Source organism: Cyanistes caeruleus, chromosome 1 (assembly GCF_971803275.1).
Source record: "Cyanistes caeruleus chromosome 1, bCyaCae1.hap1.1, whole genome shotgun sequence".
Lineage (NCBI taxonomy): Eukaryota > Metazoa > Chordata > Aves > Passeriformes > Paridae > Cyanistes > Cyanistes caeruleus.
The window spans coordinates 59,747,264-59,819,352 of NC_141701.1; the positions used below are offsets into that span (position 1 = coordinate 59,747,264).

At 38.9% G+C, this 72,089-nt stretch overlaps 2 protein-coding genes and 1 long non-coding RNA gene across 3 annotated transcripts in view; 1 reads left to right on the forward strand and 2 right to left on the reverse strand.

Annotated features, from left to right (window-relative positions):
• Positions 1-24,062: 24,062 nt before the first annotated feature.
• On the reverse strand, positions 24,063-55,568 carry LOC147655532 (uncharacterized). Its single transcript, XR_015279530.1, has 5 exons — positions 55,443-55,568; positions 49,145-49,337; positions 46,169-46,336; positions 26,625-26,847; positions 24,063-24,236 (listed from the first exon to the last, which is right to left on the reverse strand). It is a non-coding gene; the product is annotated as an uncharacterized LOC147655532 (long non-coding RNA).
• Positions 55,569-66,115: 10,547 nt separating this feature from the next.
• On the reverse strand, positions 66,116-72,005 carry TDP2 (tyrosyl-DNA phosphodiesterase 2). Its single transcript, XM_086894779.1, has 7 exons — positions 71,784-72,005; positions 71,621-71,709; positions 69,441-69,608; positions 68,691-68,782; positions 68,097-68,215; positions 67,565-67,735; positions 66,116-66,771 (listed from the first exon to the last, which is right to left on the reverse strand). Exons 1-7 carry the CDS (start codon positions 71,973-71,975, stop codon positions 66,490-66,492), a joined length of 1,113 nt encoding a protein of 370 aa, XP_086750905.1. The 5' UTR covers positions 71,976-72,005; the 3' UTR covers positions 66,116-66,489.
• Positions 72,006-72,024: 19 nt separating this feature from the next.
• ACOT13 (acyl-CoA thioesterase 13) overlaps positions 72,025-72,089 on the forward strand; it is a 6,146-nt gene continuing 6,081 nt past the window's right edge. Inside the window, exon 1 of the mRNA XM_023921683.2 lies at positions 72,025-72,089. This exon is cut by the window's right edge and continues 50 nt beyond it. Within this exon, the coding sequence (XP_023777451.2) occupies positions 72,059-72,089 (31 nt within the window). The 5' untranslated portion in view covers positions 72,025-72,058.

A 72,089-nucleotide genomic window follows, 5' to 3' on the forward strand; every position in this document is an offset into this window, starting at 1 on the left:
AAATGAGATTTAGTAGGGTTTGTGTATCTAACAGATCTTCTCCTTCATTAAAAAAAATTGAAAACCAAGCCAAACAAAAAACAACCAACCAACCAACCAGACAACCCAAAACAAAACAAAAAAACAAACAAAAACAAAACAAAGAAAAAAACCCCAAAACATTTAAAAGCTGGGAGTTGAGTTTGGGTTTTTTTCTTTCTCAGTTGTACTGTTAGTAGTTAGTAGTTTCTCTGTGGCACAACTGGATGATAAAAGATCTGTTATAAACCAACAGATGTCACAAAAAAGTGACAGATTAGTATTTTCGAGGATATCATTATAATTGGAACCACTTGAATAGCATTTGAACACAACAGGAACTGGCATGATTTCCAGAAATAAGAGAAATAACAGCACAGACATAAATGAGGGAATAATCAGTCAGTATTTCTACAGAAATGAACCTGGAAGACATTTTCTCTACTCTCTGATATAGAAAGCTTCAATGATAAAAAAGGATAAGGGCTTACCTGAAGTTTAGAATGCTATGAGAAATGATGGGCATATTAGATGAGGTTGGGTAAAGTAGCTGATCCCTCAGACTCCCACTTTACTATTATGCTTCTTGCAGAAGAATGTACGGTCTAGGTGTCTTGGCTTGAAAAGACTGGTGTCTGCTAAGGAAGGCAGAAGCCTCCCTTGAAATGAAAAAATTTTAACCACCCCCTGTCCCTCACCTCCAAATGATTATATTCTTGAAATCAAGGGGCCCTCAGGCAAAGATATGGGAATAGGAATAACAGTTCTTTACTAGGGAAATTAAAATGAAAAGGGTAGTAGCACAAAAAAGAAAACCAACAAAAAACCCCCACACCACCGACAGAGTGAGAATACAACCTGACACCCTGTTGGTCAGGGTGCTGGTAGCTGTCCAATTAAATGGTGGCTGCAGTCCTGCAGTGACTGATGTGGTTCTGTTGAAGCAGTGATCCTGGAGAAGGGTGTAGTTTTCCTCTGAAGGTCCAGTGCTGGTGTAGATGGGTCCTGTCTTGCTCTGGGGATCCAGTGGAGAAAGGCTGCTGTGGTGTTCCAAGTCTCAGATTATATCCAGGTAGGGATGGTTGGCTTCTCCCCTGGGTGGAGCATCTGGCAATGGGATGATGTAATTTTATCAGTCATGCAGTGAAACCCAATGGTCCATTAACAGAAGATACCCCCAGGAGTTATGAGGGATGGGTCATGGAAGAGATAAAGAGCACTGGCCCAGCTGGTTTTAACAGAAGGTAACAGAACACATACTTTTGGTTACATCTTGCATTGCAACCCAAATCACTAGGTAATTTATGAATAGTACTGCCCATTCCTTGCAGAGACCTTTCCAGTGAGTTATTTCTGCACTCCACATCCTGGTTCTCTAGAGCTGTGGCACCATGAGCTAAGAAAGCACCATCCTCCTGCTGCACTCCTCCAGAAAGGCGAAACACTGGAGGAGCACGAGATTCAATCGAACGCTGAAATGGATGTAGTGAATATTGAGGTTTATAGTCTTGCCCTATTTAAAATATTTTTTTTTTTAATAAAGGTGAGGAAACATTTGAAATGTACAATAAGACATTAATAAAATGGAATATTTTCTTGGCTGTAGAAAAACATTATAAGAACCAAAAAATATCTGAGAGAATTGCATGTCTGAACAACTTCCTCTAGCCAAGGAAAGTATTTATAAACCGAGTTTCATTTCCTCTCCACAGATCTTGAATGTACTTGTAAGATTCTTTTTAAGTGTGTAGTGTTTAGTTTTTATCTTTGCTATCCCTTCTCCTTTTCATATAGTTCTAAATTCTACCTCTTCTGTTTATATTTCTGCAATCTGACATGTTGTTTGCAGCTTCCCATTATTGTTTGTTCTGAATTTTTTCAGCTTCAAGAAAAAGAGCCATTTTCCTTACAGTCTTTAGTTAATTGTTTTTCAAATGAAAACTGATTAGATTATAATAGTTGCTAGGGAAAATTATCACAGGTAGAATACACATTCACATTTTTTTCAAATAATACGTCCTTGCATTAAAAAGCGGATGTTCATATAATAGAGCAGAAAAAACCATTACCCCTGCAATTAAACTAAGTAATTAAGATATAAAGCTGGCAAAACAATTTTTAAATAATGAAAACTATACATGATATAAAAAAAAAGTCACAAGGAGTGCTGCAGTTTCATTTCAGAGTGATTTCATTCCAGAGCATAATTTTCCCCCTCTCTCTTTATTTGGTTTTTATTTGCCTTTATATAAACTAGGTAAATGTATGTCATGGTGAAAACCAACTTTGCATAGGCGTTATTACGTTGTAATAGGAAGTTTTGCATTTTATGATGCTGAGAAAGAGATTCCTAAAATCATGTAACTTGCTTGTAATCACGTTTTCAAAATTTATGTCATGATTGTTTATGAAGGCAGATAAATTACCCTCAATACCCCATAGAGTACAGTAGCTTTTGAATTGGTGTGACCAATGGACCTGTCATAATCTCATGTAAAGAGACTATAAAGCATTAAAAAAGTTATATATTCTTCCCTCATGTCTCCTGATGTACTTCTATCAGAAGTGCAAATTGCTGGAATTGTAGTAGAATTCAAACAAACCAGACATAAAGGAGACATGCATGTGTTCACTAAGTATTCTGGACATGCATAGATTCACTGAAAACCCATTTCAATTATGTTATTCTATATGAAAATTTGTTTATCAGAATTCATAGAACCCAACATAAAGAATAGTAAGAGCTGTTACAAAAACATTATTTTTATTTTCCATTTCTTCTTGTGAAATTTTATGGATATTATTCTGATAGGTCTGAGTTTTATTAGCACATGGATTGTTCTGGAAAATGAAAAAATTCAGAAAAGCATTTCAATTCTTGCTTCAGCTCTACTTATGGAATCAATCTTAGGATACACAAGACATTTCTGAGTGGAAAATAAGATTGAAGGAAGGAGATAAGATTAACAGTAATAGCATCCAAAAAGCAGGAAAGATGAGAAATGGAGGAAGTATGCTATTATTTATGAATTTAATGATGGGTCTGAGTAGTGAAGCATCTTTCATTTTTGATTTTGATTTTGATTTTTGTTTCATCTTTCATTAGGTCTAATAAGAACAGCAAAACCATGCAGATGTTCCAAGAAAAAAAAAAAAAAAACAACTTATCTGTGAGGCAATCATTTTGTCAGCAAAGAAATTTGCCTTTGTCAGAGAGAAGTTTGCCTTCCAGAAAAAGCTGGGTAAACAAGAGGAAGGAAAGCATTAGAAGTACTTTGCTCCTACATACTCTTACATCATCTAAAAAGCTGCCATTTGCTCACTCTGCGTCATTTTATGGCCATTGCCACACAAATGTGTTTCCCAGAACAATAATTCACTGGTTCTAATGGCTGGGTGAGGTCATGTTGCAAAATTCATGTGTTCCCATGGCCAGGCACTGCACTTAGAGGTCAGTGAATGTTCACTTGTCTGTGGACCAAGAGACTTCTTGGCACCTGTGCTCTGTCCTGCTGCTTTCACATTCTATGCCATACTTTTGTAATTCAGGGAGTTTTTACTGCAAAAGCTTCAGTGTGAATTGCGTTCATACTCTACTGCAGTGTTCTGGGTTTGGGGATTTTTGCTTAGTAATTTACTGAGTTTGCTTTTCTTAAATATGTGTTGTTGGTTAGAACAATTAGCCATCTGGTTTTCTTCCACTCTTTTACATGAATAGTAGGTTTTGTCAGTTCCACAATTTAGAATAGTAATTAATTGTTTTAGTAGTGATTGTAGTCTTTCCCATTTTGAGAAGTTTTTTGTTTAGCTTCTACATGACGGAATTTCAAAACTGCCTAATATCAGAAAATGAAAGGTTTTTTTCTTTGCAACGCTGTTGGTTAGCATTGTTAGGTACCAATATTTCTTGATGAGACAGCAATAAAATGTCTATAATGTAGACAATAAAATTTTCATCATGAGAAGTTTTCCAATTGTCCATCTACTGCTGATTCACGGCCTGTTCTTCACAACAAACTTGAGGAGGGACAATTTTTTCTCTCTGCACATTAGGATAGGAAAATACCATGGAAAGTCTTACTGGGATGATTTTGCAAGAAGAAAATCTGCTAGCAGTGACCTGAGAAGCATCAGGTCATGAGGAATGACTGTGAAAACTTCAGCACTTCTTCCATCTTATTCTACAGTAAAAGTAATAAAGAGAGCTAGCAGAAATAAAACCAACAAAATCTGTTAGAGAAAGGGAAAAATGGTAGGAAATAAAGGAATAAAGTAGATAAAGCTAATAGTAGTAAGCTTAAAGAATTGGATAAAGTGATCTCAGAGAACTGAGAAGGGTAATGTTGCAGGAAATAAAATAATGTCTGTTTTAAAAAGAGAATAAAGAAGAACCAGAAGATGCTATATATCGTGCTACACTGTCTGCAAAAATCACCCAGTGAACTATTTCTAAAGATATGGAAGGAAAAAAATGAAGAGTACTATCAAAATGTGTACACTTAACTCTCCTAATAACATCAAATCAATCAAATCCCCTCCTGTGACAGGGCAAAAGGCCTGAGGAAGCTGCAGGTATACATATTCAGACTCTGAATCAAGCCTTTAAAATAGAATCAGGTCTTCTCCGACAGTGTCTTATGTGAAAACTTAAGTTTTCTAATATCAAAAAGTTAGAAGTACAGGTGGGTGCAAAACTCAGAACTGGGAAGTGCTGCAATCCCACTGATGGGCAGGATCAGGTGGATATGTCTGAACCAAAGGAATTGTTATGTACAGGGCTCTGAATTTAAACAGGAGCAGTCAACTGCACAAAGGCACGGTGAACAATTGTTTTGTGGAAGAGGAGTGGGACATGCTAGAATCCTGCAAGCTGAAGATGCATCAACATCACCCTCTCCTTCCAAGATCATACTGCTAAGAAGAAGAAGACGTCTTTTCTAAAGCAAATTACACCAAGGAGATGATGTGTTATATCCAGCTGTGAGGATCACACTGCAAGCAGAGGGTAGCAAAGAGATTTCAAAGTGACAGCAAAAAGAATAATTGCAACTCTGTAAGAAGGTTCCACAAAAGGAGGCTGGAACACAGTTGAGATTCTAGCTCAGCACTGTGATACTGTAGGATGCTTCACATATGTTCAAAAGTCTCCCCCATGTCCAAATGGAAAAGGGAAGATGCAATAAACTTAAATTTAGAGAAGATATATTTAGTTTAGACACTGAAAAAAGGTTCATAACTTAAAATGTCCTACTTTGATGTGTACATATGAGGTGGACACATTTAATAGTTTAGGAAAAAGGTAGTTCAACATTTCAGATTATTTTCATAACCCTGTTTTCCTTTTCCAATGCAAATCCAATATAGGCTACAGAGCCTAAACTTGCAGATAATACGGTACAATAAATGAAACACTTGTGAGGTGATTTTGAAACAAAAGAGACAAAGCCCCTTTTCCTCCCACCAGCTATAAACAGTTTTGGAGCAGTGGGTACATGGCTCAGCTGCTTGACAGTGCAGACTGCTCAGGCTAATGAATTTTAGTTAAGACATTTTTCAGTCTGATTGTCTCATTTGGAGAATTTGTGTGGAAGGACCTCATTAATTCCAGTTTGTTTGAACCAAGCTCTTTATAACTTTCTAGAAGCATTATTTCACTCTTGCAATCTCTGGGAACATCCTGACCAGCTTTTCCTCTGTTGAGCAATCCTGGAAATCATTAGCTGAGCATGAGTGAACTAAAGAGATGTGCTGCACAGAGCATCAGGTACACACATGAGGAAGTGCACAGCTGAGGGAAACCTCTGCTCTGAACTGCTGATGCACTCCCAGAGGTGGCTGTTCCCAGAGGATAACCACCTCCTCCCACACCCAGGTGTCACCTAATCTGTGCTGCCTACCTGGAGCCTCCATAATCTCATGAGCACTTTTTGCTGCCTGATGGCAAACATCTTAACCAGCTTTTGACCCTCAGTGTTAAAATGTCCTATATTTAACTGAATTCTACACTAAAATATAAATGCTTGTGTGGCAGTGTGCCTCAGGGAGACAAGGAGTTAACATTGTCCCACCCCAAACCCCTTGTGAAGGGTGGCCCAGGTGCTCTGATTGGGTTTGAGTCCCTGGGGGTTTCTCCCCTGCTGTGCTTCTAGTAGTCCATGACCCTGAACTCCACCCTCAAAGGTGGGGACCCTTGAGAGTTCTGTCCCTCAAAAACCCCTGCTGTGCCTCTCTTCGTGGCTCTCTGTTCTGGACCTGACTTTGTTCCCATGCTGAATAAATGGTTTCATGAACGGGAGCCCGTCTCGGTTGGTGTTCCATGCTGGTCCCCAGAATCCTGCGGCTATCCCTGGACGAGATCCTGAGGTTGCTGACTGCAACATGCTTGAATTTGCTAGGGTAGTAAATCAAAAGCAAAAGCTTTCCTTCCTGTTTCCAAACTCACACAATGCTCATCTCAGGTAGAGCACAGTGTTTGGTCAGAAGTGCTCTGCCTACAACTGAATAGGTTTACAGCAGTTGAGAAGGTTCTTCCTAAGGAAGATTAACCAGACACAGCAAATTCCTATCTCAGCAAAATGAGCTATTAAAGCACCTTAGTGTTCAGTCACTCCAACACTCATTTCCTTTCTAAACTGCATTTTCATAACTGGGATTTTAGGAGGTTTCTCCCCTCACAAGTTAGTGGTCACCAATGCTGATTTTCATTATGTCTTCCCAAAACCAGAGGAAAGTTTTGCTTTTTCATCTTGCTGGAGATTTTGATCATTCTATTTTCCAAAAAAGGTAGAAAAGGGATGTTTAAATTAAAAGATGATGCCAGCAGCAGAACAATGGGCAGAAACTGGCTGTGACTGAATTTAGGCTAGAGATTGGAAAGTACTTTCCAATCACCACACAGTGAGATCCTGAAACACTTTCCCAGTAGGAGGAAACACATTTCCTCCTTATTCTTAAAAAAAAAGTGTCGGTAAGTTGGTGAATCTTATTATACAAGAAAATTACACTGTCAGTAGGATTTTTTTGTATGTTTTTTCTTATTCTGATTTTTCCAAAATGTGTACTCAGGAGGGATCAGAAACAGGGTTAAGCAAGGTGTGAGATACACAGGAGACTGCAGATAAAAATGTCACTGTACACTCTCTGTCATCATTGTCATTCCAGCTCCTGTGGCTCAGTGATTTTTAGGATACCACTCACAGGCAAATCTTTTTCAAAGAACTTCTCTGTGTGTGCCCCAGAGGAAGTGATGGGCTCTGTTAATCAAGAACTTTATTATGGAGAATGTAACTTTCAGGGTTTTGAAATAAATTTATTTCCCACATGGCCTTCACTCTTAGTTTATTAACAATACCATATCATTCTAAGCCATGAACATGAATTTTATAATTATTGTTCTGGACTAGCTGGGTTTCAGATTGTTTTTAAAATAAATTTATACTGCATAATGAAGTGAACACAGATATGCTAGAACTGAATCACCAGATAAATATGAGTACACTCCAACAAGCCAGTGGCTCTCCTCCAGATGTAGAAATGCATTCTCTCAAGCTCAATAATGTGATTTAAGAGTAATAATAATACAGAGGAAAACAATAATTTAAATTTTTTTACCAGCTTAATACATTCTCATATTTTAAACTATATGAGTGATAAGCTTTACAGCAAAAACCTCAGGAAATTCTTACATTATTTTTAAGAACAATAATATTGTACATATGACTGCTTTAAATCAGCCATTTACTTCATTTGTACTACTGTTTAAATATCTTTTATGCCTTACTTCATTGTTTGCTAAGATGTAAGTTTCCATGCTGAGCAAAATTTTTGAATTTAAAGGCAAATACCTATCTTAGGAAAAGAGAAACAAACTTTGGTTTTGAATCTTAGGGTTCTTCAAGTAGTGAATGCTTGAATATTACAGAGATACTTAAAAGCATTTCATTTTTAGAACCAAAATGAAGAATTTCAGTAGACTGTTAAAATTTTCCTTTAATTGAAAATTCAAGAAAGACAACATGGGTAGAATAAGATAAATAAAGATAATATATCTCTTACTTAGAAAAAAATCACTAAATACAGAGTTTTATATGAAATATCACAAAGTAAACTGCAATATTAACTGTGAAGCAAACTAAGTCAGTCAACTACAAGTCTGCTATGGTTCTGACCATTTAAATCTCTGGGTTATTCTATGCTGGCATAGCATGGTGATGAGAAAGAGGCAAGCAATTGCAACTTATTTTAATTCAGAGCCTGTGATTCAGAGACTTCAGTGACTGCATACTGATTGTGCAGGTTGTTGAATTTGAAACACGTATTTTCTTGGTGAAGAGGCAAGACATATGGACACTGCTTGAAATTTATATTACTGAATAAATAAAGTTTCAGAATAAAAACCTGGTTTTCTATGAACCTGTTATTATCCTCAGGTGGTAAGATGAGTTGCCAAGAGACTTACAAGGAGTTCAGTCATCAAATCAAGAAAAAATAGAAGAAATGAAATGGAGCATATTGCCTTACACACTCTGAAATTTTGATAGTGTTGGATAATGGAATGAACAAAAATTTCCACTTCTTAGAAGCATCAGAAGTGCCCTAACACAACAAGGTTTTAAGTTCCAGATTTGTCTTCAAAAAATAAAAGCAAAAACAACTTAATATCATCCCTATCCTGGTACTGTGAACATAGTTAATGTCACAATGAAATAAGAATGTTTATATGTTTATCTAGAATATACTTTTTACTGTTCTTCCCACAATAAATACTAGCAAGATCTTGCAAAGATAAATCAGGTGGGAACTGTACTTACCAGCAGATAACAGTCCAGATATGTTTTATAAAATATATTCCGTCTGTTTTATATTTAGACTGGTTTTTATCTATTTCCAATCAGAGCATGAATCCCATATGAGAGAGTATAGATGGTGTAAAAAATAAGTCAATGATATATAAAAAAGGCTGGGCAAAAATTTGAAAAGCTACCAAAGGACCATGCAGATAGAGGGGAAGTCACATTCTGCAATGCACAAGAAGCAAGTACCAAAATGTTGATCATTTGCAACCTGAACATATTTTGTTGCAGGCAGTTTTGTCTGCAACTTTCAATGTTTTGAGGCTCTGAGGAAGGAGGGCAGGTTGAAGAGCTTTCTAGAAATTTCTAGGAGTTGGTTTATTTGAGGGATTATTTGGTCTTTTGCTTCTGAGAGAAATCAAAAGCCAGTGTCTCTCAGGTACTGTTACCTCATGCATCCATCTTGCCTCACACTCTGATGTTGCCTCTAGCATTTCCTTTCACACACTACAACACCATTTTTCTCTTAGAACTATAATTGTCACCTCATTTTTCCAAGTGAGCATTAGCTCATTGAAACTAGTTGTAGTCTTGTTTCTTCTCAAAAATAGTTTTTCTGTTCTTTCGAATTTCATAGCCAGAAAAAAGTGCACTTTGAGAAGAAATTAATATTTGTGCATTTGTAACATTACATCAGTTGCTATTATTCACAATTTCAAAATCCCAAAATCTTTGCTCGAGAGTCATTCAGTGAAAATCCTTTATCTTATTTAACATTTTGTTAATCATGTTAACATATTTACCAGAAATTATCTTCATCAGACATTTCAGAACACAGAGTACATGAAATCACCAATCTTTATGCATTCAGATGGATTCATAAGCAGCTCTACATCATCACAATGGTATTTAGAGGACATTCATTTGTTATGAACCACCCTATGGCATTATTCACAAATAAAACCCAAAAGAGCCGAATGAATCCAAGTTTTAAAAAAAAATTTTTGGAGTCTTCTATGCCTCTCAAATGTTATAATAAGTATATATCAATTCCCCAAGCTATATGTTCCTGCACAACATACAATAGGTAAAGAAGGGCTTCAAGAAGTAAAGTCTTCCCTGGTAATCTTTGCTGGATTATTATCTGGAGATCTTCATCTGGGAAAATTTCTGATTTTGGATGGCCCTGTTTGGTTTTACGGAATTTAGTCAAATCAAGAATGCCTCTTTTCAGTAATTTAAAATTAAGTATGCAGCTTTAAAATTTGCTTTGGATGAAAATACACTGAACAAATTGTGTTTCCCTACTAGTGATTTTAAGACTAATGTTGCTTGAAATCTTTTTTTGACAGCTACAGTGCTGAGAAACAAAGCATTGCAGATCTACACTGATATTAATCTTTCTTAAGAATTAGTCATTTTTGTTTCTAATAGATCTTTTGGCATGTAATTATGGAATAAAAGAAATAAAAAACTATAGAGATAGTACCACTTTCCATTTAAAAAAAATACATTATTAATGACAATTCTGATTACTTGTATACATTCTTTTAATTTTCATGCTAAAGTAAACAGAGAAATAGATTTTAAACTTCAGGAATTTAAAACATTGCTTTTGGAAAGGATCAATATAGAGGTGAGAGAATCCATATAAATTAGAGACAAATTTTCATTAATAATTAAAGATAGATAGATAGATGATAGATAGATAGATAGATAGATAGATAGATAGATAGATAGATAGATAATCTGAAATAGAAGTACTGTCTTCTCAGCTTTTTTTTTAAAGAGCATGTTGGGCTTAAAAAATTATTGAGAGATGTGTTCCCTAGTCCTGATGAAATGACCATTGAAAGAGCAGAAATCTACTTTCATGTGATTATTTCCAACCAATGTAACAGGATCACTAATTCTTGTCAAGAACTGCCACTTCTCCAAGTAATCTTGAAATATCTACCTGAATATGATAGCAGCACAAATCTAAATGAAACCATTTGTTCCGACTTGAACCAGTTCAGACCTGAAGAGAAATACAATATTGTAGCAAAACCTAATCCAGAACCAAACTGCATCTCTTTTTGTTTGTTTGCCATCTGCACTTCTCCAAAATCTTTTATTTTTTTTTTTTGCTTCCAAGAGCAGCCAAGCTGAGATGTGTGTCACAGGTGCAAAGATATCACACTGCCATCTTATCTACCCTGCTGGGTTATCTTCCTCCCCACCCTTGCATATCTAACCAACATACCTACAAGTTAGGAGAATGGGATAATAGTCTCCAGGTTGGTGATTGCGGAAGTGTTTTATAGAAGTTCTCAAACTTTAAACCTGGCTTCTGTTGCTGCCAATCAAAGCCTAAAAAAGAGTTGAAATAATACTTCAGTGCTTTAGCATTACTTTTAATTGTCTTTTCCTCCTCTTTCTCTATTTTCTGCTTCTGGTTGGATTCAATATCTTTCCACCCTGAAATTAATGATAAAATTAAATTGATTTAATCTGTGCCAGTTTAATTTAACAGTGAACATAAATAAAATTTGGACTTCACATTTTCTTATCACACTTTTCAAACAGATTTTTCAGAGATGTGGAGTCTCCCTCTCTGGAGAGACTCAAGAACCATCTGGACACTATCCATGTGCTCTAGGATGATCCTGCTTGAGCAGGGAGGTTGGACCAGACGACCCCACTGTGGTCCCTTCCAAATTATCCAGTCTGTAATTCCGTGTTCCTGTGAAATGCACAGAGCACTCCACTTAGAACTCAAATTTATAAACAGCAAATCAACTAGAGGTGCAAATCTGACATGCATTAAAGCATCATACGTGTACTTTCCTGCTGAAGTAGAATGGTCATATTTCAGTAAAGAGAAGGCAGAAAGTTTCTGTTTCTGTGGCCCTATTCCAGGACAATCCAACAACATTTACACTGTGCATACAATCCATAGTTCATCAGACCTCTTGGAAGGAAGAATTCTGATTTAATAACTCAACTAGTCAGAATCTGTCAAATAAAAAGATTTTGAATGGGTAGAAAGTTTACTATTAGTCCTAAAATATATAAAGAGCACTGTATATAAAAAACACAGACTAACACTATAAAATTCTAATCGATAAACACATAAAGTTACTACAAACTCCACCTAAGTCTCTGCATCAATTCAATTCACAGATGATTGTTAATGGCACATTAAATTATTGCAAGGCTCTAACAAAATGTGTAAAGTAAGAAAAAAGGGAAGAAGGAAAAAAAGCATGCTAGCTTAAATGGAAAGAACCAAATGATCTTATCAAATCCATCTAAGTACTGACACAAGCTGTTAAATGTCAAAGTCTTTCAACTTGGCTACCTGCTTCTCATTGTGATATTTGATGACTCCATTAAACTCTGGCTCCCTGCTGCTGGAAAACCACAATCCAGAAAACAAATCAGTCAAGTCTTGAAAGCCAAGATTTGAGCCTTGTAGAAGATTGAGCACGTACCTACCAGTGAACAGAAAAACTGCCAGAACAAAGTTTCTATGTCCTCCTAAAAAGAAACTAACTCCTACTTTCCAACATGATATGAAGACACATTTTGGGCACAAATGTTTTTAGTTTAGAGTAAAATCTGCTGTCATTCCTTCTATGATCACTTGGAGACCCTACGTGTATTAACTAATAGGACACACAGACTATTTAATGTTTTCCATTAAAACATAATAGAGATATCACTTTATTTTATTCAACCCTTAACAAATTAGTTCCTTTCTGTGTAGATTTCAAATTTGTGTGTAATTAACTTGTTGTCTAACCATACAAACTCTGAAGTTTTATACAATTTGTTCTCTTAGGCTTCCCTTGCCGACAATTTTCAAGCAGTTTTCTTATATGTTACCACGGTGCCAGATTACAAAATTGGATTTCTTTTCTAAAAATATGTTTCAGCCATTTTAGTATCTCTTCCCTTTTGTTATCTTGTGTTCTGATTTTGCTGTTTTACTGTCATAGATATATATCATCTTAGTCCCTGTTGCAAGAAGGCATAACCATTCTACTGTTACACAAGAGAATTCCTTAACTGAATAGATTCTAGTTTGGTTATTAATTTTTTATTTTTTTTTTACACTGGAAATATTTACTATATATTGAGAAATGAAAATGTAATAACAAGACACAAAATGAAGGTATTTAACCCTAGTAAGAGAAATTAAAAACTCTTTTTTTGACCTAAAATGAAAAGACTAATTCCAGCAACAATAAAATAATTTTTATTTAAGCTACACTGTTTTCTTATGAGTCATCAAGAAACTGGAAAACTTTTCTTCTAAAACTTCTGAGAAAGTGTTTATTCTTATCTAAGGAATATTCTTCTATTATGAAAACACAGAAATGTTAACAAGTGTTGCAAACTGTTGTACACATGGTTATTTATTAGCAAGTATCTCTAGGAAGGATTCAAGGAAGAGTTACTGGAGGTTAAAATGGTTGTATAAATAGAATATTAAAAAATATTACTTTAAGGTACAGGATGAATTCTTATAAGGAAAATAAATATTGCCTATAAGAAAAAGATTAGCAAGGTGTTTGTACATTAAATGCAAGACAAATTTGTTTGGGCTATTCAGATACACAGAAATTCATAGAAACAGCCTGAAGAAAGGAAAATGGCCTGAAGAAAGGAAAATTCAAATCCTTGATAACAGTCACTACTGAAGGGAAAAAATAATTGCTCTGTCTTGTTCTGCTGTAAAACATATTAAATATTCCAAGTAATAATTGCCTTGATGCCTAAAAAATCATTGCCCACAAGTTTGAAGCTCTACTTTAGATGTGATTCTCTAGGTAAGTTTTGTAATTAATAAGAAAGTAAATCCAGCAAACCTTACCTAAAGAACCAAAATCAATATTCCCTTCCTAAATTATATGAAAACTTATTAAATTTTAGCCCTTAAAAAAGCATTTTCAAACTTCTAACATGATTGGTCAGGGTGGCTTGGAAGATGCACAGCAGGTAAAATTTACATACTGCTACATGTCACCTATTCCAACATTAAAATTTATGCTTATTAATTTTTTTCATAATAGCAGCCAAAGTAATAAAATGTAATTTTGTGACAAGAAAGGTAGATCAAAACCAAACCAGCGCTGAGGGCCTTGAAAAGACACAACTACTTTGAAATCAGAAGTAACTTCCTTGAAGAATGACATCCACTGAAAGGCCCAGAAGAGAGATGCATTTCATTTTAAAGCATTATGAAAGTTCTGACATTAGCCATATGGTCTCATCACAGAAGTGAGGATCATATTAGTCTGGGATAAGAAGGACTGAATATGTGCAAATGATTTACTGGCATACTTACAGACCTAGAAACTTCAATGACCTCCTTGATGAAAGTCACAGAGAGATTCAGCAGAATATCTCCATGGTGGATTAACTTGAATAAATTAGAGATAATACATTATGGGTTTGTAATATCTCTGGAGTGTCCTTATGTTACATTATTAAGTTAACTTCAAAATGAGTAACAGAATAATGATATGAAATCTCCTGGGGCACTGAAGAAGACCATGGGATACACCTGGATTCAATCTAGACTGCTCTCAAAGAAGACTAAGTCAACTTCTCTCCATAACCAGCTGTCTGTCTAAAATGTCCTTCAAATAAAGGTTATAAAATAAGTCTTAAAATTTATACACAGCAGTAATTCCAGAGGAAGACAAATGTCAGAGTGAAACACCTTAATTTGCTTGTGGGATGATTAATTCAGAAGATCAGACAATGGTAAAATTATATTAATTCTAAGTTAATTTATTTTAAAAGGGAGTGTTTTGATTGAAAATATTATATATTGTTTTGATAACTATCGAAATTCTTTTATCATTATATTAAGTAGGTTTTTCCTACCTTTTCTGTCTTCAGTTACCTATTTTAGTAAACAAACAGGTTTGGAGGGCATTAAGATTTTGATTTCTCTTCAAGGTCTGGCTTAGAAATCCTGCTTTCCTTGCCATCACAGTTTAAGCCTAGAAGGCAACTCAGCTCCATGTGGCCTCATGCTCACTACCCTCCTGATGGGGTGGGGGAGAGGACTGGAAGACTAAAAATGTCGAAACTCATGCAGAGCAAAATGAGGAATCCATTCTTTCATCTCTTCCCATGTCCAGGTAGGTGTTCAGCCATGCCCAGGAAGTCAGGGCTCCATCATGTGTCACAGTGACTTGGGAAGCCAAATGCCACTACTCCAAATGCCCCCACCCCCTTCCTTCTGTTTCCCCCAGCCCTATATGCTGAGCCTGGCACCATATGGTCTGGAATGTCCCTTGGGCCAGCTGGGGTCAGCTGTCCCAGCTGTGTCCCCTCCCAACTCCTTGTGCACCCCCGGTCTCCTTGTTGGTGGGGTGGGATGAGGAGCAGGAGAGGTCTTGACCCTAGTGCTGCTCAGCAGTAATGAAAATATCCCTGTCTTACCAACACTGCATACAGCACAAATCTAAAACACAGCCCCATACCAGCTGCTGAGAAGAAAATTAACTCCATCCTGGCCAAAACCAGCACAGTGGCTCACTGGACCATGCAGCCCAAAATCTGCCTGCATGTTTGTGACATTAATGGGGCAGTTGTTCCATGCTGAGCTCAGCCAGCACCGAGGTCTGCTCAGATCCCTTTTCTTTCTCCGTTGTCCTGTCAATTTTTTTAGTACTAGTTCAGATCAGCTTCCTGAGGCCCCACTGGATGAGGATGTTTTGTTTTGGGTGGGGTGTGCAGACAGTCTGCTCAGTTGGTTTTCAGCAACAACCTTCTCAAGGATTGGAAGAGGTGATAAAAGAAGGTTAGGGTTTGTGACAGAAGGGTTTTGACCATTTTGGTAACAGCTAATCTTAAAACAGCACCCTCTCATGTGAATTTAACTCTTTCCATATAAAGCCACAGACTTTATATGGAAAGCCTCTCTTTGAATGGTTTTCATTGTTTTATATCTTTCCTGATCTCAGAACAGAAGGTTTGTAGTTTACACTAGCAAATTAAAGGAGAAAGCAAATACAGCAAAAATACTTAGGAAGTGGAAATAAGAGTGATATTAGAAAGTAGAAGGGGAAAAGAATCTAAGGAACAAAACCCCCCTCAACTACATGAAACATACAACACAATAAAAACGTTATTTATAAGTATAAAACCTGAAATAATTTTACTTAGGGAATGTAAAACTTTTCCTATGTAATGCAATTAATGGGTAACAGGTTATCAGAGTAATGAGTTACTTTTGCACACCCACACATCATTTACTTTCAAATAATTACCAAAAATTTAATTTCCCTCCACTTAGAGTGTATGGCATAGTTTTTTCAGTGTTCTCGCCTGCTTACAGTTCATGAGTCACACAGATTAAAACATCATAAGAAGCGGGTTGAAAAGATTAAATTTGAGTAATTAAATTATTGCTGTGTAATTCAGCTCTGACCTTAAAAGTCTAGGAAACTGTTCATACTCTTCAACTTTTATGTTAAGGCAGTGTACTTGGATCAAATGTTACAAGTTTTATATATATTATTTTATATTTATGTTTAAAACCCCTATGTTAACCTGCATTTTAAGCGCGGTAAAATGCAACCATGTTGCTGAAAATAAGCTGATAGGAAACTGATGCAAAATTGCTTGCACTGAGCAGCAAATGCCTCTGAAGATATTGTTGAGAGATATTAGTGCTTTAGTCTAGTAAGAAATCTTTAAAGGAGAAAAAGTAACTTGCAGTTATAACATTGTGTGCTTTGGTATCCTGTTTGCTCAGCTGTGCTTAGCATGGGTAGCCAGGTTTGCTGAAGCCTTAGGCTGCAAGCTGTGAATTTTTACCCAGATGATTTTCTCTGGAATGGAGTTAATTTTCTTAGCAATTTTTCTACTGGCTGGTATAGTGCTGTGTTTTGAATTTAGTATGAAAATTTAATGCACTCTGATGTTTTAGCTGTTGCTACGTAGTCCTTACTCTAAATCAAGGAATTGTTAATTTCCCATGCTCTGCTGACTGAACTAGTGCACAAGAAGCAGACACCAGGAGACAAGGAGGCTACAGCCATCAGAACTGGCAACTTGACAAGGTAAGAACAATAAAGAGCCCACCTGAGTGGATACCTGGAGAAAGAATCTGATGGAGAAAGAATCTGGTGGGGATTCTCTGGATGCCCCAGACAAAGACACACCCCTGCCTCTAGGCAGCCACACCCAGTGCCTAGGATAGTTTGGGTTGGCCACCACCCTAACTGTCCCACACATCCAGCCTGAGATCCTTGTTCCACAACCTCCTGGTATTCTCTTTTGGCCAGAGTCATCTTTAAGCAATCAGGCTGCTCAACACTTGTTTGTAACAGTTTCTCAGCTTTAGCTGTGACCCATATTCAGAGGTGATGACTGCAAAAACTGAGGTTCCAAGGCTCTGGACACTTCCTCCATGATGTGATTAGGCCATGCATTTCCTTGATCCCTACTGCAGTCCTGTAACACCAAAAACACCCGACCCAAACCCACAAATATAAAAAGATATTATCTTATTCCTAGTCATACTTTACCAGCCAGCTTCTGATATCACACCCAGGTCAGTCCCTATTCCACGTGTTCTCAGAACCCCAGCTTCCCCTGACTGAGGCTGTGGATGATGAGGCTTGACATAACAATACCAAAGATTGAATACAGGCTTCTAATTTTAACAAGAAACTATCATAGATCACCATAAAATGGGTAAGACCCTCTGAAAATATCACTGTAATCTTTACATTACAATCTTTGCAGACTTCATGTTAGCCAAGCATTTTACAATTCTAATGGGCCACCATTAAGTTTTTTGACTTTAACTTAAACTTTTTTTCCAGTGAAGCCACCATCCAGCTATCTCTGGTGAGAAAACCACACCCTACCTCAAAATTACCCCTAAACTACCCTTTAAATACCCTTTAAGATTTCCTTTGCAAAGGCCCTCCTGGACCACTGGCACACAGAGTTGCAGAGTATTTATACAAATAACAAGTGGAATGTCTTACAGATAGGGGATGTCAAAGCTTGATTTTGATTTCAGAGGAAGCTGCAAAATTATTGATTTCATGGGACTGTGAGAGTGGCTGGTGTAGATAAGCAGCTATCAAACAGCAGAATACAGCTTACCAGCCATTTCTCCACATTTGAGGTTTCTCACAGAGGCAGTGTACCTCTGAGCAGTCACTGAGCAGCTGGGGAAGCACACAGGATTAGCTGCAGACACAGTTTTAAAGTTGCTTCCTTACAGCTTTCATTTGTGTAGGCACAATTTGTAGAATATAATTATCATTGTAGTTTTATCACAGTATGGAAGTGTAATAAAGAATTGGGTAAATAAAAATTCGGAATAAGAAGTTTAAATAAAGTATGTATAATTATAACTAAATGTAAGTATGGAATAAGGAATTCTCCTCCCGGTCGAGATAGAATTCCTTTTCCAAAAACCACGAATTGCAAAAGAACCCCCCCCCAGATAACAGGTTTCAACAGACTCATCAACTCGGAGGAAAAGACAGGACACAGGCCATCACAGGAACAAAAGAACCAGCCTAAAAGTCTACCTCCAGAGAAAGGCAACGCCCGGCCGATTTCGGCCGGAGACCATCAAGCAAGACAAAAGGGACGAACCCCAGGAAGATGGTCGTTGCCAGAATCGAACACCACACCTGCCAAACCCATACTACAGAAACTCAATCAAGAAAGACAAAGAAGAGACTACTCCTCTGAGATATCTATCGGCACCAGCCCGGATCTCTCAATCCCGCTGTGATGAAATATGTTAAAATACATACAGACTCACTTTACATTTGAGGAGACTCTGCCCGGATACTTACTGACTCAATGTTCTAGGCCAGGAAATCCATTCACCCGACAATCAGGGACATTTGGTGAATGGAAACTGGTTGGAATTCTAGCCTGGGGACATAAAATCCCTATAAAAACCCAGGCCAGAGGACCCTCAGACGTGGATTTGGGAACACCTATACCTTGCGTATAGACCCTGTCCACCCAGCGCTGCGCTGTCCATTTATTGTGGTTTTTTCCTCACTGTTTGTTGCTTTATTAATTTATAATAAATTAATCTTTGTTAATCTTTAATTTGCCGTTGCATTTATAACAGGAAGTAAGCGAGGTCCATGTAGGAGATAACTGTTATTTGTGTTAACAGCTGACCTTATTCTTAGAGATACAGAGTTTGAATCTAATAAATCATAAATTGCACTTAGTGAAGAGTTTTCTACAGCAGAGTTGCTGCACCTTTTGTTCATATTTCACTTCTCTAAAATGCTTTATATACATGATGCTGAGTTTCCCTTGAAACAGAATTGTTTGATTTCTACTGATAAAATGAACTGAGTTACTTTCCAATTTTACCTAAGGTTGCCTAATAAATTTTCTGACAATAATAATTACCCTGTTATGAATAGCTATTTACTGGTATATATAATATACTTATGCCATTATCTAATTATGCTATTATTAAATCCTACTTCATGTGAAACTATTTTTCTTGGACAAAAAGCATAGTAGACCACAGAAGATTTTTCATTTGCTAAGGACTTAAACACATCTCAATCATATGGTGTATTTTTAAAATTAATATTAAATTTTAAAAATCTTTTTTAATTTACTGGCATGGAGTTCTGAGAGAAGATTAGAAAAAGTGCATCCTGAGAAGATTAAATATTGTCTGAGAAGTTTGTGAAAATTTGTGAATTTCCTTTCCGAGTGATATCTTACCATTTCAAATTCACTCTTTCACACTGTGCATATAATAGAAAGCACTCCAGGGAAAAATAGCTACAGAAGAAAATCTCTTTAATCTTGAAAGTAAGCCTATTTAAATATAATTCTTGCATTTAGTATCAGTATCACTTGTTCAATATGATATAAATATCTGAGGTGCTTATAATCTAATATGAATTTAAATTTTAAAAAAATTGGGAGTTTCAAAGTATTCTAATGAGACAATAATAATTCCTCAGCTTTCTACTTCATGTGTAAACATATCTTAAGATTTACATGATCTTAACATGATCTCTTTACACCTTCCTCAGGAAGGAAAAAAGTATAGCTTCTCAGTGTCTCATATAAGACAGAATTTTAGGCCAAGTTTCAGAATTCTCTCTACTTACATTTCTGTTTAAACATTCTGTTTAAATTTTAAGATCACTTAATTGTTGAAAGCATTAATAAATATAATATTTGGCATGCCAAAGAATCCAGTAGTCTCTCCAGATTATAATTTTTATTTTTTTGTAGAAGGAATGTGAATCCAGAGATAGGAGAAGATATTTTTTGGCACAGCCACACACATATTCATACCTCTGACTTGTTTCAGTGTAGCACCTATTTCAGCATTCCTCATGTGTTTCTCATGTTAAATAAAGATTTTTCTTTTTAGAGTTTGAGGGTCAAAATGCTTATGTAGCACACCATATATGTGTTAGATATTAGAAGACATCTACTTGATTCTGACTGCCAAGGTGGTCATTAGCTACTCCTTATGAGGGGTAACTACTGCTAGAAGTCAATTTTGGTTCTCAGCTTGACCCCAACTCATGCTTATGTCTTCATTTAACACAATACTTCTATTTGTATATATATATATATATATGTGTGTGTGTGTGTGTGTATATGTATATATATATATATATATATATATATATGCATGTATGTATAAAGTATATATGTATACATATACAAAAATATATGTATATATATATATGCACATAAACATACTTTTATGAAGAAATTGAATGCAAAATTTTCAAGGAAAACATGTGTCAGAATCATTCAGTCAGCCTACAGGATATATGAAATCATTTGTAGCCATCACAGTGATCATTGATTAAACCCCCAAATGCTAAATGATGTATATCTTTCTGGATTTGTAAATTCTTCTCAGAACCTTTGGACCCTAAATCCCATGGAGGAAAAAATGTGCTGCCAAAATCCTACTGAGTGAAACACATTTAGTGACTTAAGCCACACCTATCATATGATAGTCATGCTTAAATATCGGGGCACTTATGGAAATATGGACTTCAAAACATTGCAGGAATTAATGTGTGTATGGCTAATGAGAGCATGAAAGACAGATTTGACATGATGAAGGTTACAAAACCAAATTAGCACACTGTAAGAAGTCACTATTCCAGCATCTTTTATTGCCTGAAGGAATACATTTATGAGTGAGGCAGCAGGACTACTCTTCATTGCAGCTGATGATTTTCATCAAATAATCCAGCTTGTTCCCACTGCCTAAGAAATAAGAACAGTCTGTGTATCATCAGAAGGCAAACTGAGAATTTTTTTAAAGGCAAGAAAATCTGATATTCAAGATCTTATTGAAAATCTGTCAGCACTAAAAAAGATAATTCATGTGAGAGGTACTGAACTGCATTAATCTCTGTCATAACTCCATTTCAATCATTAAATTACCCTTGGATGAGTTTTGGCTGCCTGTAAGGTAAGACACAAACCACCAGGGTCAGCATTAATTGAGCTAATCTTACTTAAAAACTGAAATAACAAGCAATAATGACAAAAACAGACTGTTTCCATTAATGAGCTGAGATTTTTGTAATAGTTATATTTCCAGTCCAAATCAAAAAGTAAAATCTGAACAGGAATTTTGGAGGGTTTTTTGTTTTTAAAATTAAAATCTCTTAGCATGAGTACTCAGTTCACAGCAACAAGTGAAAACAAGGAAATCCTAAAAACTAGAATTAATTATTGAATTACTTACTTCCCATTTATATTAATTAGAAGAAAATACTTTAAAGGAATTATACTTCAGTCAATAAAATAGTTCAAAATGCAGTTTGAAACAGAACAATTGAAAACACCAAATTAAGAGAAATATGAACTGCTTGCAGCCACCCAAAAGTGGCTGTAACAGCAAGTGGACTGGACTTTGGGTGTAAGAAAAGCTGAGAGTATGAATAACCATTAATTAATAATAATTAAACCATGAAAAACAGATTGTGGTAAATACTCCATTGCTGAATATGTTTACAGGTTTTGAAGCCCTTCAAGGAAAGACATATTTTTAAGTTGTAGCCTGTAAGCTTCCTGAAAGAGTAAGACAAAGGAATCAAGGAATTTTAGTGTGTCTGTACGTAATCACATCCAAAGGAATACTGGCTTATTTCACAGACAAAGGCAAATGCCTTGCAACGTTTGGATGGATGGTCAAGAGTAAACACCTCTGGAGACAAGATCATGGAGACCTGATGTGGAGTTCTCATTCAAAAAAGGCAGAACAAATACGAGTCTTACATTTCACTGATGGGCTTAAGGTGGAGAGGCAGGAGGATGAAGTGAAGAATTGATTTCTTAAGCCAGTCTGAAAGCTGTTACTGCCTCCCTCTGCACCATCAGTGCTACGAGAGCAGCTCCTGCCTTGGAAACCAAAACCAGGTCTTAGGAAAGGCCAGGGAGACAAAGGACATTCAATCCTGAGAATTTATGACTCTTTCTCATCCCTTTCAGCTCTGACAGAAGTTACCGTATAATTTTCTTTTCTCCTGCGTCATAACTTTACTCCTACAGTGCAAATGGGAGAAGATGATTTTCCTCAGTGGAAAGTAGCAGAAGCCCTTTCCTATTACTCGGGGCAGAGGCGGTGGTTAGTGCCTGTTCATATAATGCCACATTATTGAGATAATTTTAAGAGTCCTGGGAGTTACCAGATCTAGTTTCCTAAAAGATAAAGCAAATTTGTCATTTTTCCAAAGAAAATGGAAGTAGAACCAGCTTGCTAATTCATCAGGCTGAATGGGTGCAGAAAGCAGCCCATGTACTCCCTTAATTTCAGCATTCCAGGAAGCCATTACACCTGACTGTGCAGAGGTGGGAGCTTGTCCCTGAAAAACATTCCTTGCCATGGTGTTTACTACGTGCTTGTTATTACCAGCAGCACCAATGCCTTCTGCAAAGTACTTGATATCGCTCTGCAGGAAAATAATTACAGGATTTTGTTTGTACTGAATCTGGTCCTCAGGAGAGACTGATGGTGTTGCATATGCACTTGTAGGCAGAACTTCCTCCCTGTTTCCCTGCTCTAGTAGTTTAGAGAGTACTGTATTGAAAGCCACCTTCCAGTTTTATTGTTCTCATATTGTTTACCCACAGTGCATTTATAAGGGCATGGGAAAATACTGAAATATTTAGATTGATGTGTATATTACTGTTTTTCTAATCTACATATTTTTAACCACAGAAAATAATGCAAAATGAAGATAGAATTAATCAATTTTAAATATTTCGCTTGCAACTGTTATAACTCAGGCCACGATTTTATTATTCAAGGGAAATAAAAATTTGACATCTTGGGATCTGAACAGAAACACAAAATAGGCAGAAAGAGTATGGATACATACAGACATGAAGGTTTACACTTTTTGTGAAGTGGAGCTGAAATCTTTGGGCTGTTATGTATTGTTTCTCCACATTAATTTGAGGATTTTTTTACTTTGCCAGAAAGTCTGTTATTGTTCCACAGATATAAAGTGGTATTTAATAAATAAGAATATACCGTCACAAAGGTGGCTAGTGTTCACCTAGCAGCATGAAGGAAATAAGTTCTTCATTTCTCTCTGAATAATCACTTGAATGTTTAATAGAATATATGTATCCCATTATATATGTCTCTATTCCAAACAAATGTCATTTACAATGACAGCATTATGGACAGCATCCAGCAAAAGGTTTCTAGTGAATTGACTGTGCTCATACAATTCTTTGAAAAACCTGTTTTTAAGGAATACACATAAATGGAGCTACTGAGAATGCATTTTACGTATATTATTGTTATCCTTTACTTTCAGGACATAAAATCTGTTTTACAGTGTACAGAACACATTTGACACTTACAGGTTATAACTGTTGGTTTTGGCAGGAAAAAAAATAAGTTTAGTTGCAAAATGAAATAACAACCTCAGAAGGTAATGAGTAAAAATTTTAAGCAGAAATTTATAGAACTTACTGCTCCTTGTCATCATACTTTTAATTTATCACAGATTGCATAAGATGGACATAATAACTTCAGAATTACACAATTTTATGCCATGACACTACACATGTTTTGCTTTTGACTGTATGAATACAATACAATCAATTTGATAAATATTGTCACAGGGAGCGTTACAAACACCAATGTTCTGAGAATGTTTTGGTATCTGTTGAAAGCCCTCCCACTATACCTGGCTATTATGAAGTTAGGCTGAATTTAGGGAAGGACAGTACCTCACCCCACAGTGAGAAAACCAGCTGGCAAGCTGCAAAGCTTCTCCTGCTTTTAGGAGCTCCTCTAGTTCTTGCTTTCCTTCTGTAGATGCTGAAGTACCATGGCAGCTCTTCTATAGCTGAGTTGGTGTGACAGCAGTCAAAGTTTTTAAACATTCTTCACTTGTGGACTTTCTGCAAACAAAAGAGAATAATAGGTTAAGTTGGTGAAAAGATATTAGACAGGGGTAACTTGAGTTAAAAAGTGCAGGCAAGGCCAGCTTACCCTCATTTACAAAGAAAAAATGTAGAAAGGGTGGATTCTGATGCTTCTGTGAAAGTGTTTTCTGAAAAGATGTTATACATTTTCTATGAAGCATGGTGAAAATTAAGGAAGCAATCCAATAATGGGAGTATAGTTTGTTATATAAACATATAACATAGTTATATGCTATCTGCTGCCTTATTGACCTCAGGCAGGTTGTCTCTTGCCCCAACACATGATCTGAACCAGTGTTTACCCTGCTTCCCACCTATAGGTCATTTTGCAATCTGAGCATCAAGACTTTCAGATGCAGGGGTACAGAACCCTACTACACATTATCTTATAAAAGGAAATAATTCACTTTTTAACAGGAGTAACCACTAAATGAGTCAGCAATGAGCTCCATAAGAGGGACAAGTGGTTTTAGTAAAAATAATTTTAAAGCCAAGATTTATGTAGGGTCTAAAATGTGTGTCTCAAGCACTGATAGGTCTGGAGCCAACCAAGACATATTTTCAGGAATATGCTGTGAAGAAGAACAGGATTTGGCTGAAGAAGGGGCCCTTACAGAGGTAGGGCAGCACTATTCTGGGAGAAAGGTCCTTGTTCTGGATCCTGGAGATAAGCACAACCCATTGCAGCTCAACCACAGGAATGATATGGCTAAGAGAAGCTGGTGCGGATTTACAACTAAAGGCCACCATAGTAGGGGATGTGGGGGACAGGAAATCAAGACCACTAAAGACCCTTGAAGGCCTCTGATTAATTTCCAGAAGGTTTAGAAGAATTAAATGCTCCTCTCCCTCTCCCTCTCCCTCTCCCTCTCCCTCTCCCTCTCCCTCTCCCTCTCCCTCTCCCTCTCCCTCTCCCTCTCCCTCTCCCTCTCCCTCTCCCTCTCCCTCTCCCTCTCCCTCTCCCTCTCCCTCTCCCTCTCCCTCTCCCTCTCCCTCTCCCTCTCCTCATCCCTCCCTAGAAAGTGCCTGATGGGCAGGGAGAACATCACACTTCCCATCGTGGCATATGTTTGTTTTCTGGATTACTGGAACTAAGTACAAAAATTCCTGCTCATATTTTACATTTGAGGTGTAGCCAGGGCAGGATGGGAAGTGTTCAGCTGTGTTTCTTTTTTTGTCTGGTGTGAATAACCCCTCTGACATTTATTGAGCTAATTTGAAAGAAAGCAAAAGGAGAAAGCAGAAATTCTTATTGCGAGAGGAATGTTTGCAGAAGTCTGTGACTGTAAATCTGTACCAGACAGAGTCTGTGATTCTTTGATATAAAAATGAAAGCAGAGAACTTATAGCAGGACCATGCTGGTTATACAAGCAATAAATATGCCCCACTGGGATTACAAATGCCTACTACCACCAGCTTGATCTTTTGTGGTGACAAAAAGGGAACTAAAGTTTTAGAATTTGATTTCAAACAACAACATTTTGTGATGACTATTATGTCACTATAACAGAAGTAATTAATCAGTCTTTCCAATTGTAGAAATTAATGTATTAATATAAAAATGAGTAAGAAATTGCATTAATTTTTATAAAAAGCATTAATCAACATTGCATTGAGAAAAAAATCTCAAAGTATCAATTGATTTCTTTTCCTTGTCAGTGGAAGAGTAATTCTTAATGGTAACCTTGTTCCATACTACCACAGCTACTAATATAACTACAGACATCCATGCCTCTTTCTCTTACAATTACACTTAAGAAAACAAAATTTTGACTAAGAGAAAGGTGGTTTGATTCAAGAGATTACAATGCATTATCCCTGAAAGAGGAAATGCTGAGCCTTCTTTTATCTGTGTGTGTTTGCACAGATTACAGCCACTTGTCTTCAAAGCTATAAAAATGGCTAGACAGAAGACAGGACTCTCCTGGCTCCATATCTGGGGGTTTCAGAGAGACATAAATTCAGGGATAGTTTCCTTTGATGCTGTTTACCATCTTTGTTTCTTGTCTGCCATGCAACTAAAAGAATGGCTGATTTCCAAATGTCCCACAAGTAGCTATCAGAATGATACTTTAATACCCTGCAGGTAAATATGCAATTACCTCCTCTTTCTCTATGTTAACCACACCAACTCTTAGGGATTTTCTATGTAAGATATATCTTTTTTTTACTTTTTTGGCCACAACATCATTTCTTTAGTTTTTCAACTCTGCAAATAAAAAATATCACTTACTAAAAATGAAGTAAAACAAACATACTTCTGTTTTTCCCCCTCACCAGTGGTCACAAATATACTGTCCGGCTAATTCCCATTTCTGGCAGAAACAGACCATGCCAGAGAAATCAGCGTGTGTAATACATACCTGATATATACCACAGCTCTCTGGTAACTGCACAGCTATGATGTGTTTGGATGAATCAAGTGGATGCTCAGACTTTGCACACAAGCTGCCTGCATCTAGCCGGGTATCTGGTCATTTAAACTGCAGCCTCACACAACTGGAGCTCCTCTTCAGTCCTCAGCTACAAAAGTAACCTTCAGTGCCATCGAGCCACTAACCTGGCCTGGGCTCAAAGAGGCGGTTTCTGCAAAAGAGGGGAGAATGGCAAATTCAAAACTCACTCCTGGACTTTGCAGCTAATGAATTATTCAGATTACATGGAGGAGAATGACACATTGTGCCATTGCAGCTCTCTGGTACTTTCACGCTTCACATTTTAAAGTGTTCTCTTGGAGCTTGACACATGAACAAAAAGTCCATAGCGAGAATCACACCAAAATGGTGAGGGAGCAAATTAAATAGTCCTAGCTTCTAAACACCTTGAAACAAAATTACTGAGGACTACAGCGTGAGGCCAAGAGAAAGGCAAGAGCTGTTATCCTGGCCCAGGGGTTGACTGGCAGGGAAGCAGGAATAAAGGACTGCACACAGGCTGCCTCATTAATGAGAGCTGGGGCAACAGCAGAGAATAATACCAGCTGCTAATTTTGTTCACATCTGTTGGCAGAGAGAGGCCATATGACATGGATGGGGCCAGCTCAGTCATTAACATCATATGATCTCCCAGTAACGAGAAGCAATACTGGAGAGGTCAGCCAGCAGCCCTGCTGCAGCACTCAGGGCTCACACTACTCCCCTCAAACAGCCCCCTGCACTTCAACTGCATCAATCTTCCTCCAGGCTGCCCTCCTGGCCTTTACCCAGGAGCATTGTTCTCGTCTTGTAAGTGCCCATCCAGAAGCAAGCACCTGCCATTTTCACAAATGGCTTAGTCAGACTTTCCCCAGCTCTTTTTGATCTCCCATACAAAATAGCATATACAGGTGAGCCCCTTTGCCAGCTCTTTTTGTCACCACTAAGACATCACCCTGAGGGGTTCAGTGGGTCTGAGCACGGACATGCACACAGTGCTCAGCTCCTGGTCCTCTGCTTCAAGCAAGTAGGGGTGACCCTGTCCAGAGGCTGCTTCTTGGGTGGAGTGGGTGGAATGAGCAACACACTTGTCAGGAACAGTCTGGGGAAAATTTACTGACATTGCAGCAGCAATAATGTGTTTATCCCCCCCCACACTGCCCAAAAGTCCTGTCAAATAACGTTCTTATGAAGCACATTCGTTCTGACATGTGGCACAAGCACTGCAGCTGAGTAATGGCCCATGGGACAGATTGGTTCCCTATTTTCAGCTCGGTTCTGATCTTCCTCCGTATATTACTGTGATATTACTGGCCACAGATTCTTGTAACAACTGCCTTTGTCTTTCATTTCCTGCAGTTTTCTGCCATATTTTCCCGGATAATTTGACTGCAAAACCAGAACCATGTGAGACATGAATTTCAATCCACAGTCTGTTAAATGATACTAAATTATTTTAGGGTAAACCTAATGTGATTTCATTGATGTATTCCAGGATGGAAGGAATCTGGGGATGGAAGAGATTAAAAGAACATCTTGCATGATGGGAAAGAAAGGAATGAAATTTGATGCAGCAGCCATCTGTGAGGAAGGGTAAATCTGTGAAAGCAAAATGTTTTAACTGAACATCAGACTTCCAGCCTCATTTTACATAGTTTAAATGTTAGCTGCAGTTGCAAAACATCAGGTACTAAACAAATTTTAACAGCTTTTACTAAACAAACCCCAATTGGAGGTAGGGGGCTTGTTCCCTTCCAGCCAGTCTAAAGACATGATAGCAAAATTTACTTTTAAATGAACTTTTGCCATTGGTTTGGTCAGAGAGCCTGCGTGGATGAGCCTCCTTGTCCAGAAACTCACTGAGTGCACCAGAACAAGCAAAACTTGCTATAAGTGAAAACTGGGGCAGGCAACCAGCAATCTGTATTTCCATCAGATAACGGGAATAGATAGCAGTGTAAGACCCAAGTCCCTGGCAAATAAATTAATTGAATCTATTTATTTATTCAAAACTTTGTGCAAATAGCTGTTTCTTATTTATTTCTGTGACTGTCTTCAAAGTGAATGGATCTGGGTCCCTCGGATAATAGATAAATGAGTACAAATTTATCATCTCCTCTGTGTATTTTAAAAAACAGTATTATGAATAATAAATTCAGCAATTACATGTGCAGAATCTTACTGTCCCATTTCCATTCACCATAAAATTGCAACAGCAAAAGCAATTCCAGCCATGTGGCCAATTAACAATTCCTATTGCCAGACATGTGTCTCCAAATTTATCAAAAATAAATTATGATCTGGAACAGGATAAACTGGACATGGGGAAAGCCCCAATCCAATGGTTGTATTTTTATTAAACCAAAATTCTTGCAAGAATTCATCCAGTTTACCTTATTCATCTCATTAATTAACTTTTTGAATAATCTTTAATTTCAATCTTGTTAGTCACAGCTATTAGTTTTGATGTGTTTTGAGCTTGGATATGCTCAGATTCTCTTTTTCTTTTCATTTTTGTTTTGTTTAGACAGAGAGCAAAGTCTCTAAAAGTTAATTTTCTTCCCTGTAACTTGTGCGGGTTTGTTATTAATTTGTAACTTTGAGAGCTCTTTAACATTTTCTGTATGTTTTATTTGTACAAAAATATTTTCCCAGGGCTAGTAGTACCTCAGCTTAACTGCTATTGAATTTTGTGCTCCTTTTTTCAATCACTAGCACAAAAAAATGGATAACTGGAGAGGAGCAGCTGACACAGCCAGTTGAACTACAGTTTTTGCTTAATACTAGTTTTCAGGAGTAGATGATGGTAGTTCATTCTGTGTTGGATGAAAGGAGACCTCTTCAGGAGGTTGAGCCCAGTGTTTGGTTCCAGATTTTAGACATCTAAAGGAACATTTTCAAATAAATTTAGAACCTTATAGAAAGGACTAGAATTTCAGAGGCACTGAGAAAGAGAAGGGATTTTCAGAAAATCTGTTTCCCACTACTATTAGTTACTTTTAAGTGTCAAATGCAAGAAAGAACTTGGCCTTTAGACATTTCTTTTTTGATTTCCAAAAACAAGAGATTTCTATTCTGCCAGTTGGTCTTAGGCTTCCTGCCTCCTCCCCTCTATTCTGTACATGTTATTACTGTCTTTGAATTCGAGTAAAGCAACCTCAGGAGGAATAAAGTCTCTAGAGAACGAGGATGTAGAGTAGATTAAGGAGATTATTTTAAGCCAAATCTCAGCAGTAACTGCATTTGGGTTGTTGCCATCCATGAAACTGAATTTTAAAAATCCCAGCTTTTGCCCCTCCCCATTGCCAGCTCGTTTCTGCTGGAAGACTCAAAGGTCTGAAATTATAAATGAAGATTAAGGAAGTGAGATGGAAATGACTCAAGGTTTTGCAAATATTTATAAATACCTTACCTATCACCTGTGACATTTGTATGAGATGTGAGTTTCTTGGCTCAGAGACCTACCAGCAGCAGATTTGAAAAATTAACCCATCTGTGTTTTGATTCAACCCTGGATTAGCTGCCAGTTTAGGAGACCTACTGGCACTGGAATTTTGTGACTCACCACCATCATTTATTGTCTAAGAAAGATCCAAATTTGATGTTTGTGATAGTCACTACTTACTGCTTTTTTTTTTTCTTTTTATTCTTCAAAGATCATAAGCTCCAAGCACCTGGGGCTGCTGTTGATCGATCTTGTTGATGTCATCTACAAAAGAGGCCCGGGAAAGGTAAACAACCATCATCTGTAGCTCCTGTGTTTCTTAGCACACTCAGCAAGAGGAGCCTGGGAGAACCAGCAGCAGCAGCTACCACGCTGAGAATTATGTTGACTTCCCCTGGAGCCCTGCAGTGTGCTGAGGACAGCAGGGAAAGCATTTGAGGTTTCAGTCCCATGTCAGCTGTATCCAGACAGCAGAAGCTCTCTTACTAGAGTTAGTCCTCGTCAGGCACCTGGCAGTCAACTGCTTGTGAAATTATCATGGAGAGAATCCTCTATTTGCTGAAGAGTGGAGAGCATCCAAAGGCAAGGCAAGCCTGCCAAGGATATTTCCCTGTGATTCTGCTGCAGCTGCCAATGCAAGGACACCAGGGTGGCAGCCACAGCTGCAGCAGCACCATTGTCCCTGCTGCCCTGTACCCCATCCTTCCTGGGGAACGCACAGCACTGACAGGGTGACTGGCAGCCTGGAGAGCCCAGATGGGTGAATGGCAACCTCCTGCTGCTGCTCTCCCTGTCACAAGCCATGGTGTGCTTTTGTGCATTAGAGCTATTGTACCTTTTGCTTTCCCCTTGCACTGGCAGACTCACAGCCAGCAAAGCTGCAAATTTGAAAATCATGTTCCCACACTGACCACTGCCACACTGATGATGTGGTCCAGAGTAATCAATCAGTGATCTTCACATGCTGGGTGGAGAAGGGATAGTCTTTTTCCCTTAACAGTTTGTGTTGACTTTGGGCTGCTTAGGGGCTGTAAATTCCTGCTGAGGGTGACATCTCCTGAGGAGTTTTCAAAGCTCTCAGGCACACGCCTGCATCTCTTGACAATCCGACTGGACTTGCTTCTGCTCTTGCAGTGCTTCCTCCTACCTTGATTACTTCTACTGTCAAATTGAATTAATAGTCCTAACTAAGTCCTTTGTCCTTATATTCATCTACATCTTGGCTAAAATAATTGTTATCAAGCATGCATTAATAAAGGGAGCTATCCACATCATGGGGAATATAGAAAATTACAATGCGGTGTTTTTCTAATGCCTAAAGCCCTAATATCATCAGTAACATCCATAACGAGAATCTTGATCTGTGGTATAGTGGGCACACTAAGTTACTTTTCCTATTTTACATTTCAGTGTATTTTTGTTTTCTTTCAATAAGTACAAAATAAGATTCATTGAATCCTACTGCTTGTTTTAGCAATGAAAATTATGAAAATAAGATTCTTTGGCTTGTTCTTTGTGTTCCTGGACAATTTTACTCCTGGATGGCAGCAACCAACCACTGGCAACTACAGTTGCGTGGATTTTTTGATGAAAGTACCTGCTACAGAGAATGAACATGAATGCCATGTTTTGTTGCCATACCAGCTGATCAAGCAAATGTAGGCTGTTTATCAGGTAGCTGGAGGATGACAGAGATAAAGCTATCAATCATCAGTAAGGATCCTGAATATGGCCTATTGTGCTGCTCAAGGGCTATAAAATTTGGAAATTCTCCCCTGCAATCAATAATATACATATATGCAATAAAATCTTCTTCAGTGTCTATAAAGAAAATTCTAAATTTAATTTTCTGGAACCAGGAAATAATAACTTGGATGAGGTCATAATTTATTTTGGGTCTTTGGTGCTTGGCTCTACAGAGCTAAACTCTGTCAGATTGCTTGGAGTTTCCCATCTGTGCTGCTGTCCAGCCCCACAGGTCAGCCTTTAGACCCTTCAGAAGTTCCTCCTTTGGTAGCAAAGGCTTTATTTTGTGCTAGCAAGTGACAGCTACAGCTACAATATTTTTTTCCTCATCTCCTCATGGTTTATGAGCTCAGAGGAAGGAGCAAGAAACACCCAAAATTCAGAGTCCCTTTGGAGGGCAGTTTTCTGCTCATATGTTGCTGTTACACACTCTTTGCTGTGGCTGGCTGCGTGTACGGCGCCGCAGCAGACCCTGATGCGCCGTGCCATGTCCAAAGTGACCATCTGCAACATGTTTGGTCTGAAAGCACACCAGCAAAACAACCACGAGATGCTAAACACCTGCATTTAGGGTTCTTTCAATATGCTGGGTGTGTTTATTTGAGTTTGTGGTCATTGTCATTGTTCCCTCCCCTCTCCAAATGATGCTCGTTTTTCATCCATTTCTGTCAAGGCAGGTTTTCCTTTCCTACAGCTCCAACATTTAAACCAGTGCCTGTAGGGCTACCTGGCACTCCTAGGCAGCAGCATTCTTAGCTTTCAAATTATGAAACATTTCCATTCCATCTTTCCACAACAAGATTGTACCTGCAAACATTTTTCCCACTAGCCCTACACACCATTGGCATTTAAACAGCAGTAGTACAGTCGTGGAGTGTTGGATTTGCAAAACCCACCACACATAGTATATGCTTGTCATTTGAAATGTTAGGTACTAATAGTCTTTACTGCAAATATATTAATTTCTCTATTTTCTGCATAGTAATTCTGAGGTTACACAACAGATGAAAGTTATCTGTTTTGCATTTCAAAAAGCACTGATTTCTACATGAAATGGCAAATTATGAGAGTCCATTTCAGAAGATTTCTGATGACTAATTACTAATTTGACTTTCTGGTATATATCTATTTTTCAAAAACTCCTGGTTTAAATGCCATCCTGATGTTTTCTGGTGTCATAGACCCTCACTTTAACTGGAACTCCTCTATCCACAAAAGAATAGCCTGATAGCTAAAATACACATTGAAAGGAGAGGAGCACTTTGACATCTTTGGATTGATCAGTTGTACCTCAGAAAAAATTGGCTGAAACATACTGAAAATAATTACTTCATAGCAGGTAAGTAAGATATGCAAAATACTTAGGGATTATAGGTATCTGCAAAATCTGAGGAGAGCTGAGGGAGCTGGGGGAGTTCAGCCTAGAGAAAAGGGACCTTATTGTTCTCAACAACTGCCTGAAAGGAGGGTGTGGCCAGGTGGAAGTCGGTCTCTTCTCCCAAATAACAAGAGACAGGACAAGAGGAAACAGCCTCGAGTTGTATCAGCAAGGGGGGGTTCAGGTTGGACATTAGGAAAGATTTCTTCATAGAAAGGGTTGACAAGTGTTGGGACAGGCTGCCTAAGGTAGAGTCAGCATTCCTGGTGATATTTGAAAAATATGTAGATGTGGCACTTAGGGACATGGTTAAGTAGTGAGCACTGCAGTATTAGGTTAATGATTAGATTTAATTATCTTAGAGATATTTTCCAACCGAAATGATTCTATGACTGTATTTCCTCTCCAAGGTGTATGCAGACTTTTCAGCATTCCTGGAAGCCTCTGAGTTTATCTTGCCTAGCTGAGGAAGGTGAATTCAACCACAAAAAAATGGGCCATATGTGACTGTACCCCCATCGACAAAAGGTGTGTCTCATTGCAATGGTAATAGCAAGGCATCCAGTGATGCCACAAGGGAAATTACTGACAGGCTTCACCCTGTTATCTCACAGAGTAGTTTTTGCAGCAGAACAAGACTCATATTTATTATCTGATATGAACATAGCAAATGTTTTCCTCTTCTAGCAACAGAGAAGACAGATTCCCCCCCAGCCACGGTGCTGTGGCTCTGCCTCTGAGACTGACTCACTAACCATGACCATCAACCCTCATGCTGCTCCTGCTTCACCACTGCTTGTCAGTGTGACACACACTCCATGAGTACCATGGATACAGATCAATTTACTGAATTTACTGCTTTAAAATTCTGCCTCCTTTTTGTTGCATGCAATGGAGCCTTCCACACCTTCACTTGCAGCTGGATTACTGTGACAATACATCTCATATAATAAGATCCTGAATAGGTCCATATGCTATATCCCCCAGAGAGGTGTGCAAGACTGAAATGGTTAAGGGCTTAAACATTGCTAAGATCACTAAAGCACAATAGGTATTGCCCGAAGATGTTTCACATCTGTGAAACACATCTGTGGGGTGCTCCCACAGTCCCAGTGACCTCAGCCTGGTTAGGTCAGGTGAGCAGTGGAGAGGAAGTTCATAGAGAAGTTGTTAGGAAATTTCTGAAGTACAGACCTGTATTGGATTTGTATGGGAAGGTTCTGGTAGCAGGACAGCTACATGAGTGGCTTCTGTGAGAAGCTGCCAGAAGGTTTCCCATGTCCAACAGAGCCAACGCCAGTCAGCTCCAAGACAGACCCATCATTGCCCAAGGCTGACCTCATCAGTGACAGCAGTGGCATCTTTGGGTGAACAGACTTAAGAAAGGGGAAATAGTTGCTGCAAAACTGAAGTACAACCAGAGATACAAGTGAGAATATTTGAGAGAAACATCTCTCCAGGCAAAGAGGGAGGAGCAGGAGGTTCTCCAGGTGCTGGAGCAGAGATTCCCTTGCAACCTGTGGTGAAGACCATGCTGAGACAGCTGTGCCCCTGAAGGGAGGGGGACGTGGAGGACCCCATTCTGGAGTAGGTAGATGCATGATGGAGGCTCTTGGAAACCCACACTGTAGCAGTCTTCCTGTGTGCCCTTGGAGTGAGGAGCTGCATTAGAGCAGCCAGTTCCTGTGGACTGTAACACGTGGAAGGGACCCAAACTGGAGAAGTTGTGGAGGACTGTCTCCAGTGTGAGAAACCCCACACTGAAGCAGGGGAGCAGTGTGAGGAGTCCTCCCTCTGAGGAGGAAGGAGTAGCAGAGACAGAGTGTGATGAGCTGACTGCAGCCCCCATTCCCATTCCCTGTGCCCCTGCGCCACTGACAGGAGGGAGGGATAGAACTCAGGAGCAAAGTTGAGAATGGAAAGAAGGGAAGTGTAGGTCTGAGAGGGTTTAAGATTTGGTTTTTTATCTCATTATCCTACTCTCATTTGACTGGTAATAAAATGAAACTAACTTTTCCAAGTGAAGTCTGCTTCACCTGTGGCAGAAACGGGCGAGTGACCTGTCCCTGTCCTTATCACGACCCATGAGCATTTCATTGTGTTTTCCCTCCCCTGCCCTTCTGAGGAGACAAGTCACAGAGTGGCTTCGCTGGGAACCTGGAGCCCAGCCAGGGTCAACCCTTCACAGAGCTGATTGCCAGGGAAGCTGTGGAGGGATATTCCTTCTGGCTACAAGTAATGTCAGCTGTTTAATCAGCTAGTCCTTAATTAATTAGGTTCATCTTTTGAAGCAGTCACACAAAACTGGACAGAACAATTTCAGAAATTACTGTACAGAAAAAATAATACGGCATATTTTAACATTTCTTCTTATAACATTGCAACTATCATTTTGCTACAACATATGGTGATAACATTATCCTAACTGTGTGTTACTATGCTTAGAGTCTAGCTGGCTTTGTGGATAATGGAAAAAATGAGCAGCAGCTGCCTGCCCTTATCAAAGGAGCCATTCCTTCATCAGAATAAAAAAGCCAGAGTTGCAGGTTTTAATCCGTAATACATTGAATCACTTATCTCTGTACAAATATTAGGGTTTACCTAGTGAAATACAGAATGTATCTTTTTCTTGAGAAAATGTTTCACTTAAATATTCCTCATAATGACATCAGGATTACTACTGTCATGATGAAACAGTAACTATGAAGGCACCTTTTATGTCTATCAGGACTCTTGGTGTTGAAATACATTAATTACCTGGTCTGCATGTGTTTCAAACCTAACACAAATATCCAGCAGAGTGATGCTATTACCATGGAACACATAACCTTTCCTTGCATATATATTGTCTACAGACCTTGATAAGGACTCCCCTAACTCATGCATCCAAGACTCCAAACAGTCTTACATGTTGCTAGAAAACAAAAAGTTAATCCTCTCAAATCCTAAAATCTATCCCCTCATGCATTGTGACAAAATGCTTGGAAAACAACAACAAATATGATAGTACTGTTATTTATTACTTTAACCTCCATGTTGGGCACACTTTAGTAGTTGACATGTGACAGGGTTAGAAAGCAGAAAAGTTCTGTCTTCTTTCCCAGTGATATGAAGTTTCAGGCTGCCATTTAAATCCATTTCCATTCTTACTGACATGCCCCAATGCAATCAGTCTGTATACAGGGTGCAGGATGAAGCAGTTTAATTCAGCATGCTGCTGGCTGTTCTGGCATGGTTAGACATATTATTTAGGCTGCAGGACATATTATAGCAGCAGGCAGTTAGCATCTGCTTGCATCTGTGGAGTCTTTTTATAAATAAACTCTAGTAAAACTCTGCATCAACATCTATTTTAAACAGGGAACTTTCCTATTAAAATAAATGTTAGGAGGAATTTCTCTCTCTCTCTCTGTATACATACACACCATAAACTTGGAAATGCAGAGGGGTGAGGGCCATAAATTTGAGACAAATATTTTCAGAGACTAAAGACAGCCCATTTTGTGATGCAAGTGTGATGGAGAACTGGAGTCCTTCCTTATGATGGGAAGACCTGTCTATCTTGGTGCAGTTCATGCTTTTAAAATTGCAGTTTAGTGGCAAGATTCAGGGTCTGCTTTTTGATTTTTCAAATGAAAGACATAAACTAAAATTGAAAATTCTCAGTGGAGGACTTAAAAGTGGAGCAGCTATGGCAGCTACAAGTAGTTGTTTTGAAGTGTCCTCAGAAGAAAGGGTGGTTTCCCATTAGAATTTTATAATCTGGATCCACAGAGATGAGCATTCAGAGGAGAGAGCTTCAGAGCATTTTCAGATGGACCACAGTGTGTATACACACACATCAAGCACTGTGCATACATAAACAAAACCATTTTGTTTTACTGTAATGGAAGATCAAATTCACATAGGCATGGCACTGAAAAAAATATGTAACTACATATTCTAATGCTAATAACCAGAGAATACCTAGTCCGCAGGCAGGGTCAGACAGTAATGAAAGGGAGAAGTCAAAGTCAGATTAAATGGAATGAGCAGTACCACAAGAACAGAAAGGAGGGTTTGTTGGATGAGTTCTCCAAATTATAGCAGAGCTCTGGAAAGGCTCCTGGAAAAGTAATGATTTACTGAGCAAGACTGAGACATCCATCAGGTGCCTGTTGAATGCAGGGTGCATTATTTCTGCTCTGCTGCACCGAAAGTTTGCTGACGAGCTCTCAGAATATTTTGAAACCCATAAAACAAGATACTTGCAAGTGAGGAAATAAGTGAGCCCTGGGATGAGCACTAGGGGATGAGAAAAAAAGCCTGTAGTTTATTTCATGTACAAAGGATAATCATATTTTGAAGTCTTTCCTATGGTGTGTGTGCTCACAAGACTACCTATCCATAACCAAAGATCCAAGTCTGCCCTGTGCCCTGAAAAATTACCTTACAGGAATTGCAAAGAGAACAATAACTTCACTAGTACTAAAGATTGGGTATCTGTCTAAATAAACATCTTATTAAAAAGCATTAGTTTCTAGTTGGTATAAGTCTTATTACCTTGACATTCACCAGGGACAAACAAGAACAGTGTCAAATTTGTTTTCCTGCCAATCATTCTTTTGTGGTTTTAGTCATACTGTAAAAAGTTGTTGGTGAATGCCATAGTATTATAAAACATTGTAATAAAGCATAAACAAAACAGGTTCTTACAGAACACACTATTCAGTCTATTCAAAATCTGAAAATTTTAACATACTTTTACAAGAAATATAATAGTGCATCACAAAAAAATCCTCTCATGTTTGCTTTTGGCAATACACACCAAAGCTGCTTATCAAAGCCCTGGGTTATTTGCATATGAAATATTGTATGGGATTTTCAAGGGGCGTTGATCTTCCCTGTCACTGGAGGGTTTAAATAACGAATTAATGCTGCCCTCTGCAGTTATTTTGGAGTCAGAACCTCCTTCTACTCCTCTTACAGCAGCAGTAACAATGCTGTGCTTACTACGATGCTGTAAGGATATAAAAAAAGCATTTTTTAAATTAAGTTGTTGTAGCCTGGGAAAAAACCCAATCATATATGAGGTTTGTGGATGGGGAAACATTTCAGGCTAGAAGAAAGGTTGCTGTGCTGAAAGCTCCTCTGTTTCTTCCAGCCTATATGACTATAATTAATTCAAGATACCACCACCCCCTACAAAGTTTCTCACCTGAGTAACTGAAAGAAAACACAGATCACATATTGAGTAAATGTGTAAGGACATCCACCTCTGCTGTGTAGTGTTCTGAGAGAGTCCTGAGGCCATCTGAATATTTTGTCTAAAATCATAGAACCATAGAATATCCTGAATGGGAAAGGACCCAAAAGAATCTAGTATAAAGAGTGACTTAGACATGGAAGACTGAACACTTCTTGTAGAAAAAGAATAAAAAATTTAGGGGGAGACAGTAAGCTTTCAGGTCACTTTATGAGAAAGATGAATGCTTTACAAAGTAGGAGGAAGAAGTAGCAAAAGCAGGTATGTTGATGGTAATGCCACCACAGGAGCAGAACTGCTTCTTGTGCCTGTCATTTTGATCTGCAACCTTCTAGAAATATGGATTTATAGCCATAAATCTGATGATGTAGATTAAATATTGCACAGAATTTGCATGTTTTCAGATGGACTACTAGGACCTGTTGCTATGAAGAGATTTTTGGCCCCTACACTGCCTCATAAGCAAGGAGTGAGCAAGACTTGAAACATTATGTATCTTGCTAGAATTTCTCAGACTTAAAAGTCCATGAGCACTAAAAGTAGGATTTAGCAGGTTTTATTTGAAGTTTAGGAATATTTCTGGAGTTGTACCAAGCATATCAACAGCTGCTTGGCTGTCATAACAATTATACAAACTCTATAGCTTTCTCTTTTTAACTTCTTTGAAATGAGAACCCATTTATTTATGAATAAAAAGATTGCAAATAAAATTAGTGCACTGCACATTTTTACATCTAAACATCTGCAACTGGATGAGTTTGTAGTTACAGTTTCTGGATAGCTGGCATTGTCAATACTGATGAGACAACAAGAAAGCCCCAGGGACAGACAGCTTTAAGGACCTGCACCCTAAATATGTCTCAGAAGCCATTGGTTAGTTTTGCCTGCTGGAAGTCAGGTTCATGTCAGGATCCTTAGTAAAATATTGCCACCCTATTGATGTTGCATACAAAAGTATGACACAGAAACAGAGAATCATGATTAACTTAGTGTTAATTCCTCATATAGTAGGTTGGTAATTTGTGGGTTGTAAAGACGGTGACATCAATAACATCTTTTGTATATAACACAACAGTTTCCACATATGCATTTACATTTTGTTTATCTTTTGACTATGGGTCATTATTTTTAGTTAACACAGATTAAATTTTGTTTCAGCTCCACTTAGTCAGGGATGTTTTCAACTCCAGGTTGTTTTTTTCCAGTTTGATATTGCTTACTGTGAAAAAACACAATATTGCTTACTAGCTGAGTAAGACTAATCTTTGATTTGTCAGCCAAGCTGTCAGTGCAAATACTGAAGAAAACCACCCAGTGACCTGTGATCCCCTCCTTCACTTATTCTAGTGTTCCCTCGGAGTTCTCTTATAGCCCTTAGTGCACCCATCATATTCCACAGTTTTTACATCTGACTAGGAAGAAGTAAGACACCAAGGAACCTATGTTCTTATTGGTACATGCATTTAAACAATAAAACTGCTCTTTTGTTGAGCTCTTTTGAAATCTGTGTTACCAGGAGCTTATTGTATTTTATACAATTTTAAGTCTGTCTCTCTAACGATTTAAATTAAGTGGAGAATATTGCATAATTTGTTGAAACACCCAAATACAGAGAAATTTGTCAAAGGTTTGAATCTGTAGTTGTAACAACAGGCAAAAATTGCTGCTTGATAAAAAACAGTGTGGGGGGGGAAGGGAAGATAAAAGATAACAAAAATGGTTGTGTCTGAGGATTCTGGTTTCAAGTCCAGGATTCCCATTTGTGTAACTTGCAAGCTTTATAAGAGAAGCTTGTAAGTACACTCATTAAATCAAAGGCACCGTGTCAAATATAAAGCACTTGTCGCTCCTTTCAGGTCTTCCTTCCGTTGTTTGTCACCATAAAACAGCTATTTCCCATCAGTGGTGACAGCTTCATCAGCTACTTGTCTTTCTACAAAAAATTACAGAAAATGTACATCTTCCTTCTAATAAGCTCCTTCACTTAAAAGAAAATTTACAGCCTCTGTAGGCAACATGAGCAAAGAGTCAGGAATGGAGGTGAAATGATTTGTGAAGACACATGTAGTCGGGTCAGGATTAGAAGGAGGTGACAATCCAGGCTGGAGGACCTGTGTTTGCTTTCCTCTCACAACAGCACCATCCTGCAGCAGTCTTGCATGGCTCACTCTGTGATGTATTCTTTGGGGGAGTAGTTTCCTAGTCTGGAAAATTCCAAGTATTAGTTGGCTATTAATACTTCAGTTTTTGATTTGAGCATGTATTATACAGGTAACATAACCTCATGGGTTTCTGATAACACCAGTGAGCTTTGATGTCATTTCACAGGAAACAATATATTGCAAGGTTTGTTGTGCTGGATGCAATCCTATGTGTTTTCCTTCAACCACAGATGCAATGCTAAGAAAATTGAGCCCCACAGGTGGCATTAAACTGGGAGCAGCTGCTTAATGTTATTAATTATCCTTTTCCCTTGTCCTAGCTACTATTTTATAAGTCTCCTTGACTGAAGTCTCAGATAATCCTCCTTTCTCCTCACCTCTAAATCTGCTTTGCTGCTTTAATTGTGTAGGGAAAATATAGATTCTATGAATCAGCCCTACTTCATTTTCTTGAGCAGAGTGAAAGCGAAGATAAAAGTTAAGTGGTTTGAGAGAAATATTTATCTGCAACAATTTAGCATGCACCTGGAAAATATCTTTCAGACAGGGAAAACTGAAAAAAATTTTGAAGGACATACAGTAAAGAGTTTCAGACACACTTGTGTGTACTTCCTTTAATAAAAATCTTCTCCTGGTAAAAGTGTTCATGTTCTAGTGGTTTGGAGAAGCTGTTGAGCAAGAAATTTCAATCCCTTTGGATATGTGGCCTGGCTTCTTGAAAAATTTTTGGTTTATTGCTATAAATATGTACACACAATGTGACAAGAAGAAAAAAGCATTCCTTTGGCTCATTCTTTTTTATGAAAAAGCAAAACACTGCAATGTTTAAGCTCAGTAGGTATGAAATTTCAAAAAGCTGTATGTGTTTATATATCAGAAAATAAGTGGAAATTCAACTCTCATTACTTCATTATCTTAGTTATGCTGCATTATTAAATCTACTCTACAGGGATCCAAGACAACATGGGACAACATGGAGTTTCACATTAGGCTTTTTCACCTCTAAATTAACTACAGATTGCCAAAAGTGAAAGGGGAAAAGAGTTTTTTCTAACTTTTTGTAACATTATCATCAATGTGTTTTGCATGGATTATGTCTTGTCACTCATCACCAATGCCAGCTCATTTAGGGGAAAAAAAGAGTGCTAGGAAGGAAATGACATTAGTATTTATTGTTCCTCATCTCCAGTATGGATTTTAGGATTCAGTAATCTCAGAAATAACTGAGTATCTCAGCATTACAGGAAGCATAAGATGAGCAACAACCAGCACCAGTCAACGTGCATGTGAGATCAGTTTGCTGTGGGAGTTTCACAGAGCCTGCCTCTGTCCTCCCCTAGCTGCACGAGCCAAGGTTGTACAAATGCAACCATTCAACCAAACTGCCACATTTACCAAACACAGCTCTGGGTTCTTGTAGACACACTGGAAGAATTTGATTTCATGTGAACTAACCAAATTAATTATAGTAAACACCATAAATATCTTTAATTTCTCTCTAAGCATGTATCCAAACCACTTTGTTTTCAGCTATGACTGTTCCATGGCACTATTCTTCAGGAAGTGATGTGGTGTCTGTTGGACTCTATGTATCAGCCACAGTGTGCCCTCCAGCTTGCTGCTGCCAGAAGCACCTCACTTTCATCATGTGCCTCTCTGTCCCCTTATCCTTGTGCTGTGCTCATGTTAGTGTGTGGGTCTTCACCTTCAGAGCCTAAACTCCTGCTCTAGAGGAAGAATTAAGAATCCTCATATTTCTTTACTGACCAGGCTGGTGCATTCTTGACTGTATTTGAATTTTTAGTAAAAAGAATAAGACTTAGGAGTTTAACAGAGAATGCTAGCAGTTCTAGGTGTTGCACATTGCTTAAAAACAGCTAAGGAATCTTCTATTTTCTTGTTATGCAACTAGATTCAACTGTAGACCTTGTCTAGTAATTCCCAGTGGGTTTCAGAATTATCTCTTCTGTACTTCCCCATAAGCAATTTATTTCAGAGAAAAAGGAAATTGCATAGGAGTCATTTCAAATGCATCTATCTGCTAGACTCACTTCAGTTTTTCTTGGTCTGGGGAACGGAAGGCAGTATTTCAGAGGGGACTTCAAATGCCTAAAAGAGGGGAAGAACCACTTCCCCTCTTTGGAAGTGATAGCAGGGGATAGCAGTGAGCTAGCAAGCAATAAGGACCATGCTTATGCTCACACATCCCAGGATATAGCAGCCTTTCATTGCTGCAAGGGCTCATGCTCAACTTGCTGTCAACCAGGACCTCTTCTGTGAAGCTGCTTTCCAGGCAGCTGCCCCCAGTCTGTTCTCATGCATGGGATTGGCCTATTCCAGATGCAGGACCTTGCATTAGCTTTTGAGACTTCTTATGACATTTATCTCTCTTTGCATCAGCCTTGCTCTCCTGCCTGTCCACTGCTACCAGCAATTTGGTAGCTGTTGTTGGGTTGTGCTACATCCCATTGTCCAGGCCCTTCATAAGGATGGCTAAATCTTGAATTTAGATCTGGTGCCAACATTAACCCATGAGGGATGTCACTAGGGGCTGGCTGCTAGTAGTAATTCATGCCACAGGCTGCAGCCCTTGGAGTCTGGCCAACCAGTTGATTTTCCATCCACTTTCTATCAAAAACCGTATTTCAGCAATTTGGTTGTAAGGTTATAGTGTGAAACTAAAAATTCTTCATAGGGTCAAGGTGAGAAAACAGCTGCTCCTGTCTTCTAGTCACCAGAACCTGTCTCTGCCTCACAGAAGGTCATCAGGTTGGTCAGACCAAACTTGCCTTTAGTTAGGGAAATTAGGATGTTCCAAATCACTTTCTTTTCCTTTTTGTATTTGTACATGACCTCCAGGAAGGCTTTCTCTGTAACTCTCCTGGTGACCAGAACTCCCTTGTAGCTCCCTGCATCCTCACAAGAGGACAGAGTCCTTTTCCTGCTCATAAGGAGCAGAGGAAACTTCAGCATTTATTCAAGCATTACAACAGCAACAAACACTTCAGGAATGGGGTTCTGAGCAGCCTGGTCTAGTAAAGATCTCCCTGCCCATGGCAGGGCCATTGCAACTAGATGATCTTTAAGGTCTTGTGCTGCTGTAGAGCCTTCATTAGTTGCTCTGAATATATTGGTGAATGCTTAATTTTGTTCCCTTGCTGCTGTCTTGCTGTTCTCGGTTTTTTCTTTAGCAGCTTTGTTACAGAGCTCAATGCTTTCCTGTCTCTGAAACTGCCACCTTACACACACAGCAGCTCTTCCTGCCACAGCCACAGGGCCGTCCTCAGTTGCATCAGAGGTGGTTTCAAGTCCAGCTTAAACCAGTCACCATCAGCTTCTGACCCTGAAGCACTTAAATTTGTTCTTTCTTTAAAAAAGGTGTATAATGAAGTAAATTATGGCTTGTCATAGGCATAGGCTGTAAAGTCATCTCTCACCAGATAATCCTCATCTTTTGGTAATAGTTTAGGGACCTGAAACCATTAGACTTTTGAAACTGGGCTCATCTTTCTCCTCATGACTTTACACAAGTCTCTAAAGCCTTGTACCCTCCTTATTGCAGTTCAGTGCTGTGGTTGGCATTCAAGAGGATTTGGAGAGGGAAATTGAGGCTTTCAGTCATTTTTCAAAAAATAATGAAGATGTATTCAGCTCCAGGCAGCTGAAGTTACAGGGGAAGGATTTGAAATTATTCTGAACACATTTTCCTTTTTCTTTCAGAAACAAGGTCAAGAGTGATTATTGATTGATTAAATCATTCTTTACTCATCCTTAAAGTAGTCTCAGGTCATCATGACAGGAACTCAGATGTGTTCAGAGAACAGAGAAAGAGGAGGAGAAACAAGAAGAAAGATGAAAAACTTGCTAGGATTTCACCATGGTAATTTCACAATTGCTGCTCTACAATTCATCTATTGCCCAAAAATAACTTCCATGTATTCTGCAGTTCACACAGCAAGCAGGGAAAAAGAGATATTAATCATAATGGAATGAATTGCTGCTTCTTAGGTTAAAAGAATTAGAAACTACAGACTCTGAAAGACACTCAGGAAAAAAACTGATCCTCAGGAATACCAGAGATTATATTAAAGGAGTTTATTGCATTTAATCAAATAAGATCCAAATGTTCCTATCAAACTCAAGTCTTTTTTGTGTTAAGTGCTGAGAAAATGCAAAGAGACAGGGCACAGTCTCAGTGGATCACACACAGTCAGCTCTCTCTGGGGTTTTGATGCACCAGAGACAGTATGGTGAGCTAAGTAGTGCACATGGAACTCAGAAACTTCTGCAGTAAGCAAGAGACCATAAATGCATCAGGCAATGTCTCTGGAAACCATCCATCCATGTTCTCCTTTGTGCTCCCTCTGACAGCATTTGTATTCACACTAAACCCCATACCACTGATCTCCAATATACGCTACTGCTGCCTACAGACATTTACAGACATCAGCTTTTGCAGTTAACACCTGGCATCAGGTTCTGAAGATTCATATCTTCAGTTTCAGCTGCAACTATGGTGTAATACACTTCTTTTTTTTCAGAAAGGGGACCTAACTTTTATTGTGCTATGGTTTGACTAAGAGAAAGACAAATACAAGATTCCTGATGAAATGGAGAATTAGCAACACAAATGTAAAAATATAAAAGCTTTTCTTTGTACCTCAGTTTATGCATCAGCAGGCACAGATAATGTTTGCTCAAATGTTTAAGTTTTCTTATTGCTCAGAGATGCAATTAAACCTGTTTTAATTCTCATTAGCTTGATAATGTCTTTCTGTTCTCCAGCCCAAGACAGAACAGACATTAATATCTCCCTAGAGTGGAGTAGTAGATGCATAGTATTGCATGTCCTTTTTTCATGGCCTTAAATAAGGCATTTTAATACAAATGTGGTTTTTTTATTATTTTTTTAATTTTAATTTTATGTAGAAATTAATTTTTTAAGCGAATTCTGAATAGGTGCTAAAAAAATTCAGGTACAAACTACATGTTAGCACTGAAGTAATGCTAATGAACATTTACTACTCCTTAAGCAGTAAAATAAAGACAGCTCTACGGAAAAGAAAGAGTCTGTATGGAGACAAACCAGGTGCTATATATCCATAAGATACTGTGGGACTACTGCCATCTTCTGGAACATGAAACAAAGGCACAGGAACATTAAATGAAATATTTCTGTGAACCAATGAGGTTTAAGGCCTGAGACGCAGAATAAACAAAAATTCTTCAGGGATGACTCATTTGCCTACTGTCATTTTTACATATCATATTCCAGTTCTTCACCACTTACATATTTGACTTCTAAAAAGCAGGTCAATATCGTTTTATAAGCACAGCAATTTTATACTCCTTTAATTTGTGAGGAAGAGAGATATAAGCATTTGTTTAATTCTGCTTCTGACAAGTTTCAGAGAATGATCACAGGGGAACAGTGTAACTTTGTTCATTTTTATCCTACTGATTGACATGTCATGGTTTACTATTAGTGCTTACTGAAGTGTTGTACTTTACACTAACCTGTAATTCAGAAGATCTATGTGTGATGCATTTTGTGGCAACCTTCTTGCACATTTCAGGCTTTTTCTGCTTTGGGAAGGACACAACACATAGCACTCAGAGAGATGGACTCATCACATTCATCACATAGCATCAGACTTCCCAGAGACAGGTTTGACTTTAGGATCACTGAAAATAAACAATTAATGATAAATAAACAATAAATTACAGTGGAAATAAGTAAATAAATAAATAAATAAATAAACAATCAAACAAACAAATAAATAAATACTGCTCTGTATTCTCCCTGATATAATACTCCCTTTCCAAAAAACAGCAACTCCCATTCAGTCTTGAAATCTTGAATATCCACTTACTAGATGAGACTACTGAATGCATATACCTGATTTGAAGCAATATAACGCTTCTCTCTAACCTCTGAACTATTAGCCTGTGACATAATTAATCTTGGGATGTTTTCCTTTGTTTTACCAGTCTCTCCCAATCTCTATCTTATTTTGTGTTGGATGTCTTCCAGCCCAGAATTACAAGTGACTCCTGGCTGGTTTTCCAAAGGAAAACGCAAGCAAACAAATACAAAATGTTACCTGTTCAAGACCTCTGCCTGCTGGGGATGTGTGGCAGGAGGAAAGCTGCAGCAGTCTGCCACAGCCCAGCAAGGCACAAGAGATCTCAGGTGGCCTTTGGGACAGTGCTGCCAAACACCATCATGTGAGTTCTGCAACACTTGGCACCCTGCCTCGGGTTTGTCTTGGCTGTTAGCACCAGCCATCAATCTTGTTCCTTGCAAGGCTGGCTGCTTCAGACAGAAACTGCTTTACCTCTGCCCACTCATTGCTTCTCACTCATTAATGACAATTTTATGCTCTTGGCACAGCTAAGAGTACCAGAATGTTGGCTCAGCAGAAAGAAACCCATGCCGTGAAAAAGTCCTTCATGCTCAGGTGAGAGGGCAGAGGAAAGATGCTGCAGAGCCTTCAGGTAATCTGGACATGAGCTCAGGAGAAATGGCAAGTGAAATACACCACTCCTAAATAACAATTAAAAAAAAAAATTAGACCAGACCATTGCAACATTTAACTGTTACCAAGATCTCATTCTGTGAAGAGTCCTGATAGGATTCTTCATTTTATCATGCTGCCCAAAATGAGGTACAACCAAGTAATTCTGAGTGAGGGAGTTTATTAGTTACCTAATACCATTTTTATGATGTGAAACTCATTTTTTCAGTTTTCTGGGGTTACATTATTCTCAATGAGAAGAATTTAAGTGTTTATTTACTATGAAAATCCAGAAGAAAAACGAGGTCTGTGTTCCATTTTTGGCACTTGATTGAGTAAAAACTTGCATAATTTTATAATACTGAATTTATATGACTTGCTCCATTTTTAGCTGTGTTGAGTTGGAGTGTTTTAACATGAGAACCTTGGCAAAAGAGGAAAGAAATGTTTTCATCAGTTTTTATCCTAAGTACTGATTTTGCTTGTAGTGAACAGTATTTTGCAGAGCATAGGTTGCATAAAACTATGGAGACAATCTGTCATCTGTCAGTAAGTGTTATCCAAGTTATGTTGTGTCCCTAGGAAACACAAAATAGTACTTAAATAAGCATGACAGTGTAAATTAGTTATTGACTTGTTACCCTTGGATCTTATGCAAAACTGTTCTCTACATTCAAGTATTAATGTTTTGAGCAGCTACTACGATGTTGGCACCAATGCTACTTGCAGGGAAGTGGGGGATTTTTTGCTTCAGACTCCTCTTGCCTCTGCAAAGCAAAGCTGCTTCTCACTGTGCCTCTGCTTGCAAGTGGAAGCCATGCAATCAGATCATGTAGACATTGACCTTCCAGCTGTTCACAGGTATATAATACTCAGCACAAGCATGCATGAAAATAAGCCAGGTCCTAGAAAGCCTTCTATGTTCCAAAAAATGCTGAGATGCACAAGCAGAGAAATGTGTGTGGTTTTCCTTGTATTCACTTTTGTATATCTGGAAAAAGTACTGGAACTGCCAAGCCAGTTAAAATATACTGAGTAACTAGGAGTAGCCCAAAAGCAGCAAATCCTCAGGGTGCCACCCTTTGGTTCTCTGCTGCCCTACAAAAGCAGCTTTACCTGACAGGGATCATCCATGTGATGGAGCCTGGACTGCTCTTCCAGGAACGTTTCCCAACAGAGACCCTCCCTCACTGGCATTACTGTGCATCCAAGGTGGGCCATGCTCAGAGAACACCTCAAGGTCTTTGCCCACAAATATTGAAGGCAGTGTTCTGTAAACAACTCACACACTTGGTCTACTTGCTTTAAAAAAAAAAAAAACAAATTCCCCCCCCCAAAAAACAAAAAAAAAACCTCACACAAACCCAAAACTAAATCCAAGCAAAGTGGTGCAGGGCTGGGGAATGGATATAATGGGGTTTTTTCTGACTTGCATATCCACTAAATTTCAACCCAAGGTATTTATTTAGTAAATGTGGAATATTTTAACTAAATGTTACCAAAAGAGTTGTTTTGGTTTTGGTTTGGTTTTTTTTTTCATTTTGACAAATTCAAAATAAACCTTAATTAATTTCAATGTAGTGTATTTTTTAAGTGGAGGAAATTTTGACATCTAATTTGATACTTCTGGGGGAAAAAAAAACTTTAATGAGAGATAATATTCATAAGCCGCTCTAAAGATTATCAAAATATAAATGCACTGCCTATTAGATACGGTGGTAAAAGCTCCAGTGCACATCCACGGAGCATGGAGAAACAATGGCATCAGGAGGAGCCTGGATAATAACTTGCCCTGGCTACTCCTAGGCCCACTGCAGAGGTCCTCTCAAAAACATTTTATGATTTGTTTAGATCACAGATTCATTACCAGATTGATTTAACAAATTAAATTCAGTTTTGTGGCTTCCAAAAACATTGAAGCCATGCTGCTCTTTCGTCAGCAGAGTTTTTCAGGGAGTACCAGAAGATCTCTCACCCCAAGAACACATTGTCTATTATTAGGAGATCCTGGCTGCAGTTCTATTGTTATTGGTGACCGACTCAAGCAGGATTTACTGGGACACCTCCCTTTCTTGACCTCTGCAACTGCATTCACTTGTGTGACTTGCTTGATGACTTCCAGAATCCCTCCAGTTTTGTAGAGAAGAAATCCATTGTCTTTCACTTGACTGCAAAGACCATAAAAGAAAATAATGTCTAATTTCTCTAGCTGCTGAAGTCTTACCTTTACTAGATATATCAATATTACTTACACATTCTGGAAAGTTTAAGTGTAGTTTGTTATCACTAGAGTTGGGAAATACAACTTGAGTCTTATGCCAGAAGGTCTTTTGGCTCACAGGGAATCTCATGAACTCCATAATGTTCCGTGGGACATCGGGGCTAAAAGCTGATGGAGCTTTATGGAGCTCTATGGAATATGGGGATATTAGATCCTGGGGATTCTAGTGACTGCCACTGTACACCCAGAACAGTCTGACTAGCAAAAGCCTGGCTGAGAGGCTGGGGATACATTGAAATTTGCCCAAGGTGGCAAATGTCCAGTTTTAATATTGTCATAACTGTATGAAATAGTAATCATGAGCACTTTAGGGTGATCATCAAGAGAAACCTGACCACCGCTTATTGACAGGTACAGTTATTAATATATAGCATTAACCAATAAATGACACCTATTGCTGCCTTCAAAATCAAGCTGAGCCACACCGAATTTAACACAGTTGCAAATACGACTAAAAGAGTAAGTCACATTACTACTAAATGATCAGGCACTCCATGGTTTAATTCTAACTAAAAGTGGCTGCCTTGTTCTATTGCGTACTCACAGACTGTAGTAAAAAGAAGTAAATGAGGCTTAAAAATTATCCTGAAATGAAGTCACTCAGCTGTATTTATGCTCTTGAATATGTAACCATTTTTGCAAATAATAGAAAATTGCTCTGAAGATAGGAAGTTGTGTTACATCAATCTGCTAATTTTAAAATACCTTATTTAGAAGAATTATGCAAAATCTGATGCAAGAAAATCTTCCTGTGGCAATATGCAGCATTTCTCCATTTAAAATATGTATATTCATATTAACCTTTATGTCTGCATGCACCACCACATCTTTGTTTTCATTTACAAAGTTTGACAGTTTATGACAGGACAGAAAAGGAATTCATTCTATTTAGCAATAGAAAACTAATTTATCATTTTTCTAGTGTCAAGCAGCTGCTACAAAATTAGCTAAACCACTATATCACAATTCTTCGCCATTTTGATTCTTTAGGTCACCCTCAAGGATCTTCAATTTTATTATGTTCAGAGCCTGGTAATTTTCAGAATCAGGAAATAGAAGGAAGCAATATATTTTTATATATTTTTCTTCTGAGAAGGATTTTTCTTTATTTAAGAAGACAAAATATCAGTCATGTTGAAAATATTAAAAACCAGAAGCTTGACTAATAACTACGGCAAGGTCATTGCTGACTTTGTTTATCAAACTTTGGAATTAAAATGTTCAGCATGACAAAGAAACCTTGCCTAACCCTGAGAGAAATTGTCTATGTACAGGGAAATTTGAATTCCTTGTTCAATAGCCAAAGGAGTTTAAGAAAAAGTTATGATAAAACACCCAGGATTATTGTTCCTTAAATGTTCTCGCTGCTGCCAACTTCCATGGGCTATGTTGGGGCTATGTTGGCTGAAATAAAAAAAAGATTAGGTAATTGTCTCTCTATATAAAATGGTTATATGACTTGTACACCAGGATTAGTGCTATCATCTCTCATCTGCTGTTACCTTCCCAGAAAAATCAGATATTCAGAGGAATGTTTGTATTAGGAAGGTGAGAGAATGCCACCTACAAGCATCACACAGAGTAACAAGTCTAAGACTATGTAGGGCAGGACTGATGGCTCTCAAATTCAAAGCAGATATAGAATTTTTATACTGTAATGTATTCTTCAACAAGTTGATCCTGTTTTCTTAGGTTTTGTTCTGGTATGAATGGCTGGGTTTCAGTCCTGAATCAGAGATGTGAATTCTTAACATGGTTTCAAGAGATTTTTCTTAACCCTTCCAGATATTCCCTTTGACTTTGAGAATCACTCATGTTGGTGTTTCCCTGCAACACACACAGAGTTTAAACTCCAGCAGTTACTAGTTTGGTACTAAAACAACACAAAAAGCTGAATGTTATTAGCAGGGCTTTTTCAAAATTCAGATCTGGAAGAATAAATCCAATCTGTCAGGGGCTAATAGCATGAACTACAGACATATATTCTCCTATTGCTGTTACAAGCTGAATAACTAGTTTTCATCACTCTGAGATGTAATAAACCATGTTTTCAGGAGAGTTTTTGAATTAAATCTTTATAAAACGGCTGTCAGTGTATTTCAGAGATGCTGCTATGCTGACCAGTTGTGTAGTCCAATGGGAAGCTTCAAGAGTAAATGCATCAGGATCTTAATGGCCATTCTGCTAGAAATGTGTAAGTGGTCATTAATGTCAGCAAAATACAGGCTGGGAGATGGCATGGCTGTAGATGAGAAGTGTAGCCACAATCACTACTTCTGTGCAACATTTCAAGAGCCTTGATTTGAAAACTAAGCAGTTAAAAGCCTGCTGTTGTTTTGGGTGTCATCTCAGCAAAACCCCAAGACTTATAGCAAAGCATACTTTGAAGAAGAAGGGGGCCCTCCTTCACTATACTTCAAATAATCCTGTAGCTGGTAAGCTGGCTGACTCAGCTGTGCAGGGACACAGCTCATGTAAATACGGATCAGATCACTAGATGTCCTCCTCCCACAAAATTTCTTGCCATTCCCAGCTAGCAAACATTTTCTCTTAAAAAGGACCTACAACCCTGTGCAGCACTAGCAGATTTGCCAGTGCACTTTTCTGTATTCACAAAGGAAGCAGCCTCAGGGTAGGTCAGAGCCTTCAAGCCCAAAAGCAGGAGCACCACGCTGTCTGAGAATGGTGTTCACCACTCCTTCCAGGCACACTCTTGCTTTACCACACCTGCCTTGTCATCATTATTTTCAGCGTGGTAAAACAGTGCTGGGTCTCATTCTCATGACAAAGGCCTAAGACTGGAATTACCTATATGCTAGGTATGAAGTGATGAGAATTCTTTGACTGAAAAATGAGGAGCAGATCATAAACTTCAATGTGGAAAGTGAGATTGCTACAGTCAGGCACCAAAACCTGAATGAAAGCATCAAGCTGCATCATTGCACCAACAGTTAAAGTTTGCATGGACAAAATGATGTGTAGTGGAGCCTGGTGTCTTTTCTAACCTGAGAAATTATGCAGGATGAGAGTGTACTTTGACATTAACTGATGCTGTATTTCACTTTATTGATTTGCTGGAAGAAAATCTGTTTTACTTACAGGTCAAAGTTTAATTTTTCCTTCTATGTCTATCTACTTCAATGGATGATTGCATCTATGGCAAATGTCGACTCCCTCCCTGCCTTGCCTAAAAATATGAGTTTATGATTAGGTTGTGGATTTTTTTTCCCCTAGAAACCATGCTTTCCTTTTTTACACAACTGAGACATAAATGGATGTTAGGATGTATGAACAAAAATATTTGAATAAATTTTTACTGCAGTCTTGCAAAGGCTTTTGATTCTTTGAAAAATCAAATAATTTTTGCAAGGATATGGATTTTTCAGTGAAGTTTTTGTTCAGATTTCAGGCTTAAAGAAATGCAAAACATCAGATTTCTTTCACCCATGGCTGTCACCATTCCATTCTAAACCTTAGCCAGCAACAAACAGTTTGGCTTGAGGCCACTGGGGAAGATCCTGTTTTGCAGTTTCTGCTGCCACATGCCACAATATCATTAAATGCCAAAGACTATCTGTAGGTCAAGGTTGGACAAGAAAAACTCCTGTGAGGAAGGTAGCTCATGGAGCAGTCAGAGAAATCAAGCTGAAGAAAGGAACTGGAAAACCCTATAAACTGTAATGATCATGTTCAATGAAACAGTCCCACTTCTAATCAAGTAGACTATTAATGCTTAATAATTGGTAAAAATGCAGTCCTATCCTCTCTCCTTTTACTTGCAGATATCTTACCCAGCACGACCACTTTGATCAAATAGCTCCTTCTGCACCTGAACTTGCACAAGCAGGAGTCATTTCACAGATAGACTGCATATGGTCTGCCTCATTTCCACTTCAGAATGCAGCAATTCAGGGTGTAATTGCCACTTCACATTGTATTCCCCCACATAAAAGTGCCATTTGAGACAACACGGGAGGAACTCAATGACACCAAGTCCATGTTTGCCTCGTTAGTGCACTTTTGTGGATTGGTGTCCTGCTGGCAAATCTGACCTTGTGAGAAAAAAATGTTGTTAGAGAAAGGCAAAAATTAATATTTCAGTGCAGCATCTTTCCAAAACAGACAAAAGGAGTTAGCCTGTGAGAGATATAATGGCCCCCTTGATTGGGTCATCTGCACAGAGTTTGAATGTTGTTGTCAGTTTAGACCTTTTGCACTAAACAAAGTGAAATGGAAAAGTTGTCCTTATTGCTGGCTACATCTCTTTTTTTTTCTTTTTGTTTTTTTCCCTTGTAACATCCCCTTCTAATTATAATAAGTCATGTTAAATCACAGTTCAGCAATGTTTTTTTAAGTAGCTATTCTGAAGACATTTATGCTTCAGATATAAGCAATCAGCTCATGAAGCACATCACAGGTTTGTGGTTTTTTGGCTTTTCCTAGGCACTAGAGGGCAGAAAGAATAGAAGTAACTTAGATGTGTGTTTATTTTTCTGACTTTGTATTTGCTTGTATTACAAGCTCTAGGAACAATACAGAGATTAATTAGTACCCACAGTATCTTCTCCTAAATGGACGTGGGTGGACTTGGATGGTGTTTTAAGTTTGTTCTCACAAATTAAAAAAGAAGAAAATATATATATAGGGCACCGTGAACTACATTTATAGATGATTATGAGGTCAATATTGTGTGTGAAAGTGAAGCTGTATTAAACCAAGAGTAATCTTCTTTAAGGACAGGAACAGGTTCTTCAGATTCTTTGACAACTGGTTCATGAAGGGGCTGTGACACCGATCTCCCCATGCAGCTTCCCTGCTGCCATGAGAAACCTGAAAAGTAGCTGCAACAGCACCATTTGTTTTTGAGCAGCCAATAAGAAAACAGTTTTTGAGTCCAGCTGGTCCTGTCATAACACATAAAGGCGCTGCAGCTCACAAAATACAGCACAGGGAATCATGGCTTTGAAGTCTCACAGCATTTTAGAAAGGTGTTATTTTACTCTCTCATATTCATGCCGGTTTCAGGTGACATCTTTCCTTCCAAGCTGACCCAAGTGTGCTCAGAAAAAGAAATGATGCACAACAGGTATGAGGATACAAGGCTATGGTGAGAATATGAAAGCACTTTACCAAAAAGCTCTAATTCTCCTGCCTTCTACACTGGTGTCACACCAGTTTCCCCTGAGCATTACAGTGCATTTACACTTGGCCCAGATAAGTGCTCCAGCTGAGTCCATAGTGGTGCCACATAATTTGTATGTATTTACCTTCCAAATTTCCAAAGCTTGGGCTAAGAAACTGGTCAGATTACTGGACCTTACGCAAGAAGTGTTTAAACAAATTTAAGTCCAGAACGGGCAGTGGTAGAAAACACAGATTTCTACTCTCCCTCATTTCTTCTCTGTTCAATCACTGATCTCAAGGTAAGCTTGGGTCTGGACTGTAGCAAGAGGTTTTTTGTCCATTTCTAGATAATTTTGTGATAAAAATTCTTAGGTTTTGCTTTCTGGTCAGATAAAAAACTGATATGGGCTGACACTCCTGCTGCACTGTAGGTGAAGTAAAAGCCTTTTTTTTCTCTTCGGAGCTTGCAGCATCAGCAGTTTCAGGATGAGATGTTTCCTGCTCTGTTAAATAGAAGCCTGGGGTGTAAAAATAGACAGTGCTACATACTGAAAGCTTAAGCCTACTGAAGTTTGACAAATTTAGAAAATTCATTAATCATTATCAATTAAAAAGGCTGCTTCATTCTGCATAAATTAATCATAATGATGCACTTAGCTTCAGGGCCTGCTGAAAATATTTATTTTGAAAAAGAAAAAAAAAATTTAATCCAGAAGTAGCACTTATAGTAACAGTCAAGGCTTTTAAACTGCTACAAGGTTTTTTTTCTAAATACTCTATAACTCAGCAAGACTGTGCTACTGGTGTGTTTGCGTCTGGTAACCATCAAGCAGGTTCTGAAAGGCAAGAACAGAGAAGCAGTACTTACTTTGAGTGTCTGGAGGACAGAAAGTATCCAGTGCTCCCATTAGACTTTCTTACATTCAAGATTATGGCTGAGAACAGAAGTATTGATTCCACATTACTGTGAGGGAGAGTAACACAGTTCTTACACAATATCCTGTTCCTGCAAGTGCTTGGCTATTAGAAGGATATCCTGGGCTAAATTCCTTCCAGGTCAATGCCAGTAGAGGGATTCTGTTATGTGCTATCAGGTTTATTACACATACTGTGGTCCTAACATCCAGAATACCTTCAGGAGGAGAAGCCACGTGCTTTAGCCCCATACCAGCAGCAGTGGTTTCACACAGAAACCTGGAGAGGTGTGTGCAACTCCCTCTTTAAACCTGCAGTGTCTGACTTTGTGTGTTCCCATAAATCATTACTGCAAAAGCTTCTTAAAGAGTGTTGGAGGCAGAAGGGTCTGCACACCGTGTTAAAGCAGAGACAGTGCACAAAGACCTACAGGCTGATCCAGGAAGTCAGGACTCATTAACTTCCACTGGATTTATGACAAGCATCATTCTCTTAAAAAACAGCACCCAGCTGACAAATGGTCGAGAATGAGTTCCCAGGAAACACAACATGAACAGGTGGAATTGTGTTTTTCAGTGTGAAATAATACAAACAAATGAAAATATCTGAGATGCTGTGACCATGAATATAGCATGGACTTACTATTATGATAAAATCGATATTTTTATTTCATGAAAAGTATCTTTCCTAGTGGTTGTGATAATGAAGCACATGTGGCATATGTTAATCACCAGCTCAGTGTTAAACTAACCATGGTTGAAACATCGTCTTTACTCATAAATATTTATTAAGTAACAAGTATTTTGTTCTCACTATCCAAATAACCAGTAATCAGTCATTAGCTGGATAGAATTTCAAGTGGAAGCATCACAAATCTCTAAGGTCTTTAGCTTTTGTGATATCTCCAAGGTGTTCCAAGAATCAGACAAAGCTGATGACCTTCAACACATGGCAGTGGCTAGACAACATCTTATTTTTAAAATTCAATGTTGTTTTCTTGTAGGCAGTGCAATGAAAAATGTATTGAATACTTTTAGTTTGTAGGTTTACATTGTGCCTAATATAAATATGTTGGTAAGTTATGTAAAAATTCTTTTTCTCTCAAACTGGCTTTTCTCCAGATTCTCTGTAATGAGCATAAAGGTTCTATCAAATCAAACCAAGTCAAATTAAAAGTTATTATGCCTCAATCTTAGCAAAATGCACATGCAAAGAAAACCACCTGCTTAACCACCTCCAGACTGTGAGTCTGGAGTCAGCCAGACAGATAAAGTTGGTGCTATCTTGTTTCTTTATATTACTGCAGAAAATACTTTAGCAATATTTAGTGCAAGGCTTCTAAATTCTCCAACTACTTGTAAAATACTCATGAAAGTTTTTTACCACATTAACTGTACCTTAGAACAATACTCACCTGTATTGTAGCTGTGCCCTGAATATGTTTTGGGCAGCCCTTGAGTAGTCTTAAAACTCACCATCCAATTCTTCCTTCTTTTACCATCCACTCCTTCAAAAGTTAATTAAAGCATTCCTTGGTGCTATTAAAAAAGAAGGCCATGCCTTTATTTCTGCAGTCTAAAGATAAAGTAGTAACCTACTACTTTAATTATAAGCCATATAACAAATTATGAAAAATAGCAATACCCTGAAGCATTTATCACCAAATAACAGAGGAATAAGAGGACAGAGGAGTAAGACATTATCTAATTGCATCTGGCAGAAACCCTCACCCCAAATAACTTGCAACATCTCCGCTCCTTGGATCCACTGTCCCACTTCCCTTTTGCTTTTATTCAGCAATAATAAGTTTTAAGTTCTGACATTTAATCTCTCTAGGACTACTAAAAAACAAAACAAACAACCAAAAAAAACCCCAAAACCCCCCCAAAAATCCCCATCTGGTAGCCCTGTTCGGAGCTTATACCTAATTTAATAACAATAAACATGAAAACTTCTCTTTCTCTGTGCCAACTTTTCTGAAGAATGCATTGTGGTTAAATAAACAGAGAGTTTTCGTTCACTATAAGGGAAATATGAACATATTAAAAGGTCTGTTGATACCTGTGGATTCTCAACACTTTTCATTTCTGACATAGTTTTTGATTGTCATATGTTTTCAATTTGTACTTAATTAAAACCTTTCCTCTCTCTGCAGCAGAATGAAATTTGGCTTCACTGATTGCCTCAATGTTATCAGTGCTGCCCAGATTTTTCTTTCCAAAACCCACACACTGCTGGTGCTTTTTTATTTGTCCTGTGCTCAGACAAATAAACAAAATTCAACTGAAAGGATCAGGCTAACAATATTCCATGTTTTTTTGAAGTTGAATGGCATATTTATTGAAAGTGACTCATTTGCTGGCAAAGCACAGTGCTGCTAAAGAGACAGGAACAACTTGACTGAATCCTCAGGTCGCTTGGAAGTCTTTGCAATATTGTCAAAATTAAGCTTGGAGAAAAGATAAACATGCCTTTTCAAAGAATCTGAGTGTTTGTGGGAAAGCATTCTGATGACTAGAAAAGGTAGACTGTGTGTCTCTTCTTGCTGATACAATTTTTATCTGATAAAAGAGAACCTGGTGATACAGCCTAACTGAAAAGGGCTGGCTATGCAAGATGGCCTCATCTAATATTTTTACAGTCATCTCATACAGGTTCACAAGGGCAGTATCAGTCTCATTGTTACTAGAAAGCTGATTGAACCATTCTTAGTGATTAAAGATTTTTTTTTTCCCCCTAGAAAACTGTGGTGGGAGAGAACATAATATAAAATACAACCCCTCATTCTCTTTTCCCTCACCTGAGAAGAATGAATAAGAAAAATTCAGCAAAGGTGACTTTCAGACATTTTGTGATGTATGTGTGCCCTTCAGAGATAGGCACTAAACCAGAGATACATGTGCATTTTCTGGTTTATTCACAGAAACCAAGTATGTTTTCTCACTTCTGCCATTTTTTAATAATATATTCACGTTTCTGTTCTGGACATCACTGCTGAGATTTGGACATTTTTTCTGCCTTCCAGTTACTCCTCCACCTGCCACAAAATGTACCTTTATTTAATCTGAAGACAGCATCATTGTAATTTCAGAAGACACATAACCTGCATAATCAGTTTTACAGTAGCTAACTGATAGATTTCTGAGTAAGTGTGAAAATATTGTGATTGTTTTTATAATTGGGCTAGGGGATTTGATAATGTAATTTATGTCATCATTGCATGAAGAAGTGATTTTTTTTTTCCTCCTTCTTTAGTGTATACAAGTAGTAACATTTTTTTAATCTGTGCTGTGCTCTGAAAACCTTTTCTCCCAAGAACCATGCACCAACCAAGCCAAAATTGCTGTCTTGTGTATACAGATCCTCACCTCACACTCACTAAGGTGAAGTTATATAAATAAAAGAAAAATGAAAAAAAGTAAAATATCTCTGCTCTTCATGTCTAATGTAGAGAAAAAGATAATATCTTTATGTCTTATATCTGGTTTTCCATACACACAGGCTGTTACCTAGAAAGCTAACAGCTTGTAAAGACTGCTCTCCCTTCACAGCCAGCATTGCCTTTGGTAAAATAAACTCAGAAACAAATTTTGGAAGTGCATCGTGCCCAGAGCCCACATAGGATCAGGAATTCAAAGCACCTCTAGCTGACCAGCGTAAACATTTGTCACTGGTCTGCTGCAATGAAGATGACCTGATAAAGATCACACTACAAGTTTTTCTTTTGCACTGGCTGCTGAACAGACAGGAATTGTTTCCTGTGGGCAACTCCCTTCTGCCAGTGACGCAGATATTGGCAATTCCACAGGCAAATCAAAGCTGCATTTTGACTTCATTTTCATCTGAAGTATGAGTTGGTCTGTTGTACACCAGGCAGTCATTTACTATTTATTTTCCCTTATTGATGTGTAAGAGTTGAAGCATAAAGTGGTCCTCAAATGTAGTTAAAGTGAGGCAACAGCTGTCGTTGTGGCCACTACTACAGCAGCAGCACCACAACCACATAAATCAAGGTTTCATTCATCTTTGAGCCAGTGTACAGTAGAAAGTATCCTTAAAATGGAACTGTGCTGTAGTTAAAGAAATGCGTTGATTTGTCTGCATGGGGACAGACGTGGACAAAAGCTGCCCTTAGCAAACAGCAACAGAACAGTTAAGTCTTTCTTACTAATTTGCATTCAAGGGCTTTCCCCCACACCATGTCTTGGAAATGATTTGCAGAATAGTCTTTCCTGCATGCTTTTTAATATTTTTCTCATGGAATTATTACTAACAAAATGAACATAACAAAGCATTGCCAAACACAGGAAGAGGAAAGCCAAAGCACTCCATTGATTTGTAAAATGGTGAAGGACAATTGATAGTGGGGATAAGCATTTTTTATATGCATTTATTAATTCATAAACTACAGTATATCTCATCTTTCAACAACAGCTGATGTCTCCATTTTCCTTTTGAAACCCCTGCAGGTTGCATTATAAGAAACATAAATAATATGTTTTAATGAGATATGGATTGATTATGTTGGGAAAGCTGACATTTTCATCCATCATTCTAAATGTTGTTTAATGATGGATTACCAGCCTGCAATTCCTCTGATATGTGATTAAATAAAACAGCAGGCTGTTTCAGCAGACTAGTCCAAGGAGATGACATAAATCTGCTCAATTATTGTATCAACAATCTGGTTTTCACTAATAAGGATATTATTATTTCATTTAGACTGGTTCAGGCATCACAGATTATTTTATTTCAGTCAGTCAATGGGAGCAAGTGCAGTATTTTATTTTCAGAGCTGCAAAGAACCAAGCTTTGAGACAGTACAGTACATGCAGCTCAGCAGGCTTCAAGCAGACAGAAGAGAGCTACCAATCCCCTTTCAAACCAAAAATACATTGTGAAAGAACATTTTGTTTTCAACCTAGTTAACTAATCTGAAAACCCTCAGCCAAAGGATACTGTCTGAGAAGCTGATTGATTGAAAACAGAGTTACTGGATCCTCTGTGATTTGTGCTTCACCTTGGTTCTGTTGTATATTTATAATTAAGATCATTCAGACTATCTTTTGGCATGAAAAATTAGACTGCAAATAACTGCAACAAAAACAATCCCTCTTTTTTCCTTGCTTCATGGTCATAAAGCAGAAAGCATGCAAAAGTTATTAACAGAAGCCTAACACAGAGAGTTTTCTTTGCCAGCCAGTCCCAGTAAACCCCCTCCTAGCAATCAAATGAAAAATGTTACTTTTCACTCAGTGCCTTGTTCTCCTCAGAATGTTTTGTAATGGCAGATAATACAACAATATGGAGCATGTCCAGCATCCAGCAAAGCCACACAAACATGGGGGAACTTTAAATAGCTGGGTACATTTCAACCTTCTATCCCAGACTGCAAACCAGTGCAGCAAGTGGTGGTGGAAAACACATCACACATACATGAAGACCCTGTTGCTTTACCAGTTACTTTTCTGCAAAATAAGGATATATTAAAATACTGGTTCCTCCACTCTCTAAACACCAGAAAGGTGACAGCCTTGCAGTGGTAAATTATAATCTGTTCCTTACAGAAGGGAATTTTCCCAACTCTGCTCCAAAACCTACTTCCCAAGTTTTCCTGGAACTGACTCTTTCCCTCTGCTTATAGGCATCCCCAGGTGTCAATAAAACAGGATTTTCCACAAAAGTAAAAGCAAACACACACAATCACTTATACTTTAGTTGTGGAAACTCTGTACTAAAGTTGCAGGAGTTAGATGAAGAGATGTGTGGAACATAGAATTTATTTCCACCTTAGTATTACCACTAGGAGCCAGTGAAGAAGTGAAAGCTGCTGAGATTAAATGGAATTTTTGCTCCAGTGAAAAGTTTTCTCCCTGGCTCTTTTCTGGCTCATGGCCCATGAGATAAGCTTTGTTATCATGAAAGGATAACCACAAGCTTCTCTGCAGTGCTGGACTAATTTAGCTTTGAGGCAATATGGGGGTGATTCTCATTACTAGTCAAAAGGGTAAAGAGAAATATCATCTCTTCAGTATACAACTGCTTTGCCTTGTCTTTTTACTTCTCCTCTAATTCCCACCTTACCAATTTTTTTAACAGTGGGCTGTATGACTTTTCCTGAATGTAGTCAAATCTCCCTTGGTGCAAGCTCTGTAAAGGGAGAATATTAATCTCTGAACTGTAATTCTGAAATTGTCTGACTGCATTTTAAATATTTTTCATCCTCTGTTGTTATGTAGTTTTGATTCCTCAGTTTCTGTGATTTCCACGTTTAGGCCACAGCTGGGGAGGCTGAAGCCTGCTTATTTGATATAAAAATAATTGTTCTAATAATAACACAAAGAAAGATCAGTGAGAACGCTGTGTATTTTTTGATGTTGACTGAGACTGGTCAGTTTTAAAAAGGAAGTGTGTGTAGAGAGAGGAAGCCTGGCTATCTGTCCTTAGCAAGGCAGCCCCATTTCTCATGCCTTGCAGCCTTCCTGTTGGCACCCAGGATTGATTTACAGAGCCAGTGGGGGAAGATGATTGTCCTCTAATGCTTTGCATGCTTGTGAGTTCCTAATTTTACTGACTGGAAAAGCACCAGATATAGCTTCAGATTCTTCTGCAGGAAAAAATACTCACTTGGATACTCAAAGCTAGAGCTTTTTGAACCATCTGTGCAAGTATGCAAAGCTCCTTGCTGCAGTGCAGGCTGAGGGAGATAAGCCCTCTTCTTGTCATGCCAGGAGGTTTCTCCCACCATCTTAGTGAAAGTAGGGGAAAGGAAGAAAGCAGCAAATGCCCCTCTTTGCTTTCTCTGCACAGCAGTAGCTGGTCCAGCCTTCTTGGCTTTGTCACAAGCAGACTTCCCTTCTCCATTGAACAAACAGGATACAGCCAGTCCCACGCAAACACAAAGGTATCAGAGCAAACAGCTCCCAACCGAGAACCCCAGCAAGCAGCTCTTGTTGCCCATTCACTGCCTGTGAACTCCAGAAATGCTACAAAAATGAGGAGCAGACCGAGAAAGCAGATGACTGCAGAGGGCAGAGGCTAACATGGTATTTTCCTGCTTAGCCAGTTCTTGCTTTTCATAACACTAGTGAACTAATAGGTTTAACACTGATGAAATAATAGGCTGAGTGTGATGTAAGCTATCTGAAGACATGGAAGCTTTAAAATATAGCTAGAACATACTAGATGAATGTTGATTCACCTCCAGCTCCTTTCCACAGTAGGTGCACTCAGTTGGGCAGACAAAAGCCCTGTGAAGCTGCCATCAACCAGGACAGGTAACTCACTGCCAGACATCCAGGGGTAGTTAGGAGATCTGCAAGCACCCATCCCATCAACATCAAATGGCCTTTCTGCCACCCACTTGGTGGCAGGGAAGCCCTGACTCGAGGCACAGCGTTAGTGAGAGGTTTCTCCCATGGCAGGGGACTGGTGCAGCCCTCTGGGCACCCTGAACCCTGCTCTCCCCTGCTTATCTGCTTTGCTCACAGCCAGCCATCTGCTTGGAGGTGTGGAACATGCACAGGTTTGGCTACCAAACTGAAGACCTGTCTTCAGTTACACTGAAGGCCTATCTGTCCCTGAGTCTCTTTCCTCTGAGCTGATGTTACACAACAAGCTTTGCCTCCAAGAAATAAAAAGATGAAATCTATGCATCTTTATTAATGAATACTTATTATACTCTTAGTGAACAAAACCCTGGGAAATTTACCTGCTATTTCACCCTCTTTTTTTTTTTTGTTTGTTTTTAAATCCATCTATTTATTATTTAACTCCTTATATGTTTAACATTTCTTTATTTAATTCTAGGTATATCATTTCTCTTTTAATAAGTTCAAGCTCTTTTGATGTAGGAGTGTTTAAGACTGTCTGGATTCTCAGAAGAAATTGCTTCCCAATAACTGGATCAATAACTGGATCAAATGCCTCCAATTATACAAGATTTCCACAGGTTCAGGATACTGTCAATTATTAATTTTCTCACATTTACATTTGTATAAATCCTTTGGGCTGTACAGATCCCATAATATGATGCTACTGAATCAAGAAAGTAAATCAAATTACAAATTGCAGGCCAATAAATGTTTTGTTTGGTTTAACTTTGCTGTTTCTACCCCTTCAAGTTTTAGTTGCTGTATTCAGCAGATATTTTACCTTTTACATCACTGATTAAATTAAGAGGCAAATTAATTTAAAGGCTCTGACTGCTCTTGATTGTCAGCAATTTGGATGCTTATTAAGTGGTTTAAAGTACATTTAATTAAAGATGTATTGCTTCACATTCAGTAGTCAGTGAAACATTTAGTGTTGATGTCTTCTTACACAGTATTACCACTTCTGTAGTTCAAGAATGCTTTCAAAGGATGTATGCATGATTTCCTCATTCTAAAAGAATGACTAACCACTAATTGCACTGAATCGAGTCTTCCACTTACCTACTGTTCATAATTATAAAAATGAATTGGCCCATACAAATGTTATCTTTGCTTGCTCTTACGTTCCCCTCACTATCTATTCCAAAGGTTAAGAAAGACTGCTGATCAAAGGAGGAATTGGTCACTGCTAGAAATGGATCTGGAGTTTAGGCATTGAGATAGATCACGCACTACTCCAAATGCTATTTTTCCCTTGCTTTTTTTTCCTGATTTAAAAACCTATTCCAGAACAGGAGCCAGCCTCTTTCATGTCTTCCAAAATATTCCAGAAGGTGCAGCCACATAAACAAAAGTAGCCATAATACAGAAGGCCACATAATCCTGTGTTTTTTGGTGATGAAAAGACACGACTTTATTGTACTTTTCACTTCTCAAACACTGTTAGAAAAGTCAAACTGCCTTCACCTTCCCCACAAATCCTTTGGCTGGAACTATCAAGGAGGGGGAGGAGGTGTAAGCCCTGACAACAAACCCCATGACATTTCTTTCAAAGACTCTTGGTAAGGAACAAGATCGTCATGGAGCGAGTCATAATGTGTGAACTGTGCCAGCCACATTTTAAGCCCAGAAGGAAAGGCCTGACAGTTGGAAAATCCTGGCAGTTGTACCTATTTTTCACTTTCTTACAGAACTATTTATTTGGGAATAGAAAGGAGAGATTATGGGCTCAACAGAAGTATAAAAATGTATCTGTGATTTCTCCTTCCTTGTTTTTGCAGCTGAGTTATTATAAAATAATGGGATATGTTGAAAGCAATCAAGGGTTGGACATCCTTCCCAACAGGAAGCCCAAAGGCTGTTCTCTTTCACCTTTAATAAATAGAATTTGCTGCTTAATGTTAAGTGAAAGCAGAGCAGGAGACTTCTGCAGCTGATTTCTGTGGAGATAAATTAACATCCTGAGCTTTATTTGCTTGTTTAGTAAGGTCACCTGGGCCTCCTGCTGAATGAAAGGAAAACCACACCTATCTCAGGCCTCCCTGTTCCTTTGACAAGTGGAAGAGCTGATTGACTTACTCAGGAGAGGTTTAGACTGCACATCTTTACTGGAAGACTGGTCAAACACTTTTACTGGCTGTAAATTACTGTCACAGAATGTGAAAATGGGTAAGGTTGGAAGTGAGCACCAGCAGCACCCTCCTGGCTCAAGCACAGTCAGTCCACTGTAGCACAATAATAATGAGTGTGTCCAGAAGGCTTTTGAATATCCCCAGTGAGGGAAACTCCAGCCCTCCTCTCCAGGCAGCCTGATCCAGGGCTCAACCACCTGCATAGTAAAGAAGTTTTCTTCATGTTCCAGTTGAACTTCCTGGAACTTCCTTCCTTGCATGTGTTTCCAAAACAAATTAAGTTCCCCCAACCAAGTCTGTTTTTCCCATGAGGGTAATTGGGAAATGTCTTTATCTCAACCCATGAGCTTTCTTGTTCCTTTTTCTTTTGTTTTCCGGATTTCCTCCTCCCACCTCACTGGGGAAGGGGGCTGAGACAGTGGCTGGGTCAGACTGGCTACCAGGTCAAACCAAGCCACCACAGTAGTGCAGCAAAGTACAAGCTGTTAGTAAGCTTTGGGCTCAAGACCAAAGACAAATGACAACAAAAAGAAGTAAAAAAATGTAGGCTGTCCATTCACTTCACGTCACTGACAGGTTATCTGTCCTTCCTCTCCATGTCTGTGCACTGAACCTCACATCAGGAAGTCAGGCTTTCCCTTTTAAATCAGCACTGCACATCTATAAAACAACAGCTCCTATGAGACTGATTAGACAGTTCTTAAAGTAGGAAGGCCTGGCTTCTGCAAAGTCAGCAAGGCCTTGAGCTGTTCAGGCTTTGCCCAGCAGTTTGCAAGAGATCCTAGGAGCTCAATAAAACACATGTCCCATGCTAACAAGACAAAGTAAGGTATACACCATCCCAACTGAACAACTTCTGTGCATCTGCCTATATACTCTTCTTGCCAAACAGAAGGCATATTGTTCCTAAATCTGCTCAACAGTAGTTCAGTTTCTACTTAAGAAATCCTTATTTTGTGAGAATCTGGTCATTCTTTACTCAGCTCCTTTACTGCCTTGCCCACAGGGGCGTGTACACCCAACACGAACTTCAGAAGCTAATACAAAATGCCCTTTGAAACACAAGGTTGTAAAGGATGATGGGAATGGTTACAAAATAAACAATGAACGCACAATAAAAGTAGTCTTAAAATACAAAAAAGCAGCCTTTATTATGAGATCATAACACATGCCAAAATAAAAGTCTTTAAAATCACTGAGTATGTTTATGAATTGTACTTACAGGTTTTTCCTGCCATTTTAAAACTAGAATTTGATTGGTTTTGCAGACATTTTTAAAAATAAATATTATAAAACATGATTCAAGAAAAGATACATACAACCGGAAAAGAGAAACCTGGCTTGAAATGAAGCTGTTCCTGCAGAAGCTGAGAACTAGGAATGTATTATGGTTAAAAACTTAAATATGTCCTATCTTAAAACTGAGAGGGTAAAATTTTGTAAAATCAAGAATAAATCATCTAAACACCAACGATGGAGGTATTTTTTTCCTCTTTTATAATATAACATCAAAATTACACAGAATACCCCAGTGATCACTAGGATATCTGCCACATTCTAATTTTTCCAAACCAATTAAGTCCATGCTTCGTGGAACGAAATGCCCCCCTTCCACTGCAGGCCGAAAGTAAAGACGGTCAAACCTCATCTTGCACTTGTAGGCTATATTCAGGTTGGTGTTGGACTGGGTGTCCCAAGTGTAGCGGCAATGTTGAGGCTTACCCAAGAACTCCCAGACATCCTTAATGCCCTCAGGTAAGTCACCAAGTTTAGTAACCTGAAGGTAAAAGGAGGAAAAAAATTACACAAGATAGTGAATTCACAAATTCTACCTTCAAAGAATAGAACTGAGTTGTCACAGCATTGGGTTTTTTTCTGCAAAACATAAGTAGTTAAATTCAAAGATCTTGGAGATGCTTCTATGGTATTTCTCCAGATACTCTAAAGCATGACCATTTCCTGTAGCAGTTTCTAAATCCAAAACATGTTCCAAAATAAATGTTCAGCTCTGAAATGCTGAGGTGTAGGGGCCAACACCACGTTCCCTAAACCAGTGTTGCTCCAGTTCACTGCAATGGAATTTCATGATAGGGAGAGCTAAAACTTTGACCTTCTAGTAATAATGCACAAATTTCCCTTTTAGTATCAGAAGTCAAAAACTGCTTCTAATTTTGAATGTCTTGATCCCAGGGGATAAATATCTATTTCTCCAGAGCACCCTCTTCCTTCATTGATTCTACAAGCTGTGAGAATTGGAGACTTGAACAAATAAAGACCACATTCTCAAGATGAGATGTTTTTGAAGTCAAAACTTCCATCAAATCCACCTGCATCTGCTCAGATACAAATATTGTTATGAAAGCATTTTCTCTAATTGGGAAGGGGTCTCCATATAAATCACCTCAGCTGTAACAACACTTGCTTCTACCTTAGTCACAGTTCCACATTTTAAGTGTTGAATACCGCTGTTCTGTCTAAGCTGGTAATTTCTCATAAAGACAACAGAAAAGCCTGAGAAGGTTTTGTCAAAACATCTTTTCTAAATAACAAAGTTGTTTATTTCTATTTACCTCGTGGTCTCTGAGGTTTGTATCCCCACCAAATATAACAGTGGTGGACTCTGGCTCCTTCTGCATTTCGTTCAACACTATTTGCAGCTGCTTTATACGCTCCTTGGAGTGATTTTTAGTGCTCTCCAGATGAGAGGTCATAAGGCAAAGTTCAGTACCAGATATGCTCACCTATGAAACAAAGAGGCAGTGTTACTCTCCACATCACAGTAACAAGCTCAAAGACAAAATCTAATCACAAAGAAGTGACTGAATGACAGAGCTCTGGTTAATACTAGTTTTACATTGAAGGGGCTTACAGAAGGATAACAGGCTTTTAGTTCTGTTTTCAGAGATTATGAGGCTTGAAAACAAAAGATCATAAGTGACATGCATAAAAGACTTGTCAGTTTATAAACTGTGTTTATATGCTTGGAGGAGAAGTTTTTCTGCTCTTTGAGACTGTCCTAGAGAAAAAGCCAGTCCAATCTCCTTTCCTGAGATTTTTTGCTTGAAAGGCAGAAGTACAGCTGCTTAGTATATTGTGACTCACATGCACAACCAAAAGGTTCCTCATCATGGCAGTTGTTGGAAAAGGCACTACCTCATGTTTCAGCAGCTTCACTCTTGATTTCTTTAACATTATGGCAGTGAAATACCCATCTATGTTACCTAAAGAAGACAAGGAAAGAAATGTTTGAGGACATCTTCTGCTGTGCCACAACAGAACTGCCATAAAGCAGCTAAGGTTCTGAAAGAGACCTTTTTACCACTACCTGTGAGAATATGTTGATTATTAAATCATAAGTAAAAAGTTGCATTATAAAGATCTGAACTTTTCAGATTTTTTAAATGCAAATACTTAAAAAATTACTTATCTCTAGTACTTTTTGATTACCCTTGCTACCAATCTTTCAAAATACAAAAAAAAATTACAAAAGCAAATGCCAGAGAAGCAAGTTTTTCACATGCATAATTTGCATCAAGATATATGCTGAGATCAAAACACAGAAACATTGAGTGCTTCCTTTTTCACTTTACTCTTTATAGTCTTTAAAACGGTCAGAGGTTTTGGCAAGGGAGACAAAATAAACCCAAACTTTATTTTCTGTTTTTTTGTCTTTAGCACCCGACAGTTTTTTCTTGCCTGGAATAATAGTGTAATTGCTTGCTTTCTTCTGGAGAAAAGGGAGATGTGGTGGGATGACCTCCTGTAAAAACACGACGTCCGGATTGTATCTGAAATCAGCAAGGCAAGAAAAATTTCAATTAATTACTGAGAAGTAGTACTGCAACACTCTGAGGCCAAATGGAACAAAGTGAGTGATTTCAGGTGTACCTTGCCCTCATTTTCCTACATTTTGTAAGAATCTACTCTTTAGAAATGAAAAAAACCATCTGCATTGTATTTAGCACCACCATTACTAAAAGGGAGGAAACAACTGTTATTATCAACATGAAACTGACGTGGCAGTAAAATGCATGACTTCCTTGTACCACAGCCTTGCAGGTTTCATATACCACACATGAGGAATTCAACTTAAGCAGCTCCAAAGTAGCTTTGGGATGCGTTCTCCGGAAGATTCTCATGTACAGGATGCAATTATGAATTATGTTCATGATGTACAATTGCACTTGAACAATACTGCTCATTATTGGACTTTTAAAGTAGCCATCTCAAAATATTTAACCTCTGGGATACTGCACAGGTTCACACCTCTTACAGTCAGTATAACAACTCTCAGCTATTTAGGATTTAAACAGTGATTGATCTGTTGCATCCAACATTACAATAACTGGGGCATGAAGATTTGTAAATACTTGAATCAAGAAGCTTTTGTTGTTGTTGTTATTGTTGAATCCAGGTACATGACAGTACAGAGGAGGCTGTACTTACAATGCCAGGTATGTACAGACTCCTCTAGCTCGATCCTGCAGATTTCCTAGATCCAGCCCATCAATGTTCCAGGTGATCAGCGAGAAGTTGCTGTCATCCTCTTTTTGCTGCGAGTCTTCACTACTGACACTGGCATTACTTGTAGTTGCATCTGCAGTGAGATCAATGCTAAAGAGAGAGTGCATTTGTTTGTTAATATATACATAACACTAATCTGTGATTGCCTCATCTTCTAAAGCATGTATTGATCTCAACATCATTTAAAAGCACGGTAACTAAAACATACAGACCCCAGTCATACAGAGCTGTGGTACACAGGTAAAGTGTTTTTTCTTACTCCTTATAGGCACAAGAAAACATTTACCATTCTGATGAAAGTTAATAGATGGTAACCAATATAATCCAAAGCACTTGAGTAGTTGAATTCATTCCCCACAGTCCCACTCTTCCCCCGTATACTTCAGGAACAGGCTGCTTCCCCATGGGGTCACAAGTCCGTCCTGCCAGCAAACCTGTTCCAACATGGGCTGCTCTGTTCGTGTGCCCACAGGTCCTGCCAGGAGCCTGCTCCAGCGTGGGCTTCCCACGGGATCAGCCTTCTTCAGGCACCCACCTGCTGCAGTGTAGAGTCCTCCCTGGGCTGCAGGTGGATCTCTGTTCCACTGTGATCCTCCACAGGCTTGCAGGGGCACAGCTGCTTCACCATGCTCTGCACAGGAGCTGAAGGGGAACCTCTGCCCCTGCACCTAGAGCATCTCCTGCCCCTCCTTCTTCGATGACCCTTGGTGTCTGCAGGGCTGTTTTCAGTTCTCTCTTCTGCTGTGCAACAACTTTTTAACCTTAAGTACATTATCCCAGAGGTGCTACCACCATCGCTGATGGGTGCATCAAGCTGCCTTGAAGCCAGCTGACCTTGGCTCTGTTGGACGCAGAGGAAGTTTCTGGCAGCTTCTCACAGGAGCCATCCCTATAACCCCTCACTACCTAAACCTTGCCAAGCAAACCTGGTCAGAATAACGTCGATAAAACAGTGATGCTTTTGTTGCTGCTAACTAGTGCTTACCTCAAGACAAGGACTTTTCAGCTTCCTGTGCTCTGCCAGGTGCATAAAAAACTGGGAAGAAACATGACCAGGCAAGCTGACCTGAACTGGCAAAAGGGATATTCCATACCATAGGTCATTATGCTCAGTGAATGAACGTGGGAGGGAATTGGCCAGGAGGAGCCAACTGCTGCTTAGAGATGAGCTGGGCATCACTCAGGGGGTGGTGAGCAATTGTCCTGTGCATCACTTATCTTTCTTGGGTTCCATTTCTCTCTCTCTTTTTGTTATCTCCGTTTTCATTACAAATAATTTTATATTATTATCATCCATTTTATTTCTACTATAAGATTGTTTGTACCTCAACCCATGTTTTTTTTAGTTTTTTTTCAATTCTCTTTCCCACCCCACCGAGAGAGTGGTGGTATGTGAGGGTGTCCAAGTGAGTGGGTTCATGCTACTTAGTTGGTATCTGGGGTTAAACCACAGCAGGCAGGGATGTGGAAAAGTTCAATTCCACATGCAGATCAATACATTCACTACATCCTCCAGGTGTGCTGTGAGATGGTCTACGTAAAACACACGTCTTACATCTACTTACATCTACATCTTACATCTTAACTTTCACAGGTACATTTAACAAGGTGTGTGTGTACATACCAATGTTATTTATTGGAAAAAAATATTCATACATTCACTATAGCATAAATATGCATAATTTACACATATAAAAATGTGAATACGGTAAAATCTGCATATGTACTGGTGCACAACACAGGGCGGTAAGAAAACGTGCCTGTGCCTTCTCCAAAAGGGTCAACAGTCCACCAGTCCAGAGGATCCAGAGAGGGAAAATGCAGCCCAAAAGCCTGACGGCCTCTCCAAGGGAGAGGAACGTCGGGAAAGGACGAGAAGGGGTGCAGAAAAGGAACCAGGAGCCACCTGCCTCGCTACTCGCCAGCCGAGATGCGATGTCCGGCGGGAGGGGAGCGCTGCTCCCCGAGCCAGGCCTCGGCCCCGGGTGTGCGAGGGCCCCAGTGCCTTCCCGCCGAGGGGAACCTGCCTCCCCCCAGGAGGCTCCGCTCCCCGACCCCCGTCCCCCTCCTCCTGCCATATGCCCCCTGTCCCTGTCACCTACCAGCTGCCGGTGTCCGCGCAGGCCGGGGCCGCCCCGCCCGCCGCTGCCTCCATGTCCCGCGGCGGGTCGAAATAGGCGTTCAGTGCCCTCTGAAACACAGCGGCGGCTGGCAGGGAGGAGCCACCGCCGGCCAGCCCCGCGGCCCCGCCGGCCCCGGCCCTACCTCCATGTGCCAGTCGCTGCCGGCCAAAAAGCGGCGCGCCACGGCCGCGTCGCTGCTGGTGATGGCGGCGAACTGGGAGCACAGCACCTTCCTCCGCTTGGCGACACGTAGCGCCTCCTCATCCTCATCCTCCTGCTCCCGCTTGCGCTCCACCGGCGGCGGGCTGGGCGCCGCCTCGGCCCCCTCCTCCATGGCCGCGGCGGAAGGCGGCGGGAGGCACCGCCCGCCGGGGTTGCCGTTCCGGGGCGCGGGCCGGCGGTCAGCGGGGCGGCAGGATGGGATTCACGCTGGAGAGCCTGAAGGAGG

Coding starts and splice junctions, on each gene's coding strand:
- TDP2 (XM_086894779.1), bottom strand. CDS start 71,975: ATGGAGGAGGGGGCCGAGGCGGCGCCCAGCCCGCCGCCGGTGGAGCGC. Junction 71,710..71,783: donor GCAGCGACTGGCACATGGAG/GTAGGGCCGGGG, acceptor GCTGTGTTTCAG/AGGGCACTGAACGCCTATTT. Junction 69,609..71,620: donor TGCGCGGACACCGGCAGCTG/GTAGGTGACAGG, acceptor CTCTCTCTTTAG/CATTGATCTCACTGCAGATG.